The following is a 60,948-nucleotide window of genomic DNA, read 5'->3' as shown; positions in this document are numbered from 1 at the left end:
TTTTAATCTGAAATAGCATGTGGGAATGAATTGTATTTGTGCCTTTATCAATCATTTCTGCTGCAATGCATTTATAGAGTAACATGTTTAAGATTTCTCAAGAAGATCTTTCAATTCTGGGTTTCTTTGTTTGACTGATCAAGACGTTTCCATTTCCATTTCAAGTTTTCCTATGAAGCAGTGTACTTAGAGTTTAAAATGGCATGGAATGAATGATGCCCTTTGCCCTTTCTTATAGTGTTTGTTTCACCCTGGATGGGTAAAGTGAAATATTTATGCAATCTTAAAAAATAGCTTTGAAATGTATATCTGATGCTGTCGTGATGCTGTAAAAAGCTAATGGCCTTTGGTAGACGTAACTTCTTCCTGACCTCCCTGAGGAAAGCATATTTTTTGTTGCTGTTACTTGTATTATTACCAGGGAATAGTTGTTTTGAGATTATGTCTTCATCATTTTGAGGGCTTGTTATTTTCCCCTCATCATGCCTGTGAAACAGATAGGCTCCACTCCTATTGATAGATTAAGGTCACCCACTTGAATTATTAAGATCCCTTTTGAGGCCAAATGATTAAGGGATACGTGCGGCCATACCCGGCCCATACCCATTACACTAAACACCTCAAAGCATTATTTATTTATTTACTTCATGTGGCATTATTGAGTTTTTTAGATCTCACCATTAATATTATCAGTGTTGTGAAATTAAGCCCCCCTTTTTTCCCTCTCTTCATTATACATGCAAACCTGATATTTGACACCCATTGAATACATTCTGTATGATTGCTGCATGATCTGTGCATCACAGGACATCCACAAATGTAAAAATTTGCAGAATTTAAGTACTGCATTTTATCTGAAGGCACATTAAGAGAGATACGTTTTCTACATTGCTTAGTTAATACTTATTATTCTTTAGTTGAAAACCACCTGATGAATAACTATACATGTAATGCTATGTATGTCTACACCAGTCATGTTTGACATTATGTAGGCCTACCATCTTTTATTTAACGATGTGAAAGATTTTCCATTTCTCCACAACTTATCAATGTGAGGACATGGTTTTATGTTGTGGATGAAAGCAGATATACATCACCAAATTTCTGGCAAATACAAAGTCATGGAAATGAAAAACACGTTTTGCTTGTCCCAAGTACGGTACTATTTTCCATTTTCCTGATATGGAGTATGCTTAAAACATCTGAACAACTTCAGACGATTCTTTGTCAATGTGATGAGAAATTGTGTTGAGCGCCATCAGGGGGCTCCAGAGCTACACACACACACAGAGGTCTGGTAGGAAGCAGGGTAATGGGAAATGACAATCAATTGACACAAATAGAATAACTTCAATAGTAGGCTACTGTAAGTGTCTGTCCAATGTATGTATTGCCTGAAAGTGATGGTTTCCTCTGCCCCACTCTCCTACCTGTTCCTTCAGAGGTGAAACACAACTCCTGGCCACCATGAAGAAAGGAAAGTCAAAGTCCTCCAAAAACAAGGGTGAGAACCAAGGTGAGTGCCACAGAGGGGAGCCAGGCCCAGGTCACATAGTCTGGTGTCCTCCTGTGAACATTAGGATACAGCTGTGATGACTCCATGATTGTGAAGCCTTTACAATTAAGTTACAATTAAGATAAATACTTGCCTTACATGCACTGTAGGATGCAGAACCAGCATTTCTGATGTCATTGTAATAGATATTTTCAACATGCATAATATGCTGTATAATGCACAAAATATGCAGATTATGTGTTCACTTGTCATTTTTTCCCTTTAAATATCATTAGCAAGGGTTAATGCTCATTTTTTTCTTTTAGAAAGAAACTAGTTTTTTTCTTTGCAACATTTCAAGTCATGATTGTGTCTGTGCTGGTTGTAATGTCCAGATGAGCCTGCTGTGTTGGAGACAGAGGACCTGGGTCGCAAGATCCCCGATCCTGACACCATCTCCCTGGCCTCTGTCACCGCCGTCTGCACCAATGTCTCCAATAAAAGGCAAGACAGACCAATCACCAGTAACTGTGCTGTAGAATGAGTCCAAAAAAGGAAGGAAAAAGCAGAGGCACTCTGAGATTTGAGAAAAATATTTTAAAAGCCTTTAATTTAACATGGCAATTCTGTTTAAAAACACATGGGCCTACATGTTACGGCCATATTGGCCTGCCTGATGAAGGCCAATATGGCCGCAATGCATAGTCCCATGTGTTTTTGGCAGATGAGCACCTGGGCCTCGTTTCCGAAAGGGCCTTAAGTACTACTTAACGCTACGTGCTACTTAAGTTCACACGTAACACCATCGTAGAGCTCACGGAGCGTTTCCCAAAGCCAACTTAGCAAAGAACCATCGCAGGTTGACACGTAACTGTAAGAGCAATCCACGAGTGGTCTAGAGTAGTCTTAACGCGCTAAGATTGATCGTAGCGGCACGGCACAGTGGAGACACCCACAGGATATGAAGGGAAAAGAAGAAACCTGCGCATAAGATTGCTGTTTTAAGACGCGAGAGGCATGGCACAGTGGAGACACCCATAGGAAAAGAGGAAACTTGCGCTTCAAGTTGATGTTTTAAGACGGGAGTGTAGCCTAAATATCATGGCAGCACAGTTGACACTGCAACGAAAATAAGAAGGTAACATTAATTGTGGATGTGTAGGCCTATAAAATAAAAGTAATGTGTTTGGAAATATTTTACAGGTAGTAAAATAGTTCGACTGTGTTTGATAAACCTGGGCATAATTAAACTGTGATCAATCATAATTTGTGTGGGTGCTTCATGAACAAGAACAAGGCAAAATGAATAAGGGGCTTCTTCGGCGACCAGAGACAAGAGTGTTGATGTCGGAGGGCCACTTCCGAAACTTTATTTATTTTATATTTTTTTGAAGAAAAATGGTCAGCGAGTTGTTGCACCCTCTTTCATTTTCAAGTAGCCTACGAAAGGGAAGGCGACGCCGAAAATACATGATAGTTGTAGGCGAAGGGTAAGCTATGACAAAAATGATAAAATGATAAAAAGGCAGCGATGGGGATTCGTGTAGATTTTTTGTTTTAATAACAGCAGACTGCCGTGCAAAAATGTCCTCACAGTTGTGAAAGTCTTGAGCGTGCGGTACTTTGCGCACCGCTCACCACATGTGCCAAGCTCCTCTCCCTATTCCGACTCTAGTAGGCTAAGTAATAACAAAAAGGCAGCGAGGGGATATGTCAATTTTGATGGACATTGTTTTTCATAACAGCATGCTGACGTGCTCCCGACAGTTAGAAAGTCAAAGAATGCGCGCACATCAGTGGCACAGGTGCTGGACCAAACGTAAGATCACTGAAAAGAAAATAAAGGTCCGCAACACTGTAAATGCTCCCAGTAGATTTATTGGCACTGTGCTCCCGACAGTTGTCAAGCCTTGAACGCCTTGAGGTTGTAACTTTGCGCATCCCAATTTGGAACTCCAACTAGGCCAAGCCTACTTTTCTTCTTAAATATTAAGCTGCAGTAGCCAAGTGCACGCGCTTTATCTGGGTCTTAACGGCGTAGCTCATTATTGCCGTCAGTTGGGAGTTTTGCATGATTTCATTGTGTGTGTGCATTTTATTTCATTTGCCAACAATAACTCCTGTCGATAGTTGCAAACTGCTACAAATGTAGTCCCACCCTTATAGAAAACAACTTTTGATACTGACACACGCCTTATATTACATTTTGTAAATGGTTTAGCAGCAGATGACGGCGCAGTTCACTCCGAGTACACTTCAGCACCACATATGTGGACAGCGATCCTTAAGAGCGACGCTACGAATGATCTTAGAGGCTGTGCACGCGCGTTCATGTACGAGTGTCTTTGGGAAACAGTCGTAGGAAATCTAAGAACATTCGTAGGATCACTGGTTAACGACACACGTAAGGCTAAGAACCATCGTTATCAAGAAACGAGGCCCACCTGAGTCACATTGTTTGCACAGTCTCCTGACCGCTTCAAGCCCTTTATGCCTCTTTTCCACTGCCGGTTTTCTGGTAAGCCCACAGCACGCCATAGTGCGACTCGGTCACCACTTTTTGCTTTACGATTGAGCTGTGTCGTGCCTATTCGAAAAGCAAAAACTGGCGGCCGAGTCACGCTGTGTCGAGCTGTAGGCCTACCAGAAAAATGTCAGTGGAAAAGAGGCACTAGTGTCTTCTCACTCTGTAGAATGAAGAAGAATTATGAAGAATAATGACATCAAGTTCATCACTATAACAGTGCAACTTTGCTTTTCCCCAACATCATGCAGGTCTAAGCCCGACATTAAGATGGAGCCTGGTGCTGGGAGGCCCATAGACTTTCAAGTAAGCATTCTGTTATCTCCTCTTTACTTTTGGGCAGTGACATTCTGCACGCACACACCGAACTGCTGGAGGCAGAGGATTGCAGCACCACACTGCCCTCTGCTGGACATACGTACACACAAAGAGAACATGTGACAGAACACAAATCTTTTATTGGTTTTTATTATTTTGGTAGCCCTATCATACAGATGGGATCACCGGCTTCACAGTTTGCGGAAAAGTCCTAACTACAGCCTAACAACTCTTCTATGACGAGAGCCTGAAGTAGTTGCTAATGACATGGTCATTACCATTTAACTGACAATAAGGTTATCACAGAGGCTCTGTATGAAAAGGAGTTAACGGTGAAAATTGAGTATGTCCATTGCAGATGCGAGGAGGAGTGATTTTGTGTAAAAAACAACAAGTCAAGGAAACTAATGTTGTGTTTATCTGTCGTTTTTTTTCATACAGGTCAGTGTGACAGTCATTGAAGCCCGTCAACTGGTGGGCCTCAATATGGACCCTGTGGTGTGTGTGGAGATCGGAGATGACAAGAAGTACACCTCCATGAAGGAGTCCACCAACTGTCCATATTACAATGAGGTGACTTATATGGAATTCAATTCAATCAATTCAGTTCTTTATTTCAGACCCAAGGGGATCCATATCACATATAAAACCATCACAACACAGTAAAAAGAAGAAGCAGAAAAAAACAAAGAGCAAAACAAAACAAACAACAACAAAAAAACCCATAGATATTGCATGGCTCGTCTCAAATAAAGGCATGTTCACCAGTGACTCCATAAGTTTGAGAACAGTCTTACAGAGCTACGACCAGTACTAGCCAAAACAGCAACTAGATCATTCTGAGACTCAGATGCCCTGCACATAAATCTATACATCAAATTACGTAGCACAGCTGCGCAAGTAGGTACCCCAGCACTGACAAACATTTGACTTGTACAAGACCTTCTTGGGATTCTCAGCAGCAGTCTCATGCTGTCGTGATAGGCCACCATAAGTTTCCTAATGCTGCCTTGTTTGTATTGGCACCACAGGTGTGCAGTGTACATTGATGTGCAATCTCTGCACCATTGATTTCTCTAATTTCACTGCATGTTTTACGGGTACTTTGACATTTCTATGACAATGAAAAATAAAGCTCATTGTATCCTATATCCTTGAAACAATTTGGAAAATAACAGTTTCAATGCCATGTTCATTTTGTAACTCTGATCCTTTTTTGTCTGTACTTTCCAGTACTTTGTGTTTGACTTCCACGTCCCTCCCGACCAAATGTTTGATAAGATCCTGAAGATTTCGGTGAGTGTTTGACTCTTTTTTTTTTGTCGCTGTGGTTGAGATGAAATTCAGTCTAAATGTTCCTAAGGTTAACATAATACATTTCTTCCTTCAGGTCATTCACTCTAAGAACCTTCTGAGAAGTGGTACACTGGTCGGCGCGTTTAAGATGGATGTGGGCACCGTCTACTCACAGCCTGGTAAGATTGAAAGTGACACACAGGGGGCACAGTCTACTCACAGCCTGGTAAGACTGAAAGTGACACACAGGGTTGGACTGGCCATCTGACATAGTGGGCATTTCCCTGGTGGGCTCCCCACTGCCCACACCATCGTGGGCCCTTTCAGAAATGTTTAATTTAGAAATTATTTACATCATTTTTCGTTCTTTACATTTCTGAAATTAGGGGCGCACTAGAGTGTGGGGCCCACCGGTGAGTCAGTTCTGCATTGGTAATTATGAGGGGCCCTCTTTTTTTTTGTTTACATATTTTTAGGGGCTTTTATACCTTTATTTGATAGGACAGTCTGAGATGGTGACAGGAAGCGAGTGGGACAGAGAGACGGGGTGGGATTGGGAAATGACCCCGGCCGGACTCGAACCGGGGTCCCCGTGGGCATGCAAGTCCAAATGTGGGGTGCTCAGCGCGCTGTGCCACAGTGCCCCCCCCATGAGGGGCCCTTTTAAGCCAAAAGTGCCCGGGCCCTATTTCTCCCCCAGTCTAACCTTGGTGACACACACCATGGTCGTAAACACAAATCACAAATGAACACCAAGAAAATATGTAGCACAAATAAATCCATGAAGCACAAATAAATCCATGAAGCACAAATTAATCTATGGTTGTGTTGTTGCACCGATCCTCAGAGCATAACTTTTACCACAAGTGGGCCATCCTGTCTGATCCCGATGACATCACGGCGGGCCTGAAGGGTTATGTGAAGTGTGACATTGCCGTGGTTACCAAGGGAGACAACATCAAGACGCCCCACAAGTCTACTGAAACAGACGAGGATGACATTGAGGGGTAAGGCTGATCAAGTATTGTGCTGTAAAAAAGCAAAGCATACAGCCAGTGGCGAAAAACAGTGCCAGTTAAGTTTACTTCAGTCCACATAAACCAATATATAGAGTTTTTATTGAAAAGTGAAAGCTTTAATTGAAAGTGAAAGCCCAACTCCATCTCTCATTGTCAGTGTGACTCAGCACTACAAGTCTGATGCCCTAACCGCTAACCCATGACTGCATGCCCAAACATAGAGAAAAAGCAAATGACACAAGAGCTCAATGCAAATCAAGGAAAACTGTATTTAAAAAGCAGACAAAAGCAAAACCCAAAGACACAAGTGGGATACAGTTGGATAGTTCAACGAAAAAGCCAACACATTCCTTTCTCTTTTCCTCAGCAACCTTCTCCTGCCTGAGGGGGTGCCGGTGGAGAGAGCTTGGGCCAGATACTACGTGAAGATCTACCGGGCAGAGGGCCTGCCCAAGAGCAACACCAGCATCATGGCCAACGTCAAAAAGGCCATCATAGGAGAGAACAAAGACCTCCTGGATCCTTATGTCCAAGTGTTGTTTGCCGGACAGAAGGTACAACCCTTCACTGTGATGATACATTCTCTGACTTATCAAGAAGTGTTATTGAATAGCGGTGCAACAATCTGCATTTAGGATGATGAAAATGTGCCTGCTGATGATCTAATCAGAAAGGTGTTGCTTGCCTGATTTCAGTGATAAGACATCTAAACTGGATCCATTACAAATGATGTCTCATAATGTTGCCAAAACACTGGCTATATATTATTATGTTAATATGGCAAGCGTGCCAAATTACATTGTTGAGACTAGTGTCAAATCCACTTAGAAATGTGTATGTGCAATAACTCTATTTGTCATCGTTATTTCAGGGAAAGACTTCAGTGCAGAAGAGCAACTATGAGCCCATCTGGAACGAACAAATTTGCTTCACGGAAATGTTCCCACCTCTGTGCAGCAGAATGAAGGTCCAGATCCGTGACTCGGATAAAGTGAACGATGTGGCCATAGGAACACACTTCATTGACCTGAGAAATATTGCTAGCGAAGGTGACAATGGTAAGAAAATAAGTCGATGTCAGAAACACACTAACTTGCTCTGGGTGTCTTACTGACTTAATGTATGTTCATGATTCTTGAAAAAGGGTTGGGGAACCTTTTTCATTTGAAGGGCCACTTCATATTCCTCCAAGGGCCGTAACGGTCCTCCAAGGGTCGTACTACGAACACAGGGTTTCCCCCTGCACTTTAGGCCTATATTGAAGGACAGCTTTAAAACAGACCCCACCTTCTCTAGGTCCCCTGAAATTTAACTTAATTCTATTGCCAATGTAATTTCTAAGATTCCTTCACAAAACATGTCATATTTCATGTGAAGCTGCTTAGCATTAAAATAATTCCGGTGGGTTTCCTGCCTGAGCCATAGGTTCCCTACCCCTGCTTTATACAGTGTATAAGCTGTTTCCTTGAGCGTTTCCTTGTGTGCCCCCCCCCCCCCCCCCCAACCCCCTTCAAGGCTTCCTGCCCACCCTGGGTCCTGCCTGGGTGAACATGTATGGCTCCACCAGGAACTACACTCTGATGGACGAGTACCAGGACCTGAACGAGGGTCTGGGGGAGGGCGTGTCCTTCAGGGCTCGCCTGCTCATCAGCCTGGGCATGGAGCTCCTCGACACCGGGGCGCCCGACATCATGACCTCCACAGAGGTGCAGATGGAGGGAGTGCCCAAAATCGCTGAGGTGCGTCTGCTGCTCTCACATACAGCACAGTACAGTAGCCTTAGCCTGATAAACCAGCTTAAATGTTAGACTGGATGTGTAATTTAGTCTGGCCCCGATGAACGATACATCCAAAGATTGTTGTTGAGAACAACCCGTTTTTCAAACCGTGCCTGTGCCTATAGACCGGCGCTCTGACCAATCAGCGATCTTTCTCTTTGATGTGCTTTCCGGTTGATTGCTGGCTTTCCCAACGTTGCGAGCTTCGTCGTCACTCCCTCAAAACCTCGCCCGCTTTGATTCAAAACAAATTCAAAACACATCTCTGCGTTGTGATTGGTTCGCCAGATTCAGGGCAATGTGTTCAAAATGTTCGACCGATCCGAGGCCAGACCCACTCGCAGCCGAAAAATTTCGCCGTCCAGCGGGTGGCGCTGGTTTACTAGGCTACAGTAGCCTGGCTATTGCGCCCAGGTACGCCGACAGGGGGGACAAAGGGGTCTTGTGTCCCGGGCCTAGGGAGATGGGGGGGCCATAATTGGATCCACGTTACATTGTATGTATTGGGTTTGGGGCCCCTTCATGTGTCTCTGTCCCGGGCCCTGGCAAAGCTGTCAGTGGCCCTGATTGCGCCTACAAAAAGTTTGTTCATCCTTACAGACACCCAGGGCTCTAAATTAACACCAGCCAACCGTCCAAATGCTGGTGAAATTTCAGTTTGGCTGATACAAAAGACCATCTTACTAGCCTCTTTCACCCATTAATGAGTGTGTCTTTCGCTCGTAACATTAGCATCTACTCGCCATTTTGGCTAGTGATAGAAAAAAGTTCATGTAGAGCCCTGCAGACACCATGGCAACCTCTCACTGTCCAGCAATCTCTCACTCCCAGCTGTCCACAAAACAGCTAGAGGCTGCAGATGGAAGAAATATAGTCACCGTGGGGCTGTGAAAGGTGAATTATTGATCACCGTTGCTTTAAAAGGAATAGCTGTATTATTCATGCGGTGCTGGGAATTGTGTGGAGCTAGATTAGGTATGCACAGGTGACTTTGGGGCTCAGTAGGGGTGCCATAGATAGATAATCCTCTCTCAGACTTCAGCACAGCAGAGTTTGTAGTGTTAATTCAACATGTTGACTAGAGAGTTAGTTAGTGTTGAATTGCCATCCCAAAATATACTGTCAGTGGTGTCTTGTGGTATGGCCGGGTAAGGGAAATTAAATCAATTTAATTAAGGAGGCTACATTTGAGATATGCAGTAATCTGTTTGAATCATATATTTTGTTGGTAGTCTATAGGTAGCCTATAACTATTGTTAACACAACATTGTTAAATGAACAAGCATACGTTGCTGAATCTTAAAATACAAGCAAAACATTTCAGAGATGGTAATACAAATGTAAACGAATAAAGTAAGAAAAAGAATATAAAACATCCCCCACTATCTGACATGTTGCTATGCTATGAGGCCAACAAATTCTACTAATACACTAAAAAAATAATGCCGGTTTTTGTTCTCTGAATGGAATCAAACTGAGACACTGATTGGCTTTTCTATTTGTCCCGTATAGAATGCGACTGGAAAGGTGGAAGAATTCTTGCTGTTCGGGTCCTTCCTGGAAGCCACTATGATCGACAGGAAGATTGGTGACAAGCCAATCAACTTCGAGGTCACCATAGGTAGGTCTGGAGATGCCCCACCTTTTACATGACATTACATTACATTGCATTTCGCAGACGCGTTATAAACAAAGCGACATATAATCGAGGACATAATCATAACCTACAACAATAGCAGATACAAAGTGCACAGGAAACATACAGAACAACAAGAGCAGATGCCAAGAAGGGTAACTTTCAGAAAAGTAGAGTACACACACACATACACATCATGTCAAGAGTCTCAAGCATTAGTGTAGTGTAGTAGATAGTCAAAAAAAAGCTCTTTACTTGCTTCTTGAAAGCAAGTAAAGACCTCTTTTTTGACTATCTACCTATTTTTATTTCTCCAATTTATTCATATATTGCTGAACATTTGCTCTCACAATATTGTGGTTTATTTTTTTTGAAAGGTTACTATGGGAATGAGTTGGATGGGCAGATCAAACCAAAGTCTCGGAGGAAGAAAGGGAAAGGAGGGGATAGCGATGAAGAGGAGACAGAACTCATCCACGGGGACAGTGATGAAGAGATGATGGAGGACGATGGAGACCTGGAGTCCATTTCCACCACCCCACCCATGAAGCCCCTTATCACAGATAGGTAAAGAAATTCAAGGCAAACACAACATAACGTAACGTAATATAATGCAACACAACACAATACGTAAATCCAAACATCACTCAAATATTTGTACAATGCGGCGCTACCGTGGCACTAACGGTAGGGCACTCGTCTGCCACGTGGCTGACCTGGGTTCGATTAGGGCCTGGGCCCTTTGCTGACCCCTCCCCGTGTCTCTCTCCCCATTCACTTCCTGTCAGTGTCTTCACTATCCTATCGAATAAAGGAAAAAAGCCCAAAAATATTTTAAAAAATAAAAAATAAAAAATTAATATTTGTACATCGTGATGGTACATGGCACTAAAACCTTGTACATTATGTAGAGAGCAGAGAGAGGGTCCGATGCACTCTGAAGTGAAGTTAAAAGTCCTTTATTATTCTACGTTAAAAAACCTCTTAGAATAATAAAGGACTTTTAGCTTCACTTCAGAGTGCCTCGGACCCTCTCTCTGCTCTCTACATGTGTTACTGGACACCGATGAGCACCTGAAGTTTCTTAAAACCCACAGACGCTACTCTACCCCCTCTCTCTCTCTTTTATACATTATGTGTTTAGGAATCATTATCGAATAAAGGCAAAAAGCCCAAAAAAGTGATGAATAAATAAATATTTGTACAACGTGATGGTACATGGCACTAACACCTTGTACGTTATGTGTTTAGGAACTATTTCCATCTTCCCTACTTCGAGAGGAAGCCCTGCATCTACATCCGCAGCTGGTGGCCGGACCAGAGGAGACGCCTGTACAACTCCAACATCATAGACAACATAGCAGACAAACTGGTCAGACACACACACACACACACACACACACACACACACACACACACACACACACACACACACACACACACACACACACACACACACACACACACACAAGGCAAGGCAAGGCAAGGCAAGTTTATTTATATAGCGCATTTCATACACAGGTGCAACTCAATGTGCTTCACAAAGTTAACAAATGTAAATGAAAGGAAACAGGGAAGAAAGAAGGAAATGAATTAGAGTCAAAAAGCATTTAAAAACATTAAGATAAAACATAAGGTAAAAATAATAATAAAATAAAATAAAATAAAACAAATTAAATAAAAAATAAAAATAATAAGAATAAGTAATTTAAGCTAGGGGAAAGCATCTGAGAACAGCTTTGTCTTGAGTCTAGATTTAAAGCTATCAATAGTGGGTGCATTTTTATGTCATCTGGAAGCTGGTTCCAAAGCTTTGAAGCATAGAAGCTAAAGGCTGCCTCTCCACACTTTGTTTTGACTTTTGGAATCACCAGCAAATTCTTCTCTCCGTTGACCTTAGTGACCTAGTTGGTGCATACAGCTGAAACATATCCAGTAGATATGTGGGTCCCATTCCATTTAGTGATTTAAACACAAGTAGCATAGCCTTAAAATCAATTCTGTAGCTTACTGGGAGCCAATGCAGCGATCTTAAAATTGGAGTAATGTGGTCGAACTTCCTTGTCTTTGTAAGAACCCTTGCAGCTGCGTTTTGTACAAGTTGAAGCTGTTTAATGGTTTTATTGGGGAGGAGTAAAAAGACTGTTACAGTAATCAACTTTACTAGAAATAAAGGCATGTATTAGCTTCTCCAGATCATGTTTAGACATCAGGCCCCTAAATTTAGAGACGTTTTTATGTGATAAAATGCAGACTTAGTAATAGCTTTCATGTGACTGTTGAAGTTTAGGTCACTGTCAATGAGGACCCCAAGATTTTTAACTGTTTCCCTTGCTTTCAGTCCCTTCCGTTTCAAGGATAGTAGCAATCTTTTGTCTCTCCTCTCTTTTCCCAAATATAATTACTTCAGTTTTATCTGTGTTCAGCTGGAAATTGTGAGACATCCATTTGTTAATTTGGTCCATGCAATGATAGAGTGATTCAAGGGGGGTGTAGTCATTGGGGGACATAGATAAGTAGAGCTGGGTCCGCATAGCTATGGTAATTTATGGAGTTATTCTCGATAATGTGTCCCAGTGGCAACATATACAGATTGAACAGTAGTGGTCCCAGAATGGAGCCCTGGGGGACCCCACAATCCAGAGACATTGGTGATGAAGTATGTCTTCCAATGGCGACAAAAAAACTTCTTTGTTGTAAGTACGATTTTAACCAGTCGATCACTATGCCCGTAAAGCCAACCCAGTGTTCCAGTCTATGTAGTAGTATAGAATGATTAACTGTATCGAAAGCAGCACTCAAATCAAGAAGTACCAAGACGGATGATTTGCCAGCATCAGAATTCAATCTTATGTCATTCATAACTTTAATAAGAGCTGTTTCAGTGCTGTGGTAGGCACGGAAACCTGATTGAAACTTATCAAAATAGCTATTAGACATTAGAAAAGCAGTTAATTGGTTAAAAACAATTTTCTCTATTATTTTACCCATGAATGGTAAATTGGATATGGGCCTATAGTTGTTTAGTACCAGTGCATCCAGGTTGTTCTTTTTCAGTAAGGGTTTCACAACTGCTTCTTTCAGACAGCCTGGGAATATGCCTGTTTGTAGTGAGGTGTTGATGATCTGAAGTACATCTGATGATATTAGATTTAAGATGGATTTGAAGATGTCAGATGTAGAGGAGCTAAGACTTTGTACCGTTCTATTAAGAATGTCCACATCAACTAAATGAAAATTTCTCAAGAGGTTAGGATTTAACTTCACCGTAGCAAGCTGTCTGAATCTTGGGTCGGTTGCACATGTGTGAGTATGTTTGCACGTATTTTTTCAATCTTTCCTTTGAAAAAGGATGCGAACTCATTGCATTTGCTGACTGAGAGGAACTCAGAGGGCATTAGATTTGGGGGCCTTGCTAGCTTTTCCACAGTGCCAAACAGGACACGTGCATTATTAATATTTCTGTTAATTATGTCAGAGAAAAAAGATTGTCTAGCTTTAGAAATTTCTTGGTTGTATTTCGAGAGTGTGTGTTTATAGATTTGGTAGTGGACTTCAAGTTTGGATTTACGCCACTGTCTTTCAGCCCTCCTGCATTCTTGCTTTAGCAATATAACTGTGGGATTCTTTCTCCAAGGTGCTTTTTCACGTCCCACTGTTTTGATTTTTTCGGGGGCAATAACATCCATAATACGGGTCATCCTTTGAATTAAAATTAACCATGAGATCATCTGCACTCTCTGAGGTTGACTTGGATCTCTGAAAGTGCTTGCTGAAAGAGTGAGGCTGTCTCACAGTTGATTATACGTTTTTTGACTGTAACAGATTTCCTTTTGAACATGAGGGTACATAGAAACATCAGAAAAAATGCAGTAATGGTCAGAAAAGCCATAGTCTTTGACAACTAGCACAAGCATTAAGGCCTTTTGTTATTATTAGGTCTAAAGTGTGACCTTGGTTGTGTGTTGGTCCTGTTACATGCTGTGTGAGGCTAAAAAAATGTCCAATAAGACTTAAAAATTCCTTAAGCATAGACATTCTCTAAGTCGTCCACGTAAAAATTAAAATCGCCTGCTATAAACAAGCTATCATAGTCCACACAAACATTCGACAACAGCTCACCAAATTCCTCTAAGAAGAGTGGTGCAGAAAGTCTTGGAGGTCTGTAAATAGTCAATAACAGTATGTCAGAAGAACATTTTAGAACTGCAGCTAAGTATTCAAAAGATGAAAATTCACCTAGTGATGTCTTTTGACATTGAAACAGTGCCTTGAAAATAATGGCTATCCCCCCTCCCTGTTTATTCTGCCTTTCTGTACTAATGAAATTAAAGTGTGACGGAGTTGCTTCTATAAGTGTGATAGAGCTAGTGGATTTTTCCAGCCATGTTTCAGTTAAAAATAAAAAATCAAGGTTGTGGGTACAGATAAACTCATTGACAACCAAAAGGCATGTTTCCTTAGAGATCTTACTATTCTGTAAAGCTAATTTAGCATTGAGCATTGGAGGCATATCCACTGTGGTAGTGAGTTTTTTTGGGACAAGTCTGAGATTTCCCATGCTTGCCGTCTTGGGGGAATGTATGCGTGTCCTCAAGAGACCTCGTTTTGTTGTTAGAACTGGAATAAGATTGTCCACGGGTCCCCTTATCTGCTTATTTTCAAAACAAACTGTTACTATGTGGGTAGGGACCCAGTTGATATCAGACTGTGCTTTCAACCATGTCATCCTCACTGATACTACTGTACTCCAGAGCACAGACAGGTGGTTGTGGGGCCTTGCCTTTTTTGGGTGCAGTCATGGATGGAAGTATCCTTTTAGATTTTGGGGGTAGAATGAGGTTGACCTTGAGAATATCCGCATAGGAGGCTTGTAGGAATGTCTGGGGGTAGAAAAGGTAGATCTGGCATAGGGGAGTAGTCTCGCCATAGTTTCTGGAAAATCTCAGTCTGGGAGATGAAGATGGTGTTTCGTCGTTCCGGGAAGGTTGTGATTCCATTGGTGATTGCATTTTTGTCGCCGTTGCCAGGGCTTGCTGGTGGCTGCGTTTCGCCACATCTGGGGGGTGAGTTTGGTTTTGAGGAAACCACATTTCCTATTTCCTGTGTGGACAGTCGCTTTTTGGCAGACCTGTGAGGTGGAATTGGTGATGCCAATGGCATTTTGCCAGTCCGACAAGGAGGTGAACACTTGATCTCCGGCGAGCGGCTTGCTGCCAGTTTCTGTGACAGATCTTCCAGCTGTTCCGAAAGCTGGTTCAGTTTGTGGCGAGTTCTGTGTGTTCCGTTGTTTTCCACTTGAGCAGAGAGGGACTTGGCTACGTCATCTGTGTGTGTGCTTTCGCCAGTCTGTGGCTCAGTTTGCACACTTACAGGCACAGAGGGCTTGTTGAAATGCCCCTGTGTCTGAGTGGATACAGATACAGGCCGCTTATCAGCGCCCAAGGTCTCAATGCTGTAAACCAACTGGTCTGTCAGCACTTTGGCGCCGGTCCAACTCAGTTCTGCACTGTTTTTTTTTAAAAGTACAGTGCGTCTCCAGAAAACGGTCGAAATTGTCAACAAAGCTGATACCGTTGGATCTGCATGTCCTTGACAGCCATGTGTTTAAGCAATTTAATCTCGAAAACGCAAAGTCGCGATAGCATGGTGCTGGTATTTGGCCCGCTGATGAAGAATGGAATTTTCAGATCTTTTTAGAGTTGAAAATAAGTCATTAAAATCCTTTTTGACAGTTATTTGCTCTTTGAACAGATCCGCTGCCCACAGTGAACAACAAGGCGATCAATAGATCTGTGGTCAGACACCAATTGTGGGATACTGTCCTTGGTCTCACGTACGGATGCATGGGGCAGACAGGACACTTTTAAAAAGTTCCATTTTCCGATATTTTTCACACTCAGATCACCAACAACAAGTGTTTGTAGGAGAGGCAGGCAGCTGCCGTCTAACTTTGTTCTTGTTATTCCAATGCGGTGTACGTTCAGTTTTTATTCTGGGAGCAACTGGTTCCACTTGTTCAAGGCACTCAAATCGATTTTGAAGTTTTATGGGCTGCCCTGAAAAAGTTGGTCTGGCAGCAGCAGACCGCACTGGTGTTGAAGTTAGTATTTTATCTCTGTTTTTGGGTCGAGCCCCTTTGCTTTCCCAATAGTGAGTAGGCCTACTCACATTTTGCTTTGCGAAGCTTTTGCCAGGTGTTTCGTCCAGCGTCACAAATGTCACATCAGCCGGTCGTTGGTCCGCTTTTGCATTTGCGGCACCTGTTTCAGGACTTCCTTCAGTCTTTGATAGGCGATCACCCAGTAAGGATTCCAGGGCAGAAATCCGTTGTTCCAGCAGTATCCATTTGGACTGTCGTTGTCGCATTTTGTTATTGTTTCAGCTCGGCAATTGTTTTGACTTCTAGGTTCTCTTGTGAAAAACACTAATGTATGAATAAAATCCTCTGTTGTTCTTCTCTAAACTTGTTAAAAACTGTGTATATGGCAAATAAAATCCAAGATATAGTGTGAAAAAAAAGAAAAAAAAAGTAAAGAAATTGAAGTTAGGCAGGAGCAAAGCAGAAAAGCGACCTACTCGCTTGAGTAGGAGGAGCAGACGTAGTGATCACGGTGTGCTTTGGCCTGTGGTGTCTGATCATAGACAACATAGCAGACAAACTGGTCAGCCATTTGCTCAGAAGTCATTCCTTCTTACCTTACTACCTTAAGCTTGTGAACAACAAGTGAACTTGGTTATTACTAGTATGGCTATATCATATGGCTAAATTAGAACTGCTGAAAAAGGTAGGCCTGCACACTGCCGATCAGCTCCAAAAACAAACTTTATTATTTTAAAAGCAACGTTTCGATCACGCTGGATCTTCAACTGTCTGACTTTTTTGTCTGGCGCCTGCAACAAGTGTTTTTGGATGTGCGCACCCTACCCAAAACTACTAAATTAGAACTGCCCCAACAGTATCTTGTTTTAAAAAGAAATTAAAAACGGCTTTATTATCCTCTGCCTGATCTAACTGATAGTTAGCTCATTTTCTTCTATATACAGTATAACACAATATGGATTCTTTTTCTTCTCTTTTCTTTTACTCTACTCTTTGAATGACAAGTATGTATGATAATGTGCTATACAAGTCATTGTGATTGATTGATTGATTGATTGATTGATTGATTGATTGATTGATTGATTGATTGATTGATTGATTGATTGATTGATGGCAAGTGATGAATTATGTGTCTTTTGCGTAACAGGAAGAGGGCCTGAATGATGTGCAGGAGGTGATCAAGACGGAGAAGGCCTACCCAGAGCGGCGCCTCAGAGGAGTTCTGGAGGAGCTGAGCAATGGCTGCAGGTCTGGATACTGACATTGAGATACACTAATCTACTACATCTACCGAATTTGTGTCTCTATCTGTCAATCACGCCCACTACTTGGGGGCTGTTTCCACGTTGCCAGATATTTTTAAATGTGGGTATTTTTTTCTCCTGTTTAGGTGGAAACGCAACATGGGGATAAAAATAAAAACTCCTTTGTAACAAATGCGTTTTAGCCCCCTAAATGGGATATTTTTAAAGCTGGATTTTTGATATCTGGATTTTAAAGCTCTGGCTACGTGAAGATGGAAGGCCAAAACCAATGCATTTTCAAAAATAGCAGGCTACGTTGAAACAGCTACTCAAATTTTTTTTAGAAACCTTCCAACCAAAACTCACAGTATAATCCTCCAGAGATACTGTATGTTCTGTAATAACACCCGTCTGTCTCACTGCTTTGCTTGAATCTCCCATTTAGTCAGTTCCTCAGCCTGGCCAATAAGGACCAGAATCAGGCTGGCAAGACAAAGTTGGATCGGGAGAGACTCAAGACCTGCCTGAGGGAGATGGTGAGAGCCCCAAAATAGATTTTTAAAGAGACCACCCCCCCCAAAAAAAGGGAAAAAAAACTTTTTGTTTTCAGTGTACTCCCATTCAGCTGACAATGTAATGCTCTATCTGTAGTACTAATAACTGTGAAAGTGATTGCAAATGTATAAAGAAAAGATGATTAGTGTTCAATAAGGTATTTTTACTCTCAAGTCTTGGGTTTGTCTTTTGTTTCAGACAGTTTTATCCTTTTCCAGATATGATTCTATATTGTAACTTTCATCAGATGATCACATGGATGTTGATGCTTGACATTCTTTAAAATCAGCCGATGTTGTGAAGGTGTGACCTCCCCGTCAAGTTGGTCACACCTCCTGCTGTTAGAGTTGTCCACTTAAGATGGTACTCCAGGTGTGGGACAGCATGTACAGTCCCTTATCCCTGTTAATGGTTTTTGGGCTGCACGTTATGAATTCTATTTTTACATGTCTAAAACAAAAGAAAAAGCTTCAGACTTGATCTAACAGTCAGGCGTAATGAACGTAACACATCTCTTTCTTCCGCTCCTCTGCCTTTATAACAGGAATCCATGGGGCAGCAGGCGAAGACTATTCGCTCCCAGGTCAAGAAGAACACAGTGAAAGACAAGCTCAAGCTGGTCCAAGTCTTCCTGCAGAAGTTGAGATTCTTGGCAGTGGAGGTATGTTTCACTGAAGAAGACAAAAAGAAATCAACTTCTTGTAATGATACTATTTTGTTGTTATTCACATATTACCTAGTGTCCCAACTTCAATGGAGTTTGTACATGTATCAACATGTAATGTAAAGTGCACTACACTTACCTAACCCTAACTCTCAGAAAATAGTACGTACAGTGCAAGTACTTAATGGTACATGCTGTTGCACTCTTTTTTTAGACTCTACTAAATTCATGTAACAGAGACTTTTAAATATGGAAGTGTATAACCCTGGGACATTTAAATAGGACCTCTGACCTCACTAATTGGACTGGCATATCACTGTGTTTATTTTATTTTCAATGGACTGGCAGTAACGTTTTGTTTTTGTTTATTTGTTAGATTTTTTGTATGTGTATGTGTGTTAGTGTTGCATAAAATATGGAAGTGTATCCAACTTTTTTGTCATCTGCTCTTAGCCACAACACAGTGTCCCGGACATCTACATCTGGATGTTGAGCAACAATAAGCGCATTGCATACGCACGAGTAGGCTGCAAGGACATACTGTACTCGCCTGTGGAGGAGGAGAGAGGAAAAGACTGTGCTAAAGTCAAGACCATCTTCTTCAAGGTGATTATTTGTTATAAGTGTATTTTTGGGGCTTTTTGGCCTTTATTATTACAGGACAGTATGAGAGTAGACTAGGTAGACTAGAGAGTAGAGTAGGAAACGATCGGGAGATCGAGATCGAGAGATGGGGCAGGGCTGGAAAATGACCCCGGTCGGACTCGAACCAGGGTCCCCGTGGGCATGCAAGCCCAAACATGGGGGGCTTAGTTCTTCAGGGTGATTCTGCATGTCATCACCCTTTGACAACTTTTGGGCCAACTGAACTTTGAATGCCAACAACACGGAACAGGTTTCCTGGTCTTTGACAAACTCAATTAGGCCCGAAATCAATAACCATCACAGTAACTAATACAGTACAAATGTTGTTTTAATAACAAATGCTTTGACTCGATATCCACACTCAGACATATATCTGTTTCTCTTTTGTCTCCAGTTGCCTGGAAAGAAGGGCTTTGGCTCGGCCGGCTGGACGGTGCAGTCCAAGACGGAGATGTACCTGTGGCTTGGCCTGAGTCGCCAGCGTAAGGACTACCTGGCCGGGCTGCCCAACGGCTTTGAGGAGGCCAAGCTGACTGTGGGCCCAGGCATGCAGGCCGCCCCTCCCATCAGCCTGGTCTACACGAGTAAGCCGTCAAGCATCCAAACACAAATACATCATTTTTATTTACAATTGTTATCTTTATTTTATTTTATTTCTTATTTACCTTACCATCTTTGATATTATTTTTTATTTTCACCTTTATTCCAGCCAGGTCACGTTCTCTTGGTGACGCAACACCTTCTGCGTTGCTTCTAGTCAGGCCAAGAGCAATGAAAATATTGTTTCTGATTTCCTGAAAAATCGGGAACTCCACCCACTTTGTCAGTCACCAGTCAACCAGTAGCAAACCTAGGGAGGCGTTTCAACCATGCCGTTTGGGAAACATTAATTGTTATGCTCTTGGTCGGACCAAGTCTCGAAGAGATTTGAAAGTCGATGGTAATCAGGCTACCTTTATTTAGTACATAATATACCGGTCTATGGCATTCTTGTTTAACAACTTTGATTAGAATGAAAAATAATCTGTTTGTTAAAGTCTGCACCATCACCTCAAATGAGCCAAGCCTATGCCTTGTATAAGTCACTAAATGGCTCAGGCCCTAAATATATTGAAAATATGCTTGACTAATACCATCCTAATAGATTCAGAATCTCCTCTACTGGTTGTGCCAAGGGTCAGGTCGAAACAGGGTGAAATTGCATTTAGTCATCATGCTGCAAAATGCTGGAACCAACTTCCTGTCCAAATTAGAACTGCCCTAACAGTATCTTGTTTTAAAATGAAATTGAAAACAGCTTTATTCTCATCTGCCTTTAGTGATAGTTAATTACATACAATCTATAACTCAATATAGTTTCTTATTTTTCCTCTCTTTTCTCTACTCCTAAGCACATTGAATGACATTCATGTTAATAATATGCTTTGCAAGTAAGTTTGAGTGATTGATTGATTGATTGATTGATTGATTGATTGATTGATTGATTGATTGATTGATTGATTGATTGATTGATTGATTGATTGATTAATTGATTGATTGTGTCTCCCGGGCCTCAGTGAAGCAGCAGTTCCAGCTGAGGGCGCACATGTACCAGGCCCGCAGCCTCTTCGCCGCAGACAGTACCGGTCTCTCCGACCCCTTCGCCAGGGTCTTCTTCTCCACCCACACCCAGGTCACAGAGGTAAGGAAGGGGCACATTACTGTCAGCCAGGACATACGGTAAAGACAATGGGACTGGCAAATTCATGGATGTCATGTCATATGAAGTATGGGCACTTGGATACTTTCAACAGTATATTATATTATATTATATTATATTATATTATATTATATTATATTATATTATATTATATTATATTATATTACATTACATTACATTTTATTATATTATATTATATTATATTATATTATATTATATTATATTATATTATATTATATTATATTATATTATATATCCATTCCTATACAGTAAGGGCACTTGGACACTTTCAACATTACATTACATTTAGCTGACACTTTTATCCAAAGCAGCTTACAAACATAATCAATGCCACACAACATTTGCAGAAGTATATACTGAAGTACTTCTGCCTCTTTGAGATGATTGATCATTGCCAACTTTGTGAGTGTGTGATACATTTTAGGAGGGGAAAGGAATGGCTTGAAAGCTTAAGCTTCAGTAGTTTGTGATGAGTGCTGAGTGTGTGTCTCTGTGACTGCCTGGTGTAGGTCCTAAATGTAGTTTGTGATGAGTGCTGAGCGTGTGTCTCTGTGACTGCCTCGTGTAGGTCCTAAATGTAGTTTGTGATGAGTGCTGAGCGTGTGCCTCTGTGACTGCCTGGTGTAGGTCCTGAATGAGACACTCTGCCCCACCTGGGACCAGCTGCTGGTGTTTGATCATGTGGAGCTTTATGGAGAAGCTGGCGAGCTGAGGGATGACCCACCCATCATCGTCATAGAGATCTATGATCAAGACGCTATGGTATGTTCATGACGACTTGTAGTATATGACGTGCAATGAAATCTGAAAACTTTCACTGAAAACCCATACACAGTAAATTTTAGTAAAATCTGCTGTGTAACTGTTTTTCCCTTTCTTGTGCTATTTGAATGAGCAGTTTGCAATATACAGTGGCCTCAGCTTGTATTTTGATCAATTTCCTTAAATTGTGCCTTATGGTACATGCTGATCTTGCTTTTACTCTTTTTCATGTGTGTACACAGTCATTGTGAAAGCTAGACAGTACATGCAAGATAAAGTTGCTATTTCCCATTGAGACTATTTTGGTCAGCTGCAAATGCCTTTCTACAGGACCAGATTTTTCATCTTTTATCTGTGACAAGTGGATGTCACCATCTGCTGCATTCTTTCAAGAACACAGCACACATTTTTTCGCCATCAACTAAGCAAATCAAAAGAGTTTGCTGAAAGTACCAATGATAATGTACTTCAAAGAACTACGCAGCTTAACAGAAATCTGCAGTATGAGAAAGAAGATGTGTTTTGGACCATGGCCGTGTTTATTTTTTAGAACTGAGATTGAATAATGAGCACATAAGGTCTGGCCTTAAAGGTGCACTGTGTAATATGTTAAGCGGTTTCTTTCTAGAATACATGCTGCCCCTTCACAACTGTTACCTTTTCCATGAATACTTACCACCACCATGAGATTTTAAATATTCAATATGACTGGGAAAAATGCAAATGAAATAGGCATTTTTAGCAGCAAAACTTACTGTACTTTGGTACAATAATACAATTAATAAATTTTAGTTAATTATTTAGTAAATACTCATGAAAAGATCAAATGTGGGAATAGGCAGCACAGTTTCAGTGAGCAACATACCTGTAGTTGCAATATCTGCTCTGGCCACCATCCTACACAGTGCACCTTTAACGGAATGTTGCTATCAATGTTCTGGTTCCACAGGGCAAAGCTGAGTTCATGGGAAGGACGTTCGCTAAGCCCATAACCAAGATGTCGGATGAGTACTACGGACCCCCACGATTCCCACCCCAGCTGGAGTACTATCAGATCTACAGAGGCAACTGCACAGCAGGAGAGATGCTCGCCGCCTTTGAACTTCTGCAGGTGAAACTGAGATCATACACACACATAGATAGACACACGCCCACACAGACAGACAGACACACACCCACAGATACCTTTTTTTTTACATCAGTCTGCAAAGGACTGGATATAGCTTCACACAGACTAGCTTAAATAATTTACATCCCTTGTATGTTGAAGTTAAAGTTCTGCAGGTGATACTGAGATCATACACACATAGACAGACACAAGCCCACACAGATACATACGAACACTCAATATTTTATTACGCAGTTGCAAACTGTTTTGAAATTGTTGAGTGAATTGATGTCTCAGCTCCCCATTTCTTTACTTCAGTCTGCAAAGGACTGGAGATAGTTTCACATAGACTAGCTTAAATAATTAGACATGGTCCAATTTACTTCCCTTGTATGTTCAAGATAAACTTTGCATTTGAAACCAAACGACTGATAAACAAGCAAACAAACAAACACACCAACAAACAAGCAAGCACAATGATTAAAAAACGATTAAACCTAGCCAAGGCTCTAAATCAACACCCATCAACTGGCCAAATGCTGGTGAAAATTCAGTTTGGCGAGGAGAAAAGAAAGCTGACCAGCCACTTTGACCCATTAGTGAATGTATGTTTGGCTAGTAAGATTAATGTCTACTAGCCATTTTGGCTAGTGATGAAAAAAGTTAATTTAGAGCCCTGAACCTAGCATTACGTTTCAAGCAGAAACACTAAACGGCTGCGTGTTGCTGTGTCTGTTGCAGATTGGTCCTGGTGGTAAATCGGAGCTGCCTCCTATTGACGGCCCCACTGAGCTGGACCGTGGGCCCATCCTCCCCGTCCCCATCGGCATCCGTCCTGTCCTCAGCAAGTACCGCATCGAGGTGACCAACTGACATTGTGACCTGCCAAATGACAACAACTTCATCATTTTTTGTAGCTGTGATACTGCCAATACACATCACAGACACTGTATAAAGTAGTATCAACATTGTCCATCTTATCTTGCGATATGAAGTCCTTTTTTATTACCTTTGTTTGGACCACAGGTGCTGTTCTGGGGCTTGCGTGACCTGAAGAGGATTAACTTGGCCCAGGTGGACAGACCAAGAGTGGACATCGAGTGCGCTGGAAAGGGGGTGCAGTCCGCCCTCATTCAGAACTACAAGAAAAACCCCAACTTCAGCACTCTGGTGAAATGGTTTGAAGTGGTAAGCCGCTATCACTAACAGTTGAAGGTGAAGATTGTTGTGCACATCCCAGGAAAAGGTGCAGGGTAAAGACTGACTGTAGTTTCGGAGTGAGAGGTCCGCACACTTAAAATCCTTTTTGTTTTCTTTTATTATATCTTGGCTGGATTGATGAAGACTGTTGAAGTCGAAACGTAATCCAGCCAAGAAATTATGTGTTAATTAAAGTAAAAGAGCCACAATTTCAATGCATCCAGAGAATTTAAATAAAGGTTCAAATCCAAATTAAAAATCAAATCAGCATAGACAGAGGAATAAAAATGGCTCATTGCCTAATTAGTACATTTTTAAGAGCCCATAGCAATACGACCACTCCAGAGGCAAGGGATACACAATCTCTCATCTCAGCCATAGTGGACGAGTAGTCCAGGGCCCTCACCAGTGAATCCCAATTGGGAAACTCCAACTCCCATTGTCATTGTGACACAGCACTCCACAGCATACAAGTGTTCACTGCACACTGCACACAACAAAATTGCATTTATGCCTCACCCGTGCAAGGGGGCAGCCCCCAATGGCGCCCCAAATGAGCATTGCAGCGGATACCTCAGTCATGGAGGAGGATGTGGGAGAGTACTGGTTAATTACTCCCCCCACTAACCTGGCAGGTCGGGAGTCGAAGTCTGACGCCCTAGCCACTTACCCATAACTGCCCAATCTCCTGCTCCACAGGACCTGCCAGAGAATGAGCTGCTTCACCCTCCCCTCAACATCCGTGTGGTGGACTGCCGTGCCTTCGGCCGCTACACCCTGGTGGGCTCCAACGCCGTCACCACCCTCCGCAAGTTCATCTACCGACCCTCAGACAAGCACGCCAACAACTACTCAACAACAGGTACATCATTCCCTGCAGAGAAAAACATCAGTACCGGTATGTTGATAACATCACTTCTACTAAAAGGCCTAGTCTGTTATGGCTTCATTTAAAAAAAAAAAATCCAAAATGTTTAATAACGTCTATTAGAAATTCCGTTACAGCCCTAGAAATATATACTGTATATATAATATATATATATATATATATATATGTATATATTTATATGTAGATATATATTTATTTATCACAATATACATTATATATATATATACTGTATATATATATAAATAAATAAAGTGTTACCAATAAATGTGCTGAATGAGAGAAGAATCAGTGTGTGGACATTCACTAGCTTTGACCATGAAGTGACACAAGTCCAGCTGATGTTCTCTTGGGTAACAACGGTGCGGCTGACTTGACCTCAGATGACGTGCCATAAACACTGACAAGTCACAATATTACTTTTCCAGACGAAATCATCTGTAACGCAGAGCCGGAGCCTCCTGTCAAGAAAATGGAGACGGTGGTCAAACTGGACTCTGTAAGCTTTGCTGTTAGCAGAAAGCCACACTCAACACACTTTGACACGTCAAATACATAGCCTAATATATGTTGTTTGTGGTAAGAATGACGTAGTAAGCATTTTCATGTTTTCGCTGTCTCTTTTTGCAGGCATCTGATGCTGTTGTCAAAGTTGAGGTAAAACCTAAGATATTACAGTTGATATTTTTGATGTGCTAATTCTGCTAAACAAAATCTGTGGCCACATTCTGCAAAACAAACATTTCATTGTACAGTATAAGTGAATTTGGAGTGACTTTTAGATGAGAGTTTCTATAATTGTGGAAGGGGGGGAGGTTAAAAAGGCTGTGTGTTGATAATGAAGATTGAGTTTGCGACTGACTGCTGTATTTTTTAAAGGAGCTCTCCTGCCAATTTCAATATGCTGTTGTATTGCTCACGCACGCTACCCTTGACTTGTCAGTACCCAGTGATGCTGCATTTTTCGGCTCAGCCCTTTCCGAGATATGAGCTATTCTAATGGGGGCAGCTTTTGTTTACATATAAAAAGATCTTAACATAGGCCTCCTCCAAATATTTTCCCAAGAGGTATCGCTGTTTGCTTGTTGTCTGCTGATGTTGCATAACCTTTTGGATGTCTTTGGGAATAAATAAAAAAAGTTTTTTTTTAAAAATGTAAACAAACACCTGCCCCCATTATAATGACCAGGATCTCGGAAAAGGCTGAAAAAAAACCAACCCTCTGTACTCTGTACTGACAAGTCCAGGGTAGTGTGAGCATTACAGCTACATGTTGAAATTGACTGAAGTTATCCTTTAAGATCTGTCTTGGGCTTTTAGGTGTTGGGCTTTATTTATTTAGGATAGGACAGTGAGAGAGTGTTACATGAAATGTGTGTGTGTGTGTGTGAGAGAGTAAGGGCTAGCATCTGCAAAGGACTTTGTGCCAAAGTCAAACCTGGGTGGTCGGCATAATGATATGGCGCCCTCAGCTCATTGAACCACCACGCCCCCTGACTGGTATACTTTGTTCACTCCGTTCACAGTCAGAAGATGAGAAAAAGGGCAAGAAGAAGAAGGGGAGAGGGGGAGAGCCGGAGGAGGAGGAGGTGGACGAGAGCATGCTGGACTGGTGGTCCAAATACTTTGCTTCCATCGAGACGCTGAAGGAGGTGAGAGGAAAGGATCTTCCATTCCACATTTGTCCTACTTTCTCTAATCCAAATGTCAACATTATGCTCTCGTTATGCATTTGTGTGTGTTAACATGATGCCCAAGTAACACATATGTACTGTATGTGTGTACATGATGAAACGGATGCCAACTAACAGAGTTTGGCAGTAGGACATCTAATGAACCTCCCACTGAAGAGTCATAAAGATACGGTATCACTACTAAGCAATCTGTCTAGACCTTAAAGGGACACTGTGTGAGATTTGTAGCTGTTTATTTCCAGAATTCATCCTGCCCATTCACTAATGTTACCTTTTTCATGAATACTTACCACCACCATCAAATTTTAAGTATTCATTATGACCGGAAAAATTGCACTTTTCATACATGAAAAGGGGGATCTCCTCCATGGTCCGCCATTTTGAATTTCCAAAAATAGCCATTTTTAGCTGCAAAAATGACTCTACTTGGACCATACTAGAAAATATTTGTTTATTACTTAGTAAACTTTCATGTAAATATCAAATTTGGCGATAGCCCACCCAGTTTCAATGAGCAGCATACAGTAGTTGCAGTACCTTTTTTGACCATTTCCTGCACAGTGTCCCTTTAAGTTCAGTGGTATAGTACCTGTGCTCCCATGCTGAACTGTTGCTATGACTGTGAGACACGGGTTCGAGCCCTGAGTGGCAAACAAGTGGACGAGTGCAGACAAGTACCATCACATACCTGCACGCAACTGTCAGTGTATACATTTGTCTCCTTTTGTGTGTGTATGTGTGTGTGTGGACGTGTGTGTGTGTGTGTGTGTGTGTGTGTGTGTGTGTGTGTGTGTGTGTGTGTGTGTGTGTGTGTGTGTACGTGTACGTGTGTGTGTTTGTGTGTGTGTGTGTGTGTGTGTGTGTGTGTGTGTGTGTGTGTGTGTGTGTGTGTGTGTGTGTGTGTGTGTGTGTGTGTGTACGTGTGTGTGTGTTTACATGTGTGTGTACGTGTATGTGTGCGTGTGTGTGTTTGTGTATGTGTATGTGTGTGTATGTGTGTGTATGGTGTGTGTGTGTTTGTGTGTGTGTATGTGTGCGCATGCGTGTGCCATCAGATCCTGAAGGCACAGGAGGCTGCTCTGGCGGAGGCGGAAAAGGAGGAGGACCCGGACGCTCCACCAGAGGGGGGAGGTAACCACGGCAACAGAGGACAAATGGAAATGATAACTTGTAAACTTTGGCATGTGACCACTGCCACATGCCCTCTCCAAGCAGCAACGCATTTAGGATATATAGACACAGTATCATGATATGGGCACTGCAGTACTTTACAGTGTATCATGAGTTACATCATAAGATAAGATAACATACATGTGACACTGATGTTATTGTTGATAGTCTTTGCTAACTTCCTGTGATGTTATTGCTATTGCTACCTTATACAGTTCTACTGTGATGAATGAGTATTGAATAACATTTTAATATAAACTAAACAGCCTTAAAGACAATACATAAAGAAAAAAAAACATGAAATATAGCTGCAAGCGGCGACAAAGGGCCCCTAACTAACTTTAATTTCATGACAGATCATAAATGTATCTAATACCCATATGAACTTGGTCTACCCTATTGGGACAAGCCCGTGTGTCACATGCATCTGCAGTGGAAATAAGAAATTCAACATAATACTAAAATGTACATGAACTGCAATACTGTTTGTTTGGAGACCAATGGCTGTAGCACCAGTAGTGATTTCACCTAAATAGTTGCATGTAACCATGTTTTAATCTTTCATACTACAATTCTTCTTGTCCATTCCTAGAGTCAAGAGTGACTTGACTAAGATTGTAGTATGGCTGTGAATAGCGTAGCTCCCTCCCCTTCTCTTTGTAGCGATAGATTCCCAACTTCCTCCTCTGAATCCCGTTACTGCATAGTGCAGTAAAACCTCAAACAGACATGAATGGATGATAAAACGTAGTAGAAACCAGTGATGGGCTAAATGGATTCATTAGTTACTTACAACCTTGTTCCACATATTCCAAATGACTTGGTTTTACCTGTCAAACTCAGCCAGATAATTAACCGGTTGAATGGTCACCTGGTTGAATTGGACAGGTAAAACCTGGTCATTTTCAATACGTGGCACTGGATTGTAAATTAATGAATCCATTTTGCCCATCACTGGCAGAAACATGACAGCTCAGGCCTTTGTTGTCACAGGCTCTAACTGACCTTCAGTATAGAGAGGGACAACAGAGGCATTGGCCCCCTCGCCTATTGGCATGACGCCCATGCACATGCCTGCCATGAAAGTTGTCTAAAGATGATTGAGAAAACGTAACATGATTTAAATACACATAACAGTAAAGCCAGTAAGCTCAGCTGATTAAATCATACATTAAACATACCTTGAATCTACTAATTAATGTCATAATAATAGCAAATAAATGTGAAAACAAATGGCTACTTGCATATAAACTGTGAGTAAACATACTGTATACATAAATAACCCACAACAATGCAGTATGTGTTGCCTAAAGATTTATCTAAAGGACATCAGCAAACATAGTTCTAGAATCGAAAACTGAATGTTAAGACAAAAATAAGACGCTTGGCAACTTTCATGAAGAGTTCATGTCTGGAGTGCTGTGTGCCTCCTCCGCCCCCTTTTCCTCCCTGCTCTGCTCCCCTGCTTCACCCCTTGCTCAGAAATCAACCCTGATGACTCTCCTGTAAAAGGAAAGAAGAAAGGCAAGAAGAAGAAGGCGGCAGCGGCAGCCGCGGCGGCAGCAGCAGCAGCAGGGGACGGGCCAGCAGAGAACAAACGGCCCAAGATCGACGAGCTGAAGGTGACAGCTGTTGTAAATCGGGCACAAACCCACACCATTCCAAATGAATGAAGATTCTATGCGCGTCTAAGTTAGAAGTGTGTGTCGAAGTGTGTGTCGAAGTGTGTGTCGAAGTGTGTGTCTGGCAGTGCAATGAACGCACGCACACCAGTAGTGTTGTCCAGGGTAACCAACCACTTCCTCAATTTGTCAGCTGAATGACGCGAGGCAAATTAATTGTTATTACAGCGGTTTTAAATAAACGCTTTGCGTCGTGCCCCACTCCCCTTACCCGTTATAAATCGAGCACAACCCATGGCCTCTCATGGCTTATTGCTTAATTTCAAAGCTACAATCAAGAGCCAGATACTGTATACCAAATTACCTGTTTGGTCTGTCCAAATGCCATAATTGGACATGTGGCACTGAATGATGTTTGAATCCAGATTGCCCATCACTGTGTTTACTTCTTTGGTTAGCGCTTAAATGCTGTAAGGAGGTTTAGTCCATTTATGTCTACCACTACTTTCCTGATGGATGAAGAATTAAATATTGTATAATAGTATGTGTGGTGCGTGTGAGGTACATAGAGATCACTCCTTCATTCTACTGTAGAAAATCTTGGTACTTTTATTTAACAAACGTCTCCTCCCCTCTCTTCTTCCTGTGGTTGTGGTTGACATGTCCAGGTTTACAACAAGGAATTGGACCTGGAGTTTGACGGCTTTGAGGACTGGCTGCACTCTTTCAACCTGTACCGTGGGAAAGCCGGAGATGACGAGGACGAAAATGTCCACGATGACGACAGGCTTGTGGGCAAATTTAAAGTAAGATGGGCTGTATAATATAGGGTGGATTACCATCTGCGGACTTCCGTCCTCCCTTGCTCACTTGCCTGCTTGTGACCTCATCATGATGTCACTGAAGACAGAAAATCAATATCTTGCAAAATCACAATTCTAATGTCATTTTCTCATTTGCAATTGGGATGGTGGATGACAAACACTCCCCCAAAAGTTGTTGTGGCTAGGCTGACAGTTGGGAAACTATTGTTTTCTCCATGGAGGAGGGGCCAGGAGGCAGGGCGAGGCCACGAGCACAAGTGGAGGACGGGAGTGTGCATATTGGAATGCACCCATAGATGTTGGGTCAATCAAAAAATATGTACCCATGTGAAGATGCGATGTAAACTTAACTTTGTGATCATGTTCCCTTCTCTTCCCTTCTTTCTGGTATGCAGGGCTCCCTGAGTATATACAAAGTGTCGACATTAGAGGAGATGTCCAGAGACTCTCCCTACGACACCAACATGGGCATGTTCCAGAATATTCCGCAGAACAACCCTGTCAACATTCTAGTTCGAGTGTATGTTGTCAGGGTAGGTGTTGCATATTTGCAAATGGCAGTATTTCTTGCAGTTGAAAACCCTTCTTCCACCTGTCTGTCAACCCATTGATGCTGGATGTTGCAACATTGGCCCTGGCGCCTGGAGCTGCATGACGCAACATTCAGGCTCATGAGATTTGAGACAATTTTATTAAAAATCTTGGTATGTTAGAGATGAATGAACACATTCTAATGCAAGATGAGGGTCTTAGCGTTTAAATCCAACTTACTGCATGTTTGTATGTGCTTCAGAGGCTGAGATATTTAGGTTTCTATAGGCTGAGGCCAACTTTTCTTAAAAAGGGATTAGTCATTCAGCAGCCTTTTTTTGCAAGTGCTTTAGGCATCAATGGGTAAATCAAAGACATGTATTTCCTCTTTGTTCTACCTTAATTGCCTAAATTATTATCAATAATATAATATAATATCAATAATATAATTATGATAATGCTGCTGGTCGTAGTCAAATCAATCGTTTGACTTTGATGACCAGGATGAATGAGAATCTTCATAGACAATACTGTTGGTCTGTTTCCTTTTACTAAAACATGTAAAACCCATCTCCCCCAGGCTACAGATCTGCACCCAGCTGACATTAATGGGAAGGCAGATCCTTACATTGCCATCAAGCTGGGCAAGACCGAAATCAAAGACAAGGAGAACTACATCTCCAAGCAGCTAAACCCTCTATTTGGAAAGTAGGTGAACATATTATTCACCAATGCAACATTCTTCACAAATAACTTGAATAGAAAAAAATAAACATTGTGTAAACAAACGGATGTTCCTTCTCCTCTCAGGTCTTTTGACATAGAAGCCACTTTCCCAATGGACTCCACCCTGACCGTCTCGATCTATGACTGGGATCTGGTGGGCACAGACGACCTTATTGGAGAGACCAGAATCGACCTGGAGAACCGTTACTACAGCAAACACAGAGCAACATGTGGCCTTGCATCACAATACTCTTTGTGAGTAGGCTACTTCTAAATACTCTAGGAAGAGGCAGTCATCTGATACATTCAAATATCACTTTTTTAAAGGTGCACTGTGTAATATTTTTAGTAGTTCATTTCCAGAATTCATGTTGCCCGTTCACAAGTGTTACTTTTCTAACAAATACTTACCACCACCATCAAATTCGCAGTTTTCATTATGGCTGGGAAAAGTGCATTTTTCATACATGAAAAGGGGGATCTTTTCCATGGTCCGCCACTTTGAATTTCAAGAAATAGCCATTTTTAGCTGCAAAAGTTGATGTACTTCGGTCATAGGCCTACTACTAAATATTGGTATATTACTTAATGAATATCCATGAAAAGATCATATTTGGCAATGAACAGCACAGTTTCAATGAGCAGGGTAGTTGCAATACCTACTCTGGCCACATCCTACACAGTGCACCTTTAAATGTTACACTGCTTTATATTGTTGGATAGATATGGCTACAACGTGTGGAGAGACCCGATGAAGCCTACTCAGATCCTCAGCAAACTCTGCAAGGATGGCAAGGTGGATGGGCCACACTTTGGTCCAGGAGGAAGGGTCAAGGTGGCCAATCGGGTGTACTTTGGACCGACTGAGATCGAGGATGAGAATGGTATGTGAATGCATACCATGGGTGAGAGCAATGTACCATGTTAACTTAAAACCCACTTTTATTATATTAATAGGCCTACATATTATTAGGCCTACATTACTACATTTAGCTGCCACATTTATCCAAAATTACTTATTTATTAGTTACTGAAGTACAGGATGTCCACAATAAGAAAGGATAAGCACTGACGTCATTGTTAAATGGCTAGCATAAGGTTGGCAGTTCAGTGATTGGTCAATGTTGCTACAGGCCTGAAGAAGCAGACAGATGAGCATTTGGCCCTGACGGTGCTGAAGCACTGGGAGGACATGCCTCGAGCCGGCTGCAAGCTCGTCCCCGAGCACGTGGAGACCCGCCCACTACTTAACCCCAACAAGCCCGGGATCGAACAGGTAACCACAATCAAACAGCCTCTAGTGGGCGTATTGTGCACTGTGTGCATGCATAGCTGTACTGTATATCTTGGCTTTGTATGCTTCATCCGTATGAAGACCTAGTTTCCATTTTATCGTTTCATCCTTTAAATCATTTTCAAAACTACTCAAACTCATTTCATGTTTTCTGTGTTTTCTTTTCTGTTCAGTTCAAGTCATATTAATTTGCCTTAATGCTATCTTGCAATGAAATGTTTAAAAAAGTCTCTTCATATTCATTGTTATAAGTACCTTGCTTCACGAGACCAAGGGTGTTGAAAAGTTCCAAATCACCAATGTAGATGTACATATGCATGTGTGTGTCCTGCAGGGAAGGATTGAGATGTGGGTGGATATGTTCCCCAAGGACATGGCAGCACCTGGTCCAGCCCTGGATATTGCACCTAGGAAGCCAAAGAAGTAATATGAATCAAGGATAATCTTTGAAATCATGGATTGATTGATTGATTTATTGATTGATTGGTTTGTTGGTTGACTGATTGATTGATTGATTGATTGATTGATTGATTGATTGATTGATTGATTGATTGATTGATTGATTTCACTATCACATTGATTACTGCTGGTGATGTGTGCTTGTCTCCTAATAGGTTTGAGCTCAGGGTGATTATCTGGAATACAGATGAAGTTGTTCTGGAAGATGATGACATCTTCACAGGGGAAAAATCCAGTGACATTTTCGTCAGGGGGTAAAAGCATGAATATTGATATTGATTATATTGAATTGAATATTGATTTGTTGGCATACTACTGTATGTGTTTACTCAGGGGGTAAAAAGGAATATTGATATTTCTTCAGGGCTGGACTGGCCATCTGGCATAGCGGGCATTTCCTTGTGGGCCGCTATTTTCAGAAATGTAAAAAAAAAGGGGCCCACAAGGGTGCGGGGCCCACCGGTGATTCAGTTCTGCGCCGCTGATTATGTGGGGCCCCTTTAATCCAAAAGTGCCCGGTCACTATTTTTCGACCAGTCCAGCCCTGTATTTCTTTGTTGATGTTTGTTTTGACAGTTGACAGTAGAACATTTATGAGGCGAATTGGGAGAGTTTGTGGCGATGACAAAGTCACGTTTTGTCCATTCCAGCTGGCTGAAAGGGCAGCAGGAGGACAAGCAGGACACGGATGTGCACTACCACTCACTAACTGGAGAGGGCAACTTCAACTGGAGGTTCGTCTACCCCTTTGACTACTTGATGGCAGAGGAGAAGATCGTCATCTCCAAGAAGGAGTCCATGTTTGCATGGGATGAAACCGAGTACAAGATCCCACCCCGGCTCAACATCCAAGTCTGGGACGCTGACCACTTCTCTGCTGATGACTTTCTGGGTGTGAAGATCATTATTTTGAACAGTAGCTTCTTAGCTTCTTAACCAGTGAAGAAGTAAAACAATATGTCCTGTATTAGCAGGAATCTGTGTTAATAACAATGGGTATGTTAATAATATCTTCCTTGATATGCAAGAGAAATGTAAAGAAATGGTCTTGTCTTGGTCAGTTTCTTAGCAGATATCTGCCACACACCTCTGTAGCAACTTGATACACAAATAAACAGTAAATTGCCAAAAGTAAACATTATTAGCTTCAAAGTGTCACGTCATAATTCTGAGCAATCTATTGGTTTTCATACACAGGTGCAATTGAACTGGACCTCAACCGATTTGTCCGTGGGGCCAAGACAGCAAAGCAGTGCACCCTTGAGATGATTGAAAATGAGGCAGAGATGCCAATGGTGTCCATCTTTAAGCAGAAGAGGATCAAGGGCTGGTGGCCATTTTTGGCCCGAGATGAGAATGATGAGCTAGAGATCACGGTATGTGACCCTGAAATTCCCCCGCATTCACTGGTAGATGTAAACCACATTCAATTTACATAAATTTTAACCAATTGACGCCTAAGGCACCTGCAAAAAAGGGTGCTTAATGCCTGAGCCCTTTTTAAGAAAAACTGCCCTCAACCTATAAAAAACAAAATAGCTCAGCTTCTGAAGCACATAAAAATATGCACTAAGTTGCATTTAAACGCTAAGACCCTCATCTTTCATTAGAATATGTTCATTCATCTCAAACAAACAGAGATTTTTAATAAAGTTGTCTCAAATTTCATGAGCCTGAATGTTGTGTAATGCAGCTCCAGGCGCCAGGGCCAATGTTGCGCAATGCAACATCAGGCATCAATGGGTTAATAAACTGAAATGATGAGTCAGAAGTCATGGTCAGACATATTGGGAATCAATTTGGGAGCTCAAACATATGGACTTAATAAGCTCTGACCTAGGATCATTTAACTTAAACGGAATACAAATAACAACAATTTGCTACATTACATTACATTACACATAGCTGATGCTTTCATCCAAAGCGACCTACAGGGTAATGGTTACAGTCCTTGGATCAATGCAGGGGTGATAGCAGTCCGGCGCCGCGCCGGAAATCCGGCGTAGCGTGGCTGTAGAAAAAAATAAAATAATAATTTCCCCAAAATTAATAAAATAATAAACTATCGCGTAGGCCTTCATTAATGTATGGTGAAAATAAATGAGCGCGCAACAGCCTGTTGTAAGAGACGCGAAAGGAACCCAAATGAGAAGCAGCCCATAATTGTATCATCCCGACATCTTACTGAAAAATTTATCAATTTGTTACGTCTTGCTCTTGAGTCACTCACATCACTGGCGGCAGTCTTCTAGTTCTAGTGAAAGGAGAAGTAGATTGGCTGTCAGTATGCACAGTAAAGAGAGTTCTAGGCCCCGGTTACCCTTCTCAGATATTTTCACTGTCGACGGAGGCAAATCCAAAAATGGCATCTCGTTATACTGAAGAAACGGAAGAAAGTACTATAGGCCAAGTCTAGACCATTTGGATTCCGATAAAAATTAGCAACTATTGTTAGCACAAATCCACATGGCTTGCTAGTTGTGATGGGTGTGTTGAACCGTGTGGATGTCAGTGGAATACTAGTGAAATTCTGTGATCAAGAAAACGTTTGAAGGTAAGGCCATTTAGTTATTAATTTGCCCACTGTGGCATGTTGGCTTGGGCCCGAATGATTTTGCCTTGCGCAGGTTACTCCAAAAACCTGACCATAAACGGCTTATTGATGCGCATAAACGGGCTCAGTGAGAGTATATGTTTGAAATAGGTTCGTCTATTTTCCTAATTTATGTGCGCTAAATGACTGCGCAATGTTGACAAACTTTGATGGAGATGGACGTTCTTTCAAAAAAAGTCTGTATGCTCAAAACGGTAGGCTATGCTATGCCCGTCATGATACTTTTTTTCTAGGTGTAGTGCGTAAATGTGGTCTGCATTGGAATAGCGGCTACCATTGCGACATGTCCAAATGACAATGGAATGTTTGGATCGCTAATGTTTGGCAAGCCTAGTTAGCCTACACCCCTTGTAGGCTAGTGTGAGCTGAGTTCGTGGATTTTGGTCTACTGTTGATTGAGGGATGGTGTTTTGCGTCATTCCTGACAAACCACGTGTCAAACTGATTTCAGGGAGATGTTTATATTAGTTATGCTGACTAAACCAACGCGCTCTGTGAAAAAGCCCAAACAGCCTCGCACAGGTTCACACAGCCTTTCTCTCGCGCGCGCTCCCTGTCGTAGCCCTTCTGCGTAATCGAATCCAGTTATTCCACGCACGATGCACAGGTTGTATTGTCTGCACGCTCTGGGCTACTTAATCCCTACTCTCGGGCAGGGGGCAATTATCAATATCAGACTCTCATGAACTTCAAATACTTGGCTTGCGTTCATGTGGCCACCACGGTGTCACCTAGACATGCAGTGAATGTTCATCTTATCTTCACGCCCTGTGCTATTTTCATGTAGCTTAATTCGGTCCTGTCTTTGTTTTTGTTGCTTTCTGTTATCTTTTCAACTCGTACATTGTAATGGGCGTGTGTACACGCGAGTGATTTTCATGTATTTTAATTGACTACAACCCAATGCGAAAGTCGCGGCAGTAGTCACACAGGCTATATATACTGTCCTGTCCGTAATAACCACTGGTTCTGTCATCCGTGGAGTCGAAATATGCAATGTGAACGTGGGCCTGCATGTAGCCAATCATGCGCTTGTGCCCTAAATATCATGTACCGGTAATTAAAGGGCGTTTCCCTACAACGGAAAGGCAGGGGTTATAGCACAGCCCTTAAACAATCTGTGGTTATAGGTAGACCATGGGGCCACGAGTAGGCTATCTAAACGTATGTCCAGTAGCCTATACAAGTTATATGAGCAATGTCCCAATGAAAATGAAACTTATCAGCTTGCAGCAAATGTCATGTCATTAAAAGTATTGCTCAATTAATTGGTAATCACCTCCTCTATTTTGGACAGAGTGTAGTTACTGTACTTTGGAGTAGTATTGCCTCCTACTGACCTGTCTTGGTATGGCTGCTACATATGTAGCTTTCAGTTAATTCAATGTGGTAAAATATGCACCATGTTTTCAGAAATGCATTCTGGTGTTGAAATGTTGCATTGGTTCAATACCCACCTCAATAACTTTCGTGCAACATCACAAGCCTAGAATGCATTTCTAACTGCATACGTTGGTATTCGTTTTTACAGCTAGAATTGAACGTGGTGGTCAGTTTCTTTCAGCCAAGTGCTGTAGCCTACCAACAGGGAAATGATCTGTGTTTTCGTGAATAACACTATAGAAATAATGCAAAAATGAAAACATTATCTTAAATGTTTGAATAATGTGTTTGAATAATAATAAGGCCTACATTACGTCTCATATGCAGTATGTCCCGTCGTCCCCCGGCCCCCCCTCCCCGACCAGGAAAAAAGTTCAGGCTCAGGATTTTTTTTCACTATCACCCCTGTCAATGTGTGTGTGGTTCGCTCAAGGGTACGCTAGCCATGGATAGAGGTGTCGGGAAAGGTAAGGGTGGGATTGTTTTTTTTTGTTTTTTTTTTACTTTATTAAGGGTGGGATTTTAACCTGCAATCCTCTGATCCAATCCAACTTCCTAACATTAGGCCACGGCTGTAGCTATTTTAAATACATTTTATATAAAACATACAGACAACTTAATTTGGGTGTGCACAGCACTAACAGAGTCTGTGCTCTCTCTGTCTCTCAGGGGAAAGTGGAGGCTGAGCTGCAGCTGGTTACTGGGGACGAGGCGGAGAAGAGTCCAGTCGGAGAAGGACGCAACGAGCCGGAGCCTCTGGAGAAACCAAAGTAAGCCCAGGCAACCACCACCCTCTGTCTGGACACACATGACCTCATATTCCTCCCCTATACCCCACAGGACCATACCTCACTTGCTCTACAATAACCCATAATACACCTCTTCCTTTTCCTCAATGACTTTCCAGTGAACAGGGAACTTTTGGTTTCATCAGATCTGGTTTTCCCAGAGCTAGATGGCATCTCAGATCTCTGACGATGGTATACTGTAACCGAGTGACAGTTTAAAAATGGTTCTCAGCAAAATGTTACAACTTTACAGTAGATGGATTCCTCACTGCATCACGGAAAAGCAGTTAGGCAGTTTTGGGCAAATGGCAATTTTGCGTTCATGGTCTGGATTTTGCGAAGGTTCAGCTTGCGTTTTATGGTAAGTGGCTGTTACAGGCTCAGTACTGCATGTCTAAGCTTGTACAGTAGTCTTCCCAGAATCTGCTATGTTCTCATTTTAATATCAGGCATTCTTTGGAATTGGGACCTGCATCACTTTAAAAAAAAATCACATTTCCTTTGGCATCATCCAAGCCTCTTAATTATGGTGAATTCAGTCAAGCTTTACTTTGGACAGCCAGAGGTTTTGTTCCTGCGGCTTCTCACATACAGTATCTCTCACCCATGTTGCACCCGCTATGCATTGTATGGGTACAACCTGTGACGCTCAATGCTCATACACTACAACCTGACATGCTCATACTATAACCTGCTGGGCGCTTTCAACCAAGGCAGCCTGCACTACACAACACTAAACACTATTTTTTTTCACTCACACTTTCAACACGTCAACTCAAGCCATGTGAGCTTCAACACATGGCAACACATGTCTGCTCAAGCCATGTGACCCCATGACCATGAATGACTGATGTAATGTACAGTACTGTAGAGTAATGGAGTTATATGTGCATTATTAGGATATACGGCATGTTCAGCATGTGAATGATCCAACTAGAGGTGTCTATGCCGCCCAGTGACTTAGTCTTCATTGGTGCTGTAGTGGAAATAGAAGTCATTTAGTACCATCTATAACAAAGCCATCATATCATATCATATATCACCTGATGATAAGGATGTCTACTGACTGACATGTGTGTCTCTGCTTTTGCCAGCCGCCCAGACACGGCCATGCTGTGGTTCCTCACTCCGCTGAAGGCCATCCGCCACCTGATCTGTGCCCAGTACAAGTGGCTCGTCATCAAGATCGTGGTGGCGCTGCTAGTGCTGGCACTGCTGGGCCTGTTTCTCTACAGCATGCCGGGATACATGGTCAAGAAGATGCTGGGAGCTTGAGGAGGAAAAATGAAATGGGGAAGAAGGGAGCAAAAAATTGGAAGGGGAAGGAGAGAAAGGAGGGAAAGAAAGACAGAGAAATGGAGAGCAAGCGAGCAACTGTTCTATAGCACTATTATTATGTTCTAAATGTGAAATAATTGAGAATCTAACATGAAGACATAAGGGCAACAGAGGATATTATCATACGATTCCGAGGCTTCTTAAATATTTTAGGTATAACTTCTTCTAAGACAACTTTAAACTAAGTTATTTTGAAAGTATCGTAACACTTCTATAAAACTCTATAAAGCTCTCTAAAACATATGCCTAAAAACATCTAAATATAAAGAATATGTCTCTTCCATCATAAAAGCACAACCAAGTTGTGATTACAAGTATATTACTTTAGCACCAAAAAAATGTTTGAACTAAAAAGTACTTATGATTTTTGAAGCTTGTCTTGCCTTAGGTTGGACTGTGATTGTGTTATTTGTACTGATTACAATTTCCTTAACTTTTCTCGGAATCAATAAAAGTGTCTCTTATTGTGTCTTTACTGCACAGTGTGCAGTAAAATGTGTGCTTTAATCCTGATCATGGAAAAATAAACCAAGAAATGATAAACAAAAGCTATCTGTTTCAGCACAGCTCAGAAAAAAACCTCCACATCACAAGACTAATCCTGATAATGCTGATCTGTCAATTTTACTCTCAATCTAATTTAAACCTGACAAACTTACAGCCTTCGTTGCCTAACCTGTCTTTCTAAACCTAGACTAAACTTGACGTCTAAACTCAACACCAGTCTAGAGAACTGGTTACTTAAGAGTGATTCTATGATTTCCCTACGCTTTTGGCAAAAGCAAAATGTCAATTATCAGTATTTTTTTTCAACTAAATGACCTAGATGTTAACATAGTGTATATATTTAAGTTTCCAAACAAACAAATTGCCAAGCTTAATCTTAAATCATTTGATAAATACTCTAATGAAAGCGAACATTTGCTTAATTATTTTGTCAACAGTGTTATGGACAAATACTATGTCTTTTCAAACATATATAAAAATACTACAGAGTTGAAACAATATATGTTTGAAAGTGCTTATGTCCCTTAGCAGTAATGTTGTCATTAATCTGTGCAACTGATATAGAAAATGTGATTGTTGAGCTTCATAAGTAGGATTTTATGAGTCACTGTGATACAGACTGACACATTTTTCATCATAAATCCCTGTAACGTCTGATTTGAATATAGTCACCCTCCTTACACAAGACTTCCTTCTCCGGAGATAATCCCTAGTGTATGTTCATAGGATTTTTCCAACACATAAGGGATCAATAGCGCAAAAACACTTTCAAAACAGTCAACGGTGTAACTCAACTGTGTTACGGTCAACAGTGCAGGGGAACAAGTCGGCACTTTTTTAGGAGAAAAAAACAGAGCAGACAAACCCATCTCCCTAGAACACAAATTATTTTGTTTGTTTGTCTGTCAATATGGATATAAATTGGCAAAAACATACTCCTCCTCAACTGTCATCAGTGTTGCCAGATTGGGCTGGTTCCTGCCCAATTGGGCTGCTTAGGATGGCCGTGTGGGGGTAAAAATGGCATCTATCAGAAAAACCTTCCCACTGCCATATAAATCAATAGAATTGGGCGGGTTTTTAGGGCAGATTTTGATCATTTTTTGGGCTGGAAATCATCAGCCTCATCTGGCAACCCTGACTGTCATACTTAATTGTAACACCATTGACGGTAACACCGTTGACATTTCAGCCATTTTTATGGTGTTGTGCTAACTGAGGACCTCAGAAGTTCCACCACAACACCTTAATCAATTCATGTATCTGTATGCTTTATCTGTGTTTTTCTACATGTGATTTCTAATTCAGATTCTTATGAATATGTTGATAACACTGTTGACGGGCAATTTTCCCGCTATGAGAACATGAAAAAGAATGGATTAAATTATGGAAGGATGGAGCTCAAAATTTACCAAAAAATCTTCCCGTATCCTGCCAAAGAGGTTATGACATCACGTGATGTTATTCGTATGGCCTAAGACCAAACCATTACTGATTTATGGAGGAGGTTTCAGACCGTGACACGGTTAACAGAGTTTTCGTGGACACACAGAAAATGGCAAATTTCATGTATAATGGAAAGGACAGTGGTCTTTCTGACAATTTTGTCATATTGTGATGATTACTGTGAATCAACATTTGCAATCGTCTTGGGCAAAACAAGTTTCTTTACATGCTAATATGAAGACTGAATCTGACATTTGGAAAACAGGACGGCATGAAAACGCCCAAAACCAGTATTAAATATTCATTCTTGCTGAGGGAAATAATGCTATGTCTAGACTTTCTGTATTATATGAAAGATAAATGTTTTCTAATGTCCAAAACATCATTGGATGCAGTTAATAGTTAGTGGAATTGCCAAATAAAATCCACGGACTTAAAAGTGTAGGCGAATTAGAGAATCACTCTTAACCTGTCTTTCTAAATCTAAACTAAATCACCCTTAACCCATACTTAAACCTGACCTCTCAAATCCTTAACTTCAAACTTCTTAAAGTCTGTTGTTCAACATTCAGTATTCATAATGCTCTGTGTATGTCAATGTTCAATTGAACTTTCTAACTGTATATATATATATGTGTGTGTTTGATTTAACTGTCTATCCCTCTGTAGAAGTGGTTGTGTCTTCAACTTCCAATTCTTCACTTTCTGTTCGGCACACTAGCAATGGAGTCCATACTGCTTTTACCATGTCACGCTGAGGCCAGATGCTGAGGAGAAACATCCAGTTACAAACCTGCACCAGTGTCTGGTTGAAGTGAAAGCCAATCCTCTGGTTGACACAACGGAATAGTGCAGTCAGTAGAAGGTAGAGATGTGTCGTTCATGAACGAGCCGGTTCTTTTGAACGGCTCCCAGTAGTGAACGATGGGATCACAGCTGGGGGAGCCACTTAACCGCTTTTTCGTTCATGTTTCATTAATTTTAAGCATGTGACCTTCACATGAGTACTCAAATTTGGGGAAAAAACACAATTGTCTGCCTTAAAGAGTGGCAGAAACGGTCTTTAGAAGCATGAGGATAATCAGTTGTAGTTTGGACAAAATTACCTAGAGGTGGAGTGAAAATTTGACAATAAACACTGAATAAATAACTAAAAAAGAGCCAAAAGAGCCAGTTTCTTGAACGGCTCTTTGAAAGGAACGAGCCACTATGACCCGGATCCCGTTAAGGAGCCATAAATCCCATCTCTAGTAGAAGGCTTGAGAACAATAAGAGGCTACATACCAAGGAGGATAAACAGGCTATAGAGTTACATGCTAACGCAAGGCGGCCATATTTGGCAGGCAACTTCTCAAGTTGCTTGTTTCCAGTGTTGATCAGAAGAGTGCTTGGCCAGACCCATACGGCAAGAAACCCATAAGGAAAGAGGGCCTCCAGGCCTGCTGAACCTGTGGGTGAATGGTCCTCTGACCTAAATTTGGAAAAAAAAATGACTCCTTGGTGAAATGGTGTAGAAGTAGAATTCATCTTTGGCCGTCATGATAAGATTGGCTAAAATCTATGTGATAAGAATATTGCAGCAGTACTATGGCATGGTGAGGTTAGAAACAGAGCAGAGAAACATAGGACCTTCAGCAGAGGACAGGTGTGGTCATCTTAAGGTAGTGTAGGCTACTCACTTTAGGATGGACAGTCCATCTTTTCAGTGTCAAGGCACAGAATTAAGCCGAACAAAATGCATTAAAATGCATGAAATTGCATCTAAGAGATGGTCACCCTACATCTCATACACACTAGACCTGGTGCTGTGCATAGATCAGCTGATAGTTTGATCAGTTGTCTGTTAGGCAGGCCACGTCTACTTTTGCCTCAACCTCAAGACATGCTATTGATGGAAAGGTGAGTGTCAAGCTTTGGATGTTGTGGCTGCACCACAGGCACACTATGATGCACATTGTTGATGCCAATATCACAGCTACAATTGCATGCATTTTGCTGTGTAGGTTGTAAGACAGTTGTTACAAAACAGGTAACATCGCACTATGATTTTTGAAGCATTAACCTTTTTTGACATTAAGCTAAGTTGAGAAATTGGGTCAGGAATGGGCAGTTCTCTTCTTTCTTTATTTTGATGTCAATATGTCACAGATACACTTAAGGCTTGTAGAAATACCTACAATGAAATTAATACCGTAAATCCTTGAAGTTGACATGACAGAAAGAATAAAATGAGTAGTTGAGTAAATCCCTTCAAATTTTCATGTACACTGTAAAAAAAAAAAAAGTTCCCTGAAGAACGTCCAAAGTTTTCCACCTAAAAGTTCTCTGAGGAGCCAACAGTGTATTGACAAATTGGTTATTGGAAAAACCCATAGGATTTCTTGAAACTCCTCGGAGAACGTTTCTATGAGGAAACTTAAGTTGGCACTGTGGGGAACCCTTCAAAGGTTCTGTGAGGAACCTTCTGGTTCTTCCCAGAACTTAAAGGTTGTTCGGAGAACTTATAGGGTTCCTCTGAGAACTTTTAGAATACCCCATGGTACAACTGAAGAGTCTTTGAGGAGCCTTCACATTTTTACAGTGTAGTCATGACATATACCCTTCACCTAAATGGGGGTAATCCACACCCTGACCAACCTCTTTGGGAAGACATGTGACTCGTAGCATGAATGGGGCAACGGCATTCAGCTAAATTATCAAAGGACTCCCTTACTGGCGTCACTGATGCAAAGGATCGGATGATCTTGTTTGAAAAGCAAACCACTAATTGAGTGACTGAACAGATGAGGTCACAGTTTGGACTTGAACAAAAGGATTTGATCAGGCATGGGATTGGGCAACTTGGAGCGTAACTCAACAAGTCAGGGAGCCAGAGAGCATGAAGTACCCTAGGTATAGGCATGCACAGATAGGGACAAGGTGGTGCTAAAGCACCTGCCCCTTTGCCCTACTAGACAAACAAATGCCCTTTTTGAAAGTTTTTTTGTCTCAATGTACTGTGGTCCATGTTGACATGAACAATCTACAAATGCTTCATGATTAAACGCATGTGACAATAATGCCCCAATATCATAGTAAGCAGTTATAGCCTCGTAATAAGTTCCTCATGCCCCTAACCCCCCCTCTTCAGCACCCGCCTCCCAAAATGTCTGTGCACTCCACTGACCCTAGGTCTGTATGATGTGGTTAAGGAATCCCATGTAAGTACACAGTTATAGCAAACTGATCAAAATGAGGTACTGAGATTAGATATTTGGAATCACATGATACTGATTTGAGAGGCCCATGTACTATGAGGTGTAAGCATTTTTTTTGGCATAGATACCTGGATTATATTGGCAATTGTAAACTGTTGGTAAGCAGGGAATGTAGATTTATTAAAGGTGCACTGTGTAAGATTTTTAGTTGTTTATTTCCAGAATTTTAAGTAATTTAAGTAAGTAAATATTTACAAGGAAGTGCAAGTGCCCTTAGAACACAAAATTTGTGGAGCAATGTAAAGCATTCTGTTCTGAGATTTGTTTCCTCTTGACATAGACATCCCTGTTTCTCTGTAATAATGCTTTTTTTGTAGTCATACTTTAGTCATCTTTGTGTGACACCTGGCTTCAGAAAGTATATTTGCCCAGCTATTTACAGTGTGTCACAAAAGTGAATACACCTCTCACATTTCTGCAGGTTTCTAAGTAAATCTTTTCATGGGACAGCATTGAAGACATTTCACTTTGACACAATGAAAGGTTGCCAGTGTACAACTTACATAACCATTTTAATTTATTGTACATTGTAAAACATCGCAAGCCAGTTAAACATAAAAAGGTAAGTTGCCCTGTTGCCTTAAATGTATAGGTTAACTCAACCCAAGGCTTTCTAAAGTTGAGATAACTTACTAACTTACAAAAGCAGGGCAACTTACTTTTTTTAATCTGGCTGCAATGTTTCATCGTGTAGACTCAAAATAATACAAAATACAGCCATTAATGTCCCAAAATATACCCACAAAAATGAGTATACCCCTTTGTTAAAAACCCTAGAGAGGATTGTTATTTCAGTAGTCATAGTGCATGTTGACCTGCATATTTCTTTTGATGAAATTTAGCTTCCCAGGCATTCATACCGCCGTAAACCATATCAGTCCACAACCATGCTTGACTGTGGGTATGGGACACTTTTATTTGCACTACACAGTTGGTTACCACCACAAATGCTTGACTACAGATTTGCTTATCTTGGTGTCTATGATTTATCTTGGGGACGCTAGGTCCTCTAAGTTGCGTTGGTTAAAAGGTGTCTGCCAAATGCAATGTATTAGTGGTGTCATCAGACCACACACCATGGTTCCAGCAATCCATATCCTTAGTCTGCTTGTCTCTGATGAGAAGATAATACAAATTTGCTTTAGATGGTTTGGGGGCTGCATGAATGCCATCAACATTGGGAAGTTGAATTTCACCAAAAGAAGCATGCACGTCAACATGTTCTGTGACCACTGAAGCAGATCATGAAACTCTCAATGGGATTTTAACACAGGGTGTACTCACTTTTGGGGGTACATTTTGAGACATTAATGGCTGTATTTACAGTGAACAATGAATTGCAACATTTATATAAGTTGTACACTGGCTACGTTTCATTGTGTCAAAGTGAAATTTCTTTAATGTTGTCCCATGAAAGGATCCATAGGCCTACTTACAAATCTGCAGAGATGTGAACAGTGTACTCACTTCTGTGACACACTGTATTTCCTCTGCTTGTGTTCAGAACACAAGTCATTTCACTTACTAGCACACTATCCAAGCTAAGGGCGCTGGTTCAGAAACAAATAGGCGGAAACAAATGCATGGCATGACTTTCATGTTCTGAAACCTGAGTGCTTACAGTAGAAAATTTACACGTGCACCTCTATATTACTGATGTGTATTGTTAACTGTGTGTGTGTGTGTGTGTGTGTGTGTGTGCATGTGCGTGTGTGTGCGCGTGCGTCTCCAACATGCTGAGTGTCATCGTTAATGCAAGCAGATTCAAAATGCTTTGAGAAACGATCCTGATAGTGTGTGTGTGTGTGTGTGTGTGTGTGTGTGTGTGTGTGTGTGTGTGTGAATAGTGCCAACACCAATCCTATCTCCAACACTGTGTACGAACACAAACCACCACTATTTTCAACATATATTCTACATAAAATATCATGTATCAAAACAACACAAACACAGCATGTTTTCGCTATTTGTAGAAAAGCGGAATGGATTCTTTACTTGTTCATGTTTACCGTTCATTATTTGCTTCCTACCTTAACTTTCCTTTTCTGCTCTTGTTTGGCCATTTGTATTTTCCTTTCCCTTTTCCTTTCTTAGAATTCTATAAAATTCTTTGAATGATTTCCTTTTTCCTTTTCTGAATGACTCAACTAAACACTATATAACCTATTTTCCAAACTTTCATTTCCATCCTGTTTTTATTTGTGTAAATAACTTATTCTAGGATATGCACTCGACTGAAATTTTCCCGAGTTAGCATTATGGTCTACACTATAGACTACGCTATTCTTGGTGTTCTTGCTTGATACATTTGTGTAGGCGTTTGCCGGGCCGCTGCTAGGCATAAGCAGGGTAAGCATAAGCAGAGCGCTTAGGGCCTCAACCACTTTCCCCTCAAAATTGGTGCCTCCTAAATTTAGATTGACGAAAAAAGGTAGGCCTATTATTATTATTAGGCCTATTATTTTATTATGAGGGGGGGCCTCCTGACCAGTTATGCTTAGGGTCTCGAGAACCTTAGCTGCGGCCCTGGCTGCATGAAACAAAGCTGAAATGGATGTCCGTATAGCTAAGAAATTAAGCAAACTATCCTGGTCTGTGCATCTTTCAATATTATTAGTCACCGTGATTAAAGCATTGTATATCTTTATTTCAAAGTAATTAATTTTTTTTAAAACACTGCCAAGAATCACTTACAATATCTTTTTTTCTCCCCCTCACCAGCCGCCCAGACACTGCCATGTTGTGGTTCCTAATGCCACTGAAGGCCATCAAGCACCTAGTGTGTAACCAGTACAAGTGGCTCGTCATCAAGATTGTGATCGCTCTACTTCTGCTGGCCATGCTAGGCCTGTTCCTCTACAGTATGCCTGGCTACATGGTCAAGAAAATGTTGGGAGCGTAGGAAGGAGATCAGTATCTGCAAACAACAACATCACTGTCAGTGATGTATCTCAAAGGCAAAAACGACATTCTGATACAAACACGACAGCATTTAATGTTCTTTAGATAGTGAGAAGGGTGTTCAAGAAACTTCTGGGAAATTAGGGAGTTTATCAATATCTGCATTTAGCTGTAATTTGGTAGCAATTTCTTTTAAATATATACCAACATCTCATAATTTAATATTCTTAGATAGTGAGCAGCGTGTTCTGTATAGTTAAGAATATGTAAGTGATTCAAATAAATGATGAATGCAATAAACGTTACTCAAATACCACAGGTATGTACTTTATAATGGTTCCAAATAAGTTGCTTGCCTACATTGGTTTTCAATGGATGTGTGTTTTACATGTTATCTGCGGAAGTTAAATGAAATAAACTTAGTATGACATTCAGGCTTATCATCTCATAATGAATTAAGAATTGTATTGCCAAGCAATACATCAATTAGATGTCGTGTTGCTGTTGCCATTATTATAATGGTAACACGACTATTTGCTCTGAAATTTAGCTCCTGAACCGCTAGAAATTTCTTGTATATTAAGATGACATTGTTTTGGGTTAATGTGTAATTCTGTTGTAAATAAAGGGGACGGGCCCTGTTTGGATATTTACACACAGAATGAAATCTTAAAACATAGTCAAAATGGTCCTGTTTTGTTGAATGAGTGATTTGAAGCTGCTGAGGTCATAGATTTCATAGATCAGTTTTCAGATCATGTAGAGGCTTGGTGTCATCTGCTATTTCATCTTTAGGAGCTTGGATTAGCACAGTACTGTGTAGGTCATTATATTGCTTGCAAAACTCCATCTTTCAGGGTGACATCTTTAATGTGGTGTGTTTAAAGCTAAAGTGTTTAAAGATACCTTAGGCAAGTAAACAGGGTCCAAGTAGTGGACCTTGTGGAACTCCCTTGCGGAACTTGAAGCTTTTACTGAAAAACTAATAATTGTGATTTGAATATCAAGCAAATATTGTCTCATTAATAAAACTATGATTTAGCCTGGCAAGCCATCCTAAATGTGAGATTAAATGTGAATATTTAGTCTGGCCCCGATCAATGAGACATCGGAAGATTATAGATGGGAACAACCCGTTGTTTTTCAAACTGTGTCTGTGCCTATTGGCCAACGCTTTGTTGTTACTCCCTCAAAACCCCATCCGCTTTGCATCCAAAGATGCTTTGCGATTGGCCAGGCAGTTTCAGGGCCTGGGGCATTGTCTGAGGCTAGGCGCTCTAATTTTGGGTGGGATTAGTTTACTAGGCTAATTATGATTATCAATGAGATTTTAAATCAAAATATAAAACCCTGAATTTGTATGTCTTTCTGAAGTGTGCAGTAATTTGTGTGATTGATTAATAAAGATAAATGAATTAAAATGCCTGCAGGTTTTTGTTGTGTATTTTGTGTATGAAATACTTGACTATGAATCTAATATGTACTGTATGCGTTGGACATGCAGAGTTTAAACTCTGAAAATGCTTTTTAATGATACAACGACAGTGCAATTCTAACTTTACAATACAAAGATTGTCTTTCTCTGAGTCTGTATCTCCTTGAGGTTTTATCTCTGTGGTATTTGAGTGTTTATGCTCCATTTATATCTTGTAAGAAAGTGTAATCAAGTTGACTCTAGACACCTAACAAAGATACAGCTACAGTAAATATTTGGAAGGATCGTCTTTGTATTGCACCTAGAATTACAACGTCTACAGACGATGAAGCATTTAGATGAAGGCATATTGAAAACTACAAAATTGCACTTCTTGTCTGAAATGCTAAATGCTAATCCAGTGACATGTGGCCTCAGATGCTAACCCTTTCTCTTCTCCTCACCAGCCGTCCAGACATCGCCATGCTGTGGTTCCTAATGCCACTGAAGGCCATCAAGCACCTAGTGTGTAACCAGTACAAGTGGCTCGTTATCAAGCTTGTGATCGCGCTGCTGATTCTGGCCTTGCTAGGCCTCTTCCTCTACAATATGCCCGGATACATGGTCAAGAAGATGCTGGGAGCGTAGGCAGGAGATCAGTATCTACAAAAATCTGTCAGTGAAGTATTGCAAGGGCAGCGACATACTGATATAGACATGACAGCATTTAATGTTCTTTAGATAGTGAGAAGGATGTTCAGGAAACTGCTGGGAACTCTGGTAGTTGATCAATATCTGAATTGTAGCTATGATTTGGTAGCTATTTCTTTTAAAAACATATATATACCGACATCTCTTACATTCATGAATTGCAAAGCTGGTACTGATACAAAAACGACATCATTTAATGAAGTAGAACAACATTCAGGCTAATCATCTCATAATAAACAAAGAATTGTATTGCCAAGCAATACATCAATTAGATGTAGTGTTGCCATTATTATAATGCTAACAGGACTATTAGCTGTGAAGTTTAGCTCGTGAACTGCTACATGTTTCTTGTATATTAAGATTACATTGTTTTGGGTTAATGTGTAATTCTGTTGTAACTAAAGGGGACCGGCTCTGTTTGGATATTGACACACAGAATGAAAACTTAAAATGTAGTCAAAATTGTCCTGTTTTGTTGAATGAGTGATTTGAAGCTGCTGAGTTAATAGATTTCATAGATAGATTTTGACGTCAAGTAGAGGCTTAAGGTGCATTCTTTTGAGACTCGGTCGTTGGCAACCCCGACCGCCGCCTCAGGAAAGTGCACTAGACTGGGTATTCAAATCGGGGTTCCGAAACATTAACTCGGAGCAGCTCAGTGTACTTCGAGTTCGTTTAACATTGATGTTTTCAGACATGTGTATTGTCCCCAGTGTTGCAATAGAACGCATTTACAACGGTTGTCGGGAGAACATACTCCGGTCTACCGACAGCCGAGTTTCAAGTAATTATATGGCATTTACAATGGTTGCCGGGAGAACAAACTACAGACAACTGAATTTCAAAAGAATGAGCCATTAGTGTAATCTGCTATTTCATCTTTAGGAGCTTGGATTAGCACAGTACTGTGTAGGTCATTATATTGCTTTGAATAATTCATCTTTCAGGGTGACATCTTTAATGTGATGTGTTTAAAGCTATGTTTCAATTGCAAAAAGAGAATTGTGATCTTTAATGATGGTCTTGTCCAGAGATACCTTAGACAAGTAAACAGGGTCCAAGTAGTGGGCCTTGTGGAACTCCCTTGCAGAACTTGAAGCTTTTTACTGAAACGCTAATAACTGTTAGTTGAATATCAAGATGAAATTTTGTTTCATCAATGCGATTATGATTATCAATGAATTCGTGTTTTTATTTCATCAACATATAAAAGCCTGCATTTGTATGTCTTTCTGAAGTTTGCCGTAATTTGTGTGATTGATAAATAAAGATGAATAAACTAAACATTCCTGCAGGTTTTTGTTGTGTATTCTTTAGGGAAATACTTGATATGACTGTGAATTTAATGGGTACTGTATGCATTGGACATACGTAGTTTAAACTCTGAAAATGCTTTTAATAATACAACCACATTGCAATTCTAATTTTACAATACAAAGATTGTGTTTCTCTGTGTCTGAATCTCCTCAGGGTTTTTATCTCTGTGGTGTTTTGAGTGTTTATGCACCATTCATCTCTTTTAAAAAGTGTAATCAAGTTGGCTAGACACCTAAGAAAAATACAGTTAAATATTTGGAAGCATCTTCTTTGAATGTCAGTGTCTATAGACATTGAAGCATTATGATGTATTGAAAAATACTTCTCGACTGATGGACTAAATGCTACACAGCCCCAGAAGCTAACCCTTTCTTTTCTCCTCACCAGCCGTCCAGACATCGCCATGTTGTGGTTCCTGATGCCACTGAAGGCCATCAGAAACCTAGTGTGTAACCAGTACAAGTGGCTCGTCATCAAGCTTGTGTTCGCTTTCCTGATTCTGGCCTTGCTAGGGATCTTCCTCTACAGCATGCCCGGATACATGGTCAAGAAGATGTTGGGAGCGTAGGCAGGAGATCAGTATCTCCAAAAATCTCTGTCAGTTAAGTATCGCAAGGGCAACAAAGACACACTGATATAGACATGACAGCATTTAATGTTCTTTAGAAAGTGAGAATGATGTTCAAGAAACTCCTGGGAACTTAAGGAGTTGATCAATATCTGCATTATAGCTATTATTTGGTAGCTATTTCTTTGAAAAACATATATATATACCAACATCTCTGGCAATCATGCATTGCAAAGCTGGTACTGCTAAAAAATTACATCATTTAATGAAATAGAGCGACATTCAAGCTAATCATCTCATAATAAATAAAGAATTGTACTGCCAAGCAATACATCAATTAGATGTCGTGTTGCTGTTGCCATTATTATAATGCTAACAGGACTATTAGCTCTGAAGTTTAGCTTGTGAACTGCTACATGTTTCTTGTATATTAAGATGACATTGTTTTGGTTTAATGTGTAATGCTGTTGTAACTAAAGATATACACACAGAATGAAATCTTAAAACGTAGTAAATTTTGTCTTGTTTTGTTGAATGAGTGATTTGAAGCTGCTGCGTCCATAGATTTCATAGATAGATTTTGAGATCATGTAGAGGCTTATGGTGCATTCTTTTAAAACTCGGTTGTCGGAAACCCCGACCTCCGCCTCCGGATAGTGCAATAGACTGGTTACTCAAATCGAGGTTCCAAAACACAAACTCGGAGCAGCTTGGTGTACCCCGAGTTCGTTTAACATTGATGTTTTCAGACATGTGTATTGTCCCCAACGGTTGCAATAGAATGCATTTACAACGGTTGCCGGGAGAACAAACTACCGACAACTGAATTTCAAAAGAATGAGCCATTAGTGTAATCTGCTATTTCATCTTTAGGAGCTTGGATTAGCACAGTACTGTGTAGGTCATTATATTGCTTTGAATATTTCATCTTTCAGGGTGACATCTTTAATGTGATGTGTTTAAAGCTATTTTGCAAAAAGAGAATTGTGATCTTTAATGATGGTCTTGTCTAGAGATACCTAAGACAAGTAAACAGGGTCCAAATAGTGGGCCATGTGGAACTCCCTTGCAGAACTTGAAGCTTTTTACTGAAACGCTAACTGTTAGTTGAATATCAAGCAAATATTGTTTCCTCAAATAGGATTATGATTATCAATAAGTTAGTGTTTTTATTTCATCAAAATATAAAATCCTGCATTTGTATGTCTTTCTGAAATTTGCGGTAATTTGTGTGATTGATAAATAAAGATGAATAAACTAAAAAATCCTTTGGGATTTTGTTGTGTATTCTTTGGAAAAATACTTGATATGACTGTGAATTTAATATGTATACTGTATGCATTGGACATACGCAGTTTAAACTTTAATGTGACAACCACATTCCAATTCTAATTTTACAATACAAAGATTGTGTTTCTCTGTGTTCGAATCTCCTCAGGGTTTTTATCTCTGTGGTGTTTTGAGAGTTTATGTAGGCCTACCATTTATCTCTTTTAAAAAGTGTAATCAAGTTGACTAGGACACCTAAGGAAAATACAGTTCAATATTTGGAGGCACCTTCTTTGAATTATAGTGTCTATAGACATTGAAGTGTTTTGATGTATTGAAAAATACTTCTTGACTGACGTGCTAAATGCTACACAGCCGCAGATGCTAACCCTTTCTTTTCTCCTCACCAGCCGTCCAGACATCGCCATGTTGTGGTTCCTAATACCATTTAAGGCCATCAAAAACCTTGTGTGTAACCAGTACAAGTGGCTCGTCATCAAGCTTGTGTTCGCTTTCCTGATTCTGGCCTTGCTAGGGATCTTCCTCTACAGCATGCCCGGATACATGGTCAAGAAGATGTTGGGAGCGTAGCCAGGAGATCAGTATCTCCAAAAATCTCTGTCAGTTAAGTATCGCAAGGGCAACAACGACATACTGATAAAGACATGACAGCATTTAATGTTCTTTAGATAGTGAGAAGGATGTTCAAGAAACTCCTGAGCATTTTGGGAGTTCATCAATATCTGAATTGTAGCTATGATTTGGTAGCTAAAGCTATTTCTTTTAAAAACGTATATATACAGACATCCCTGGTAATCATGTATTGCAAAGCTGGTTCTGATAGAAAAAATACATCATTTAATGAAATAGAGCGACATTCTAGTTAATCATCTCATAATAAATAAAGAATTGTACTGACAAGCAATACATCAATTAGATGTCGTGTTGCTGTTGCCATTATTATAATGCTAACAGGACTATTAGCTCTGAAGTTTAGCTTGTGAACTGCTACATGTTTCTTGTATATTAAGATGACATTGTTTTGGTTTAATGTGTAATGCTGTTGTAACTAAAGATATACACACAGAATGAAATCTTAAAACGTAGTAAATTTTGTCTTCTTTTGTTGAATGAGTGATTTGAAGCTGCTGCGTCCATAGATTTTGAGATCATGTAGAGGCTTATGGTGCATTCTTTTAAAACTCGGTTGTCGGAAACCCCGACCTCCGCCTCCGGATAGTGCAATACACTGGTTACTCAAATCGGGGTTCCGAAACACAAACTCAGAGCAGCTTGGTGTACCCCGAGTTTGTTTAACATTGATGTTTTCAGACATGTGTATTGTCCCCAACGGTTGCAATAGAATGCATTTACAATGGTTGCCGGGAGAACAAACTCTGGTCTACCGACAGCTGAGTTTCAAAAGAATGAGCCATTAGTGTAATCTGTTATTTTATCTTTAGGGGCTTGGATTAGCACAGTACTGTGTGGGTCATTATATTGCTTTGAATATTCCACCTTTCAGGGTGACATTGTTAATGTGATGTGTTTAAAGCTATATTTCCTTTACAAAAAAGAGAATTGTGTTCTTAATTGGTCTTGTCCAGAGACAATTTAACAGGGTCCAAGAAGTGGACCTTGTGGAACTCCCTTGCAGAACTTGAAGCTTTTTACTGAAACGCTAATAACTGTTAGTTGAATATCAAGCAAATATTGTTTCATCAATACAATTATGATTATCAATGAGTTAGTGTTTTTATTTCATCAAAATATAAAACCCTGCATTTGTATGTCTTTCTGAAGTTTGCAGTAATTTGTGTGATTGATAAATAAAGATGAATAAACTAAAAAAAATCCTTTGGGTTTTTGTTGTGTATTCTTTGGGGAAATACTTGACATGACTGTGAATTTAATATGTGTACTGTATGTATTGGACATAGTTAAATCTCTGAAAATGTGTTTAATGAGACAACCCAGTGTTTCCCATACATTGAGGAAACCAAAATTTGTTTCCAAAATTTCTGTGGGAAACACTGCAACCTCATTGCAATTCTAATTTTACAGTGCAAAGATTGTGTTTCCCTGTGTCCGAATCTCCTCAGGTTTTATTTCTGTGGTGTTTTCAGTGTTTATTAGGGATGGCACAAACCGCACCGAAAACCGAAACCGTACAATTCACACACATACCGAACCGAACCGTGCAATCCATCGCAAACCGCAATTCATGTACTGCCCAGAAAAATATGTAAAACAGAGATTCTAGGAGTATAAGACCAAATCAGAGGATGACGCAATTAAAATCATACCATTTTCACATTATAAGCCTATACAAACCATATGTAGGATATTTAGTGATAAGTCCGATTCTATTTGCCAGTGCACCATTTATCATGAACTAAAAAAAAAGAACCGTAGAGAACCGAAAACCGTGACCTTGACACCGCGATATGAACCGAACCGTGAATTTTGTGAACCGTACCACCCCTAGTGTTTATGCACCATTTATCTATTTTAAAAACAGTGTAATCAAGTTGACTAGACACCTTTTAAAAATACAGTTAAATATTTTGAAGCATCATCTTTGAATTACAGTGTCTATAGACATTTAAGCATTTTGATGTATTGAAAACTACAACATTGCACTTCTTGACTGAAGTGCTAAATGCTATACAGCCCCAGATGCTAACCCTTTCTTTTCTCCTCACCAGCCGTCCAGACATCGCCATGTTGTGGTTCCTAATACCATTTAAGGCCATCAAAAACCTTGTGTGTAACCAGTACAAGTGGCTCGTCATCAAGATTGTGTTCGCTCTGCTTCTGCTGGCCATGCTCGGCCTGTTCCTCTACAGTATGCCTGGCTACATGGTCAAGAAGATGCTGGGGGTCTGAATTCAATTTTTTACTCTCATGCCATACAGTAAATGTTGTAGTGTTAATTCAACACTAAGTGAGTTTAATTCAACAGTCTTAGTTTTGTTCTACTCTAAAAGTGTTGAATTAACACAGCAAACCTTTACAGTGATACCATTAGAAAATAGGAAATACTCTTACGCTTGTGACACGTGTCTCATAGGTTATATGACATAGAAAAGCAGTCAAAAGAAAGTTTTAAAAGTAATTTGTAGTTGAACAAAAATGTAGGTAGGCCTATATCTTTAACATTCAAATTATTGTTCATTCCTTGCCTGATGTGGTCATATGTGTCCCTTTAGATTTAACAGTGGCTTCAGTAGAGGCCTAAAAACTAAGGGGAAAAACTCAGCCTGTTTAACTATACATGCCTGAGGAACTGAAACCCAACACAGTCTTTGACAGTAACACCAGCGGTTACCATACACCTTCTGTGCACTCACAATAAATTATTGGGTAACACTCTACTTGACACAGTCATGGACAAGTCATACACATTATGCCAATGTCGTAAACATTTCAGGGTTATGGAAAGTTGACATTGTTTGGGCTGTTTTTTATCATAACTGAATGTCACTTATTGGCAAGAGTCATAAAATGTTTATGACACTGATATGAATGGTTGTTATGTTATGACACTGACATGACATTGTTATGTTGTGACACTGACATGACACTGCTATGTTATGACACTGTTGTGTTATGACACTCTCATGACACTGTCATGACATTGTTTTTGCTGTCTTTATCATACTGAATGTCATTTATTGGCAAAAGTCATAAAATGTTTATGACACTGATATGAATGGTTGTTATGTTATGACACTGACATGACACTGCTATGTTATGACACTCATGACACTGCTATGTTATGACACTGTTGTGTTATGACACTCTCATGACACTGTCATGACATTGTTTTTGCTGTCTTTATCATACTGAATGTCATTTATTGGCAAAAGTCATAAAATGTTTATGACACTCTCATGACACTGTTATGTTATGACACTGACATGACACTGTTATATTATGACACTGACATGACACTGTTATGTTATGGCACTGCCATGTCATACGTATGACGCTGCTGTGAAGTAGTGTTACCAATGAAGTGCCTGTTGCACTGCAAGAATGAAGAAACAGGTACATGAATGGTGCGCTGTTTGAACATTTTCAGTAGTATTTTATTACTTTTAACTTTTTAACTTAACTTGTGTTCAAGTATATATGTTTAATGTTTATTTGATCTGTATGTTGCAGTGGATTGATTATGTTTCAGCAAGAAAAAAAGTAAATTCTCCAACTTTTTAGAGATTTTGTTAGTATTTTAGGCTTTTTACTGGCATTCAGAAACAAATTCAGTGTACAAAATGATACGTTGGTAGCTTGCCAGTATGCAGTACAAGTGAAGAGTGCAGCTTTCGGTATTGGTTTGTTTCCAAAAATTACATAGACATACTGATAGAAATTAGTTTGTCCACCTCATACAGTAAGTTTACTTTAAACAATTGGCCCTGATGACACCCAGGCCTATTTCTGTGGTAGATGTATTGATCAGATCATACCATGTCATTAAGGATGTTATGATGTCCCTATGTGAAGACCTAAAGAAGTGTTTTGTTTTGATATGCTTGTAATGTAACTGGTACTACATACTCTTTTGTTTTGGTTTGTTGGCTATGGTTCATTTTCAATGTAGCAGGCAGAACTCCTCTGTAACCTTCTCTTCATCACTTACATCTTAATTGTTTACTCTACATATGACCTTCATTTGTTTTTTTGTTTTTGTTTTTTTGGAAATAACAAATGTTTTTGGAATAAATTTGCAATGGTCACAAATTATGACATGCAGGTAAACGAATTGACCCATTCCTTGTACTGCCCCTTGTAAGCAGTGTAAGCACCATTTTATCATTTTAAACATTCATTTAAATCATTTTGTGCATGGATGATTCACAACAGAAAAGATTTTGACATTTTCACAACAGTTTATTTACTCAATAAAACTCAAACAGATGCAAGTTATGCAAACACTGATGTGGCCATCGGTTATTTCTCAAGTCACTGTAAGAATGAGTGGTAATGAGTTCCCCGATACTATTGGTTGCAGGTCTGGATGAGAATGAGTTCCGCAATTCTATTGGCTACTGAATCAAATGAGGGCGAGTGCTTGCTACCAGTGGTGTATCAGAATGAGAGTGAGCTTTCTAGTACTGCTGGCTGCACTGCATGGATCAGGGACATGTGCGTGTGTGCGTATGTGTGTGTGCAGAGTTGTATAAAATAGAAGTCTAAGTACTCTTACAGATGTAATTACAACACTAGTAGTATGATATTACAAAGTAGATGCCATGTAATGTCTTACCACTAGAGTTGTAATTACATCTCTTAAAGTACTTCTACTTCTATTTCATAGAACTCTGTGTGTGTGTGTGTGTGTGTGTGTGTGTGTGTGTGTGTGTCTGTGTGTGTCTGTGTGTGTGTGTGTGTGCGTGCGTGCGTGCGCATGTGCACTAAACTGCATTGATACACCTTTGTTGTTTGAAGAGATGGTTGGCAAGACTACAACCAATGAATACAATGTGTGGCTCCGCTGCGCAAACAAAGCTAGACAAGTGAAATAGAAAGAAAGCCACCATTGAGAGTCAAAGGCTGTTTTCAATCTTAATTAAAAGATGCGTTCGTGACAAAGAGCTGCAGTATGATTTTCTCACCCATTTTATGTGTGATGCAAAAAGACTACCCTGTTAGTATTCAACAAAGCTGAACCTTGGTTTAGTATGTTGATTCACAAGTTCTGTATGTTATTATATTTCATATGTGCTGCCTTTGGCACATACTGTAGGACAGATGATCTCCAGTGTTTGGGTAGCACTTTAGAATAACTACCCATAGAAAGCTTTACGAACACTTTGTAAATAATGAACTAATTATCAACAAAACATTTACAAATGTTTGTAGACGAGTAAGAAATACTATGTGAGCACAGCAAACACAGCACAGCCGCATTTCTCCTGAAAATGTGTCCTCTAAAGACCTGAAGGCATGAAACCACTGGATATAGGAGTATTTGGCAGACAAACAAACATAAAACTAATCCAGTACAAGTCGATTCCCACTACACTGTGCAGTGGTGCTTTGGTTCTAACTCATTTACAAACATTTGTAAATATTTTGTTTATGATAATTTCATTTATAATGTTAATACAGTGTTAATAAAGCTTTTTGGGGTAGTTATTCTAAAGTGTTACCAGTGTTTGAATTACAAGCCAAGTATGTTGTATACTGTGAAAATCAACAAGTTCCCAGAGTAACCCTCAGTTTGCCATTGTGTTGGGAATCCCTCGAAGTTCTTCGGGGGAACCTAAACATTCTCCAAGGAACCTGTAGCTGTAGGTGATAATTTGGAATAATTTGGATCATTTTCTTGGAAGAACCCAAAAGGTTTCTTGAAGGTTCCTCAGAAAACCCACAATCCAAGTGCTCTTTGAGGAGTCTTTGATGGCTACCATAAAAGAACCCCTAAACTTTATCTTAGGAACCTTAGGGTCTTAGAACTTTTAGGTTCTTTACAGAACTCTTAGATTCCTCACAATGCAAATGAAGATTCCTTGAGGAACTGCAAACATTTTTACAGTGTACATGGAGAATAAGGGATCAAGCTGGCAGAGGTACGGACCCTGTGAGATCCATAATAAATATTAATACTGAGGAGTATGCCCCCAAAATATCATCTGACAACACTGATTGGATATACATCTGTTATACAGATGAAGCTTTTGAAAAGAGGCTTGGAGGATGTGGCTGTATAGAGCCATGTGACAGTAAGAGGAATTGCTTGTGTTTCATCTAAATTCAAGAATGTCAATAAATACCATTGTGGTACACACTCACAACTAAGCTTCTGGCCTCAGCATGGGACTGTCAATGTGCTAGACACCCTTCTCCTCTCCCGGTGTGGTCAGTGTTGCTCTATTATACATCTTGCCTATGGCATTACACGCCCAGTGGGACTAAAGAAAAAGCATTGCTCGTGTGCAATTTAATAAATATAAAAAACAAAATCAAGAAAAACAGAAATTGAGCAGAATTAGCAGCAAAACATGATAACATGACATCGGACCAATTTTTTGTCTACACATTTCATTTACAAAAAAACAAAAACAAAAAAACTAAAAACAGAAATTCACAGTAACGATGAGAAACTTCGTAACACCATGCTGGATAAAAAACAGTAATAGTATCAGGATTACACGTCAAACTCCTGAACTCCACCAGTTGCAAAGAAAGTGGAAAAAGATGTTTTGATTGAAAACAAATTTGTTTTTTTTTTGTGTGTTTTTACATGTATGTCACTCATTCACTGTCAATGTATCACATTCACATGCTCAGCCATAGCAGTTACAGTATGTGTTTGAAAAAAGGATAGTCAGTAGCGTTCCAGCGAAAACAGACCCGATCAAAAACCTTGCAGTACAATATGTTTGTGATTGTTGTATTTGTACTTGTTTGATTTAGTCAGCTTTCATGCCAGTCAGTAACCAATTCTAACTATTATTAGAATAGTAAACTTGATTTAATGAAAAAAACTACCTCTGCAAAAGTAACACCTTCATAGCCCTGGGACCTCATGTAAAAAGCTTGCTCACACACAACAGCGCTTTGTACGTAACTTCTCAGGAAATCTTTCAGATGTATTAAGACTGTCATCGCATGGAAAAGCGCATGTGCACACAATGCCATGTGAAATCGGATGTACCAAAACAATGTGTGTGAAAACATGCTTATGCATGGATTGATACAGTTTTTTTTGGTGTACATGGATCTTTTAAGATTTTCACATATGCAAAGATTTAGTAGGAAATCCACACAAGTATTAGTACATGAGCAGGGCTGGACTGGGGGAGAAATAGGGCCCGGGTAATTTTGGCTTAAAGGGGCCCCTCATTATTAGCGGCACAGAACTGAATCACTGGTGGGCCCTGCACCCTCGTCGGCCCCTATTTTTCAGAAATGTAAAAAAATAAGATTTTTTTTCTTCTTCTTCTTACATTTCTGAAAATAGGGGCCCACGAGAGTGCGGGGCCCACCGGGAAATGCCCGCTATGCCAGATGGCCAGTCCAGCCCAGTACATGAGGCCCCAGGTAATTCTCCTCGTCTGCCTGTGTGTGGTCGTGGGCATGAGAAAGAGCGGCGTTCTGGGCTGAGGACAACAAGCGCATGAGATGAGGATGAGTTCATGCTGGAAGAG

General features: G+C 40.5%; 1 protein-coding gene across 1 annotated transcript; it reads left to right on the top strand.

Moving 5' to 3' along the window:
• Positions 1–1,436: 1,436 nt before the first annotated feature.
• LOC134435357 (otoferlin-like) lies at positions 1,437–39,526 on the top strand. Its single transcript, XM_063184261.1, has 41 exons — positions 1,437–1,516; positions 1,891–1,999; positions 4,271–4,325; positions 4,779–4,910; positions 5,571–5,633; positions 5,728–5,812; positions 6,481–6,640; positions 7,020–7,206; positions 7,524–7,710; positions 8,168–8,391; positions 9,943–10,051; positions 10,444–10,633; positions 11,318–11,438; positions 17,317–17,417; positions 17,859–17,949; positions 18,513–18,629; positions 19,086–19,238; positions 19,672–19,861; positions 20,834–20,958; positions 21,625–21,759; positions 22,709–22,870; positions 23,609–23,728; positions 23,894–24,055; positions 24,767–24,929; positions 25,382–25,452; positions 25,584–25,610; positions 26,480–26,605; positions 27,703–27,778; positions 29,300–29,439; positions 30,108–30,245; positions 30,659–30,796; positions 31,375–31,502; positions 31,605–31,775; positions 32,244–32,404; positions 32,654–32,796; positions 33,149–33,237; positions 33,429–33,527; positions 33,924–34,165; positions 34,471–34,649; positions 37,940–38,040; positions 39,153–39,526. Exons 1-41 carry the CDS (start codon positions 1,468–1,470, stop codon positions 39,331–39,333), a joined length of 5,400 nt encoding a protein of 1,799 aa, XP_063040331.1. The 5' UTR covers positions 1,437–1,467; the 3' UTR covers positions 39,334–39,526.
• The last annotated feature ends 21,422 nt before the right edge of the window (positions 39,527–60,948 follow it).

This window comes from Engraulis encrasicolus, chromosome 19 (assembly GCF_034702125.1).
Source record: "Engraulis encrasicolus isolate BLACKSEA-1 chromosome 19, IST_EnEncr_1.0, whole genome shotgun sequence".
In the NCBI taxonomy this organism is placed as follows: domain Eukaryota; kingdom Metazoa; phylum Chordata; class Actinopteri; order Clupeiformes; family Engraulidae; genus Engraulis; species Engraulis encrasicolus.
Note: the sequence above shows the minus strand (reverse complement) of the source record. Positions and strands in the feature narration are given on the sequence as shown.

Bases quoted from the DNA above. Each gene is read 5' to 3' on its own strand.
- LOC134435357 (XM_063184261.1), top strand. From the start codon at position 1,468: ATGAAGAAAGGAAAGTCAAAGTCCTCCAAAAACAAGGGTGAGAACCAA. The intron at 11,439-17,316 runs GTCAGACACACA...TTTGCGTAACAG, and splicing joins ACAACATAGCAGACAAACTG to GAAGAGGGCCTGAATGATGT. The intron at 25,611-26,479 runs GTAAAACCTAAG...CTCCGTTCACAG, and splicing joins ATGCTGTTGTCAAAGTTGAG to TCAGAAGATGAGAAAAAGGG.